Source organism: Dipteris shenzhenensis, chromosome 5 (genome assembly GCF_047967505.1).
Source record: "Dipteris shenzhenensis isolate YYH24624 ecotype China chromosome 5, Dip_SZ_1.0, whole genome shotgun sequence".
Taxonomy (NCBI): Eukaryota; Viridiplantae; Streptophyta; class Polypodiopsida; order Gleicheniales; family Dipteridaceae; genus Dipteris; species Dipteris shenzhenensis.
In genome coordinates, this window is record NC_141600.1 from 25283533 (window position 1) to 25355621 (window position 72089).

At 39.7% G+C, this 72089-nt stretch overlaps 1 protein-coding gene and 1 non-coding gene across 2 annotated transcripts; both read right to left on the bottom strand.

Annotated features, from left to right (window-relative positions):
• Positions 1 to 27102: 27102 nt before the first annotated feature.
• Positions 27103 to 40531, bottom strand: LOC147901786 (3,7-dimethylxanthine N-methyltransferase CkTbS-like). The gene is made up of 6 exons (XM_087374370.1): positions 40016 to 40531; positions 39802 to 39868; positions 38449 to 38768; positions 34521 to 34613; positions 29623 to 29709; positions 27103 to 27420 (listed from the first exon to the last, which is right to left on the bottom strand). Exons 1-6 carry the CDS (start codon positions 40496 to 40498, stop codon positions 27103 to 27105), a joined length of 1368 nt encoding a protein of 455 aa, XP_087230496.1. The 5' UTR covers positions 40499 to 40531.
• An 8217-nt stretch (positions 40532 to 48748) lies between these two features.
• LOC147901787 (U6 spliceosomal RNA) lies at positions 48749 to 48848 on the bottom strand. The gene has a single exon (XR_015541093.1). It is a non-coding gene; the product is annotated as a U6 spliceosomal RNA (small nuclear RNA).
• Positions 48849 to 72089: the final 23241 nt, after the last annotated feature.

The following is a 72089-nucleotide window of genomic DNA, read 5'->3' on the forward strand; positions in this document are numbered from 1 at the left end:
GTACTAATTAAAAATTATAATAAATGAGTAGATTATTAAAAAGAGACTAATATTTATGTAATTGTTGCTACTGCAGCTTGCTTGCGAAGGACTCTCACAAAGGAGATGGCTATAGATTTTGTTCCAGGGATGGATGTGATTTTATGTAGCAAAAGAGAAGTAGTTGCATTTGCTACAATCCATGATAGTGATCCCAATTCACTTTGCCACTTTCGAAGACTTGGCGAAGATAAGGTGGCAGTTACTGTATCAAAGATTCTTAGCGCACATGTTGAGCTAAAGTATAAATGTGGAGATATGGAAACACTTGGAGATGTTATGCCCTACAATACATCCAACAAATCATTTATAGCATGGGACAAAGATGAGACTTATGCAATAGACATTATCAAGAATACAAAGTGCACCACCTTGGATTTTACTATAGGGGACATTTTACAAATGAGATCATTTGCAAATAAGATTGTAGCAGAAGGTGAAGTATTGGGATTTGAACAAGTGGAGCAATGGTCATTTGCGCAGATGAGGATTCTAAAAGTCACTGATGATGGTATGGTTGATAACATAACATCCTTATGTGATCCCTACTATGAGGTAGGCAAGAATATGAGATGGAGCATGCAATTTTTAAACATGAGAAAGAGGCACGTGGTTTTCAATGATAAAGACAACGTATACTACAATATCAAAGGACCTAAAAAGCGTGCCCATGTGCCAGGCTCTATCACTTCAAATGTGGATGATTTCAATATACTCAATTAGAGAAGTGACATCTTATCTGGAGTGGATGAGTTCATTGGTTCCAAGAAACAAAATGATTTTAGAAGCGAAGCCTTATCTAGGGTGGATGAATTCTTGCACAGTGAGAAGGGCAAAGGTTTCAATAGCGATGTCTTGTCAAGTGTGGATGAGTTCCTCATGAGTTCATGCATATTAACAAACCTGGTGTCAATCAAGGTTGTGGATTTGTGAAAGCCATGCAAGATGTCCCAATGAGTGATGTTCTCTCAGGAGTGGAAGAGTTTCAAGGTTCTCAATACTCTCGTAGAATATTGAATTCATTGAATGGTCCTAAGAGTATGCTAAAAACGAGGATGAGATCAACAAAGGATTATTCAGTATTTAACTTTGATTGTGATATGAACAAGGATGCAACGACCAATCATGGATGCTTGGTTACAAACAAATGTGAGGTAACAACGTGCACGAGGAACGAAAACGGTCATACATATGCATGAAGAGAAAGAGAATCCAGGCAGATCCACAAAAGCAACCAAAGAGGAAGAGAGTAATGAAGGAGGAGAACATGTTAAATGCATTGGGATATCTATGTTGCAAGCGAAGATGTATGCGCTTCATTGATCTTGCAGACATCAGGGAATGTAGAGGACACGTGTGGCAAAGAAGAGGAAGCGAAAGAAATGAATACCTTCTCACAAGTCTCTCTTGCTTTCTTTAGAATGGCAATAAAAGGCTAAGTTCAAGACAAAAGGTAAAACCTCTCGTAAATGGAAAAAGGATTTGCAATAAGGCATATCACAATATTACTGGATTATCCCATGGTACATATTGGGATTTAGTCACTAAGGCAAAGGGCGGCAACAAATTTAGCATTCACGGTAATAGAGGAAGGTCCAAATCAAGAATCTCAACTGTCAGGGCAGCAGCAATTTTGCAAGACTTCATACATGAAAATGCTTTGCCTCAACCCCATATATCTACCAAACTCCCTAACGGTGATGCGATCACTGAAATGCACCTTCCAATGGGCTTGACAAAGCTCGAAGTATTTGACTCTATTGCAGAAAAGCAAAGGCAAAGAGGGGATGCCGTAGCTTCTTCTCATACTTTGTATACTCTTTGGAAGAAGAACTTTGGATATGTTAAAATCCCAAGGAGGCAAAAAATGTCAAAGTGCAATGTCTGTGATGATTTAAAGCGAGCGATTGAGAGTGCAACATGTCTAAATCAAAGGGAATTATACAAAAAAAACCAAAAATCTCATCATGACCTTATTCGACATTCCAGACAAAAATATGCATTTTGGAAGGAGCAAGCTATTTCGCATCCTGATGACTACATGTGCCTTATTGTAGATGGCATGGATCAGAAATACAACAACATTGCCTCATTTTGTTGCCACTCCACCTAAATTACAAGGAAAGCACTTTCTAAAGACACATCTATGTGGAGTGTTAGTGCATGGAATTAAGTTCTTTGCAGATATATGGATTGATTCCTTGCATCTACATGATAGCAATCAAGTTGTAACATCTATTATGAAGGCAATTCGCAATGTACATGCAGAAAAAGGTCGCCTGCCACCGACTTTGAGAATACAAGCTGATAATTGCTGGCGAGAAAATAAGAATGTACTCATGTTTGCATTCTGCTCCATGCTAGTTGCTCATCGAATCTTCAATGAGGTCGAATGTGGATTTTTGTATGTTGGGCATACACATGAGGAGATCGATCAGGTTTTTAGCACAGTCTCAAGGGAGCTTAAATGCAAGGATGTGGAGACAATAGATGACTTGGTAAGAAGATGTGGCAGGCAAGTTGGTGGTCGTAAGGAAAGTACAGTATGTGAGAGGCTCGAAAGAATGTATGATTGGAAGAGCTTCATTCTACCTTTCATACAAACGGGTGGTGATGCATTGACAGGTCATACCAATCCACACTACTTTCATTTTCTTTTAAAGATGAAAAACCCGTAATGCAATGGCAACAGTATTCTCATGATACAAAATGGGAACCTGAAGAACCTTACAGTCTCTTAACTTCAATTCCCAGAAAGGAAAGGTATCCAACATGGGCTCCTATACAAGAATTTAATGAGAGGTCTAATTGTGAAATAGATGGATTAAAAGCATTTATTACATACAAAGAGGAAATGCTCCGGAGATATCCTGATTCGAAGCCTACTTGGAGAGAACACACTACCACTGTAATTAAAAAGACATGAAATTTAATAAAGGACCTTGAGAGAATGCGAGGCTCAAAGGATGTCAAGGAAGAATGCAATATGTTTTGGCCAAATGTTCATAACGATTTGCGCCCAGCTCTAGTCTTTGAAAATGAATTTGTATCATTACTCCCACATCCATATTGTGGACCGAAGAAGAGAGAGTTTATGCCACAAGTAGATATAGAGGTCGATTGTTTTGTTGTGGTTCGGCCATCGGATGATGAATATGAGAATGTGAAGTTTTGGGTTGCAAAAGTAGTTGATGTGCAAAGAGATGACCAAGGGAGAGCTACAACATTTACAGCGGTATGGTATGAGCCAAAGGGCAGGAAGGAGAATATGGATAACAACACATTATATACTAATTGTATAATGAAGGAGTGGGTCCCAAATGATGAAGCGGTCTCTCAAGTTTCGACGGAGACAATCATAGTGTTTTGGCATTCAAGGGCAAAGAAATCAAAGAAGCACATGGGATATGAGGTAGAAGGAAAAATAAAAATACCATAGCAAACTATTTTGCATATACACAAATTTTCAAGGATGCTCGCCATGGAGGAAGTAGAAGGAGACAGTGCAAATGAAGAATGTCCATGATTAAAGCTTTGTATTGAAGTCCATTGAAGGATTTTATTTGGGTACTAGGCAAGGAGCCAATCCAAGACAATTATAATCAGAGTCATCACCTCCTATGTCAAATGAGAGTCAAAATATGCACCGGATGTCACCCAAGGGTCAAGGCTTGCCAAGACAATAGGAAGTTAATGCAGATGGCACCTGGCAAGGGACTATCACATTGAGCAATAAGACAATGGGGAGTCAATGCACCCAAGGGGCAAGGCTTGGCAAGATAACTTGTGGGAGTTAATGCAAATGGCACCTGTATTTTGCACTGGATGTCACCCAAGGGTCAAGGCTTGGCAAGACAATAGGGAGTTAATGCAGATGGCACCTGGCAAGGGACTATCGCATTGAGCAATAAGACAATGGGGAGTCAATGCACCCAAGGGGCAAGGCTTGGCAAGACAAGCCTAGGTCAAATTATGCAGATGGCAACTGGCAAGGGACTGTCGTGACATTGAGCAATAAGACAATGGGGTGTCAAATTATGCAGATGGCACGAATTGAGACTCTTTAAGAGCAACAATTTAAATTGTAAACATATGTTCAATCTATATCATTTTGGATATAAAGACTCTAGCTAAGAGCAACGTCTCTCAATGTAATCATATAAAGAAAGCTATAATTTCTATTATACCTCTTTGGATCAATACAAAACTTGGGTCTTATGGCATCATGTCTTCTTTCTATTTATTAAAAGTTTTGTTAAATTTTGTGCATATTACCGAGTGACAATGTTATTTTCATGAAATATTTAAGTCTCCTTTCATGGATTTATAAATTTATCACGTCAACGAAAAACGTCAAGGAAAAATATTAAAAATAATTAAATTAACAAATAACTTAGATATAGCTAGAATTTCTAATATAGGATTATTTCAAATTCTTTCATGTTGGTGCAAAAGTATAGATTGAAAAAACAATATTTTTATGTGAATATGATAGAGCCACAAAGTGAACTTTTGATTTGGGAAGGAAAAACGTCAAGGAAAAATATTAAAAATAATTAAATTAACAAATAACTTAGATATAGCTAGAATTTCTAATATAGGATTATTTCAAATTCTTGCATGTTGGTGCAAAAGTATAGATTGAAAAAACAATATTTTTATGTGAATATGATAGTGCCACAAAGTGAACTTTTGATTTGGGAAGAAACTTTTTAGAAAGTAAAATTTTGATTTGGAAAGGATATTTTCATAAAGTAAAGTTTTCATTTGGGAAGGATTTTTGGACTTCGTCCAAAAACAACACAAAAAGTCCAAAATTAATGAAATAGGTGTTACATCTAGGAGGACAAGTGGAGGGTTGGCACAAGGAATCTTGCCACCTCATCCTACTTTCCCCATTATTTAACTTGCATTCTTGGACTATCTACACCCCCCCCACATGGGCGTATCCTACATGGAGGGAATAATCCAATATAATATCCATCTCCACCTATTTTATATTACTTCTCCCATGGTTCTTGGGCCATGTCTCAGTAAATGCAGGCATGGGGCCGCCTAGGTGGAGGGGTGGCACGTGGAGGAACCATGCCACCTTACCATTTTATAATATAACTACCAAGGATTATGTACAACACACCTTATGGGTCCTCTTACGTGGAAGGGTGGCACATGGTCATGCCCTGCCACCTCAACCATGGGCCCTATGCACACCATATTGTATTATACTATTGCCACACATACAAGCATACACACATATTTATGCCTTTTACCTTGGTCAAATTTATCCATAACATTAGATAGGTGGGTCACCAGGAGGAAGGGAAGAGAATGGAGAGGGAAAGAGAGGAAAGAAGAGGGGGAAGGAATGAAGGTAAGGGAAAAGCGAGGGAAGGAGAGAGAGAGAGTCATGCTATTGCGGCAACGCAGCAACGGCATAAAAATAATTTATTTATTTATTTATTTATTTTATTTTATTTTTTTGTCGCTCACCGCCGCCGCACAGTATAGAAGAAAGGGAGAGAGAGAGAGAGGAGATGAGAAGGAGGAGAGAGGGAGGGGGGGGAAGGAGGGAGAGACGGGGGGAGAGAGACGGAGGGAGAGAAGGGAGGAGAAAGGAGAGGGAGAGGGAGAGGGGGAGGGGAAGGGGAAGGGGAGGGGGTGCGTAACACGAGAGAGAGGGAGAGAGAGGGAGAGGGAGAGGGAGCGCAATGCAACACAAGGGAGAGGGAGAGGGAGAGAGGAAGGAAGGGGAACACGATGAGAGGGAGGGTGTGATTGAAAAGGGAGAGGGAGAGGTGAGAGTCAATATACTTCCCTCAAGGAATTCAAATTTCCCACTCTAAAATTCAAACTTCCCTCCCCCATTCCCCCCTTTTCCCCATTCCCCCCCTTCCTCCATTCCCCATTGCCCAATCCCCCCTTCCCCTCCCCCTTGCCCCCCCCTTTCCTCCCTTTCCCTCCCCCGCCCCCCCCCCCCCCCCCCCCCTTCACCTTCCCCTTCCCCCGCTCCCTTCCCCCCTTCCCCCCTTCCCCTCTCCCCCCCCCCCTTCCCCCCTTCCCCCCAATTCCTCCCCCTCTCCCCTTTTCCCCCCCTTTCCCCTCCCCTCCCCCCCCTTTCCCCCCTTCCCCCCTTCTCCCCCCCCCTTCTCTCCCCTTTTCCCCTCCCCCGACCTTTTCCTCCCCCTCTGCCTTTCCTCCTCCCCCTTCCCCCCCCCCCCCCCCCGCTTCCTCTCCTCCATTTCATTAATTTCCTTTTTTCCCTACCCTCCCCAAGATAAATTTTGAAGGGCGAATATTTTCCCAAAGACGAATTCAGGAGCTTCTCCAAACTAGTGTGGCTAATCTTTCAATCTTGAAATTTGATAAATTTGCCCAAAAATTAACATAACTTTATCATATAAGGTCCAAATTTAGCCCTCCAAGTACTCAAATCGATCGGCATAAGCCATCTAAAGTCATCTATAGGGTTAGAATTTTCAAATTCCAACTTATTAAAAACCTGTGAATGAAGTTTAATTATACTTGATAAATTCGCCCAAAAATTAACATAACTTTATCGTATGAGGTCCAAATTTAGCCCTCCAAGTACTCAAATCGATCGGCATAAGCCATCTAAAGTTATCTATAAGGTTAGAATTTTCAAATTCCAGCTTATTTAAAAACCTATGAATGAAGTTTAATTATATTTAAACCAAATTCCAAGTACTCAAATCGATCGGCATAAGCCATCCAAAGTCATCTATAGGGTTAGAATTTTCAAATTCCAACTTATTAAAAACCTGTGAATGAAGATTAATTATATTTAAACCAAATTCACAGGCTAATATTTGTAGCATGGCTAATATTTGTAACTCTACCCCATACCCTAAATCCTAAACCCTGATCCCTATAGCCTAAACTCAAATTCCTATACCATAAACACTATTTTCTATAACTTAAACCCTAAAACCTATACCTTAAATCCTAAACCCTATACCCTATATCCTAAACCTTAAGCCAAAAAATAGTATTTGAATGCACATAACCGATGGGCATGATCCTTTGCACATGCGTCAATCAAATCTATGTTAAATCACGTGCAAAGTATCATATGCATCGGATATGCTTTTGATGGTCAAAGTCCCCACAAATTCCATTTTTCACAAAGTGTTATGCACAACTGTCAAAAAATAGTATTTGAGGTGTGTCATTCGAATGTGCACATAACCAATGTGCATGATACTTTCTACACACATGAATCCAACCTATGTTAATGCACGTACAAATTATCATACCCATTGTATAAGTTTTGGATGGTCAAAGTTGCCACAAACCCCATTTTCCATCAAGTGTTATGTACAACCATCAAAAAATATTATTTGAGGTGTATTATTCGTACGTGCACATACCTGATGGACATGATAATCTTCACTTATGTCAATCCAACCTATGTTGAGGCCTATACAAAGTATTCTGCCCATCGGATATGCTTTGGATGGTTAAACTTGCCACAAATGCCATTTCTTATCAAGTGTTATCCACAATCGCCAAAAAACATGCTTTGAGGTGTGTTATTCGAACATGGACATACCTGATGGGCATGATACTTTGCACGTGTGTAAATATAATCTATTTTGAGCTATCTACAAAGTATCATGCCCATCAGATATTCTCTAGATGGTCAAAGTCACCACAAACGCCGTTTTTCACCAAGTGTTATGCACAACCGTTAAAAAATAGTATCTAAGGTGTTTCATTCAAATGCGTTCATACCCAATGGTCATCATACTTTGCACACAGATCAATACAACTTGTGTTGAGGCATGTGCAAAATATCATGTCCATCGAATATTCTTTGGATGGTCAAACGTGCCACAAACACCTTTTTTCATGAGGTGTTATGCACAACCGCCAAGAAATAGTACTTGAGGTGTATTATTCGAATGCACTCATACCCAAAGGGTACAATGCTTTGCACAAGTAAAAATAAAACATATTTTGAGATGCATGAAAAATATCTTGCCATCGGATATGCATTGGATGGTTAAATGCATCACAAACCCCGTTTTTTACCAAGTGTTATGCACAACTACCAAAGAATAGTATTTAAGGTGTATTGTTCAAATGCTCTTATACCCTATGGGTACAATACTTTTCATGTGCATCAATACAATCTATTTTGAGTTGTGTGCAAAGTATTATGCCCATTGGATATGCTTTGGATGGTCAAAGCCATCACAAATTGCCTTTTTCATCAAGTGTTATCCACAATCACAAAAAAATAGAGTTTAAGGTGTGTTATTCTAATGCCGACATACTGGATGGACATAATACTTTGCATTCAGGTCAATCCAACCTATTTTTATGTCTTTGCAAAGTATCGTGCCAATCAAATATGCTTTGGATGGTCAAACGTGCCACAAACTCCATTTTTCACTAAGTGTCATGCACAACCGCCAAAAAACACGCTTTGAGGTGTGTTGTTCGAATGCGCACATATCCAATGGCCACGATACTTTACAAGTTCATCAATACAACCTATTTTGAGCTGTGTGCAAATTATTCATGCCCATCATATATGCTCTGGATAGTCAAAGTCGCCACAAATCCCTTTTTCCATCAAGTATTATGCACAACCGTCAGAAAATAGTATTTGAGGTGTGTTATTCGAACACACACATATCCAATTAGTATGATACTATTGATACAAGTAAATCTAATAGATTTAGGCCTAGGCTTTCATGAAGAGGTGCATAGGGTAGTCCAGGAGAGAGATTAGTGGTCCCTTAAGGGACACATGGCACCAAGAGGTGCGGCCGGTTGGCAAACACTGGGCTAGGGGAAGAGTTCTAAAGAGAATTCCAAGGTGGAAGGAGAGAAAATAAGACGACTCTCTCAAAGAGCACGACATTTTTCTAAAGAGCTTGGAGCTAGGTGGTCCTACCTCTTTGCCTCTACATGTTAGAATCCAAATTGAATTACTTAAGGAGTTTGTGTGGAAAGAATATCAAAAGCTCTCTTAACCTCCCCCACTTCCCCTCTCCCAATCAGGACCGACTCACTTACTCAGCTCCTAATGGTGGATAAGAGGGGACAAGGACCACTACTCGTCTATAAGGTTCCAAGCATATGGGACACCAAAATTTTGAGAAAAAAAAGTGTCCTTACGTGGATGATCCTCCTACATTATCTCTAGGCTAATGTGAGAGCTAGTAAGATTGGCAGATTTTGTAGGTGTAAGAAATGCTAGACAAATGACAAAGATATATTCCACTTATTCATGTCTTGCTAGAAAATCTTGGAAGTTGATTAAATTGGAAAACAGGGTTACCTGTAGCTATAAAGTGTGCTAGCAGAAGATGGTAGTGGATACCATAGCACTAAATGGAACCCTTTTAAAGCTCAAGAATTATGGGTTACATGGGCTACTAGATGCACCCCATAGTTTAAGGATATTTTGCTGAACATTTCTAATGATATGGTCAATACGAGAGAAATAAATAAATAAATAAAGTTTATTAAAGTCTCCTAAATACTGATGGGTCTATGAGACTGATAGAAAACCTGATACAATGAGCAAAAGGATGGAGCTACTAAATGATTATCCTAACCCATGCTAGAGAACTGTGTAGGACACAGTCAATGTCATGATCATCAATGTCATCATAGTCAATACAGAGACAATACAATACAATATAGCAAACACATAGAACGAAACATCAAAGTAGGCCCGGTGATGGACTAGGTTGTGCAGGACAAAACCCAATGATAGATCATTGTCTACTGTTTGGAAGTGTAGATAGTCGTGATCTCCTGGAAGAGCCTCTACACCTTACAAGCACCATAATAACCCCAGTCGACTGTATCCCAGGTCTAAATGTAGATGAGATGTCAGTGAGTGTGATATGTGCATCTGTCCTCTGTTGAGTGTGTCACATGTCGATCCGCAGGTCTCTGTATTGCTTGCTATCTGTGATCATGGGGGCATTGTGCTCTGGCTAGAAGAACTCCATGATCACACTCTGAGATGGGTCTGATAGGTCTCCCATCCATGTCTCTGTGACCTAATGACACATTCTCTATGTTAGACCACCTCATTAATGAAATCCATGATGCATCGCTGGTATGGGTATCAGAGAAGTATGGAAAGGGTCCCAAAGCCATCTCTGAATACGCAATAGTATCACGCAAGGCGAAGTGCTCCTCTTACTCGACCTCATGCCAATCACACAAAGTATGGTTATGGCTCTCTCTAGTGGTCACCTCTGCTCCTCCACTCTCAATATGATCACATATTGTATAGATACGACTCTCTCTAGGGGTCACCTCTACTCCTCCACTCTCAATATGGAGTCAATTCAATGAGACACAAAAGTGGCCGATGGAAATCTTAAGGAAGTGTGGCTGGTTGTAATCTCTTTTCAGTTTTAACTTTAATATAAATAATACTATTATCATAGTTGTTGTTGGTAGTAGTTGGTGGGCTAGGTGGTAGTGGTTGTTGCTGGTTGCTGTAGTTGTTGCATAACAATTTGTGCACAGTGAAATACATTTTTCTTGATTTTAGGGTTCACTGCAAGCACCACTAAAATAGTTCCAAGAACCAGCATGGTGGTTGTAGGAAAACACATTTTCCTTAGTTTAGGATAAACTACAACCCGCACTAAAATAGAACCAGCATGGTGGTTGCATGAGGAAATAAATTTTCCTCAGTTTTAGGATTAACTGTAAGTAGCACTGATTCAACTCCACAAAGCTAAGTAATCCATTGCCACATTACCCGATTAGTTATCACTGGCTTCAATTCCTTTGGATATATCATTGGTGTACACATTCACACATCTAACACCAGCTCAGTCTCTTGGCATTCGACAATTCATCACATAGTGTGACACTTGGTAGTGATCTTCCTTAGATACATGATTGTTGCATTCTCCTTGCACACACATGCCACCCATGTAAAGTCACACATTGTTGACTATTTCTTCGCATTGGTTCCTGCACACATACATCATCCTTGTGCAGCCTCTTGCCTACTTTTGATACACTCATCACTATTATGTTACATGCTTTATCCTTGGCACACGGTTGTTCCTCCATCACATGACTTGGTTCAAAGTTTGACATTTTAGTGTAAGCACCTCAGTAGCAGCTTTTATAGTGTTCTTATGGGTAGACACTCTCGCCGATACACAGGTAAGCCTATTGCATAGAGTACCAAACTACCTATAGCATGGAGTTATCCACATCATAGAGTTGAAGAGATACCAGTTATGACTCTGGACGAGATCTGTCAGTGGAAGGAGAACCTATTGCGACCATTCATTTCCACATCATATGTTCTAGTTTATGATGCAGACTCGAGCTCATTGGTCTTAAATGATTGGATGTTTCACATGTTGGCATGGATCAACCGCAGTTTTTGATCATGAACATTCGATAGTAAGGCCTCAATATGAGGAATATTTGACAGTAAGCCCTCAGCATGAGGCAATCCCATCTACATTAGCACAAGCTGATTCTTATGATGCACAACCATCATCTTCATGCATGGATCCGACTCCATCTTAGTCACATAAGATATAGATAGACAAGAAGAGTTTAGTTATGGTCATGCGGTCTTACATCAGATAAGTCCTCAACACAAGGCACTCACATCTCCAGCAGCATGTGGAGACATATGCCACAACGCATTCAGCTCTTCAGGTGATTCCATTCCAGCATCCAATGTCACTCATGCTTTCACCTTTGACATAGAGCATACTTTGGACACCGTTTCCATCAACAGTTCACATCAGCACATCAGTCTTAAAGGTGAAGGATGACCCACAACTTAAGAGGGGTAAATGCACATTTATGTACAAGATCATAAGTTCTACTCATTGTACATGCTTCTTCTACATAGTTATTGTACTCACACATACATGTACTACTCTGATTTCTTTTTCTTTTTCTTTTCAGTTTTGGATGGTATCAAATGCACCAAACAAAATCTACAGAAAGGTCGTGTACCTCTCTTGTACATGCACCCTCTACTTACCCAGTGCAATTTAAGAGGGGTGGTTAAGGATGGTGTAAAATTTACCATCTAGATAGGTCAGTAGGGGCAACAAACTCTAACCCTAACCCTAAGGGGTACTCATGTACACAGTGTACATGTTGCTATATCATGTGTGCTACTCTCTCTCTCTCTCTCTCTCTCTCTCTCTCCCCACTTCATCCGCACATGCATCAGTTCCCTAACTTATTCAAAAATGGGGCGCCAAGGAAGGTACTAAATTTCTATTGCTTTCATCATTTAAAGGCAAATTGACCCTTTTCTTTTGGCATATGTGAGTTACCATAAGTGTTTTTTAAACATGCTATGGCTTGCTAAAAGGAAATAAAGATACACATGATAGTAAAGGCTTTAGAAAGACATATTGTATAAATGATAATTGTGTCTTACTACATTGTAATTAATTTACATTTGTAAAGAATTGGCCGACATAATTGGTAGCTCCTTGCTACATTGGATGCATGGCTTGGTCTTACTTATCTTAGGTTATGACCTTTACAGGTAGATAGTAACTTGTCAAAATTAAGTGATTTGTATTGTATGATATTCTTTACGTTTAAAATGCTTGATCATGAGAAATTGCCAAGTATAAAGAGAAAATGATCATATTGAATGTATGTTTTTGCAGGCTGAAGATCTTATTTTTGTTGAAAAAGAGGCAATAGTTTTAAATTTGATGAATGAAAATGATGTTGACCTCATGTATGCAATGTTGGGAGAAACTTTGTGGAGTTTAAGAAAGTCTCATAAACTACAATTCATGGAGTTGGAAACATCTACAAGTGAAGGACATATGAACTTAGATTTACTGGTTTGATGGGCTTTCTTACATAGTAAAGTCAATGTAAACAAAGGTAAGGTCATTATAACCACTCAAGATAGCATAGAGATCCTCTAGTTGTCATCATTATCATGTCATTTGCATAGGCATACTGTTTTTGGCTTACATTAAGTATGCTTGTCTATTGGAACAATATTTTTGGGTTCTTAAGAACAATTGTCATTAGATTTTGGGTATTTGACGTATTAAACCTCTATATTTTCATCCCAATATGACTTTATTTTACAATTTTCAAAAGGGTTTAAATATACTAAAGTAGATTAACAATCATGTAAAAGGGGTAAGTTCATTATTTTTTCATGTTAGTTATTTTTAGAGTCACATAAATGGGACAATCTTTGACTTAAAACAATGTTTATTGTACTTAAGAAGCAATAAGATTCATGTATAACAAACCCATGAATTTTTAAATGCAAGTCTTTTTCGTTATTGTCAAATAACCGTATGTCATAAAGAGTTATTGTTTTCGAGTGTGAGTTATTTTTACTCATGTAAGTCTTTGATTTAAAATTTCATGTATTGTGATTGTAAAGCATCGTTTACGTATGGCATACAGTCATAAACTTTTAATGCAACATGGAAAATTTGGGAACAACATTGCCATATGGGAAAGGCTAAAGCTAACATAATGATATGGGAAAAGTAGACATTGACACATGGAAAATGAGGATATGGCTTTGCCATATGGAAAAAGTGGGTGTGATGAAATTTGCAAGTCCAAGAAAACAATAACATGTTGGATCGTTATCCACATATGAGAAAATAAGATTTATCACAAGCAAAATCTAATTCCCATGAGTCAACATGTGTGAGAAAGATTTTTTCACAATATTTATATGAAATGTGTTAAAAATGTATTAAAAGAGGCTGATTTTTTCATGTGGTAATAAGTGTAAAAGTTTCTGTGTGCAAATCTATATTGCCACATGGGAAATTTTCTCCTGGGATAACGAGAAGTTTCCACATGGGAATTTAATCTTTCCATATGAAATTATCATATTTTTTATCTAGATGGGAAAGTTTAAGTTTTCGCACATCCCTCGTGGGAATTTAAAAACTTGCCTTATGAAATGTCATATTCTGGGGGTTTCCATTTTTCGAGCAAAAAACCCCGAGCGATGAGCAGCATGCCAGAGAATATGGCCAAAAACATTGTTCTTGGACCTAAATGTAGTACATCACGTCACCAGTATTATTCCAAGGAATATGTATATTTACTATTTAATTATTCAATGTGAGGGAATCTTTCATCGCAATATGTTTAAATGACATGTACCAAACCCATCAATATTGCAAGATAACCAAAAAAATCAAAGAACCAGCACTTAAAAATGTCAGGTATATATACCAAAGTGAGTTATATTATAAAATGACAAAATTGTAAAAATTACATTATGTAGACAATAATTCACTTGCACCATTTATGTAGTGGCAATTCGAGGTGCACCTAATAACAACAAAATGGCAATGCAAAACTGTTGTGAAAGACCCACGCAAACATGTCATGACAACAAACAGTACACAAAAACACAATGTAGTGAGCAGCACCTTGGCATAAAATTGTTTTTATCTATAGAATACTACATCAACAGGTACTTATGTGCACATCACGGGATTCTTGAAAGTGCATTGTAAAGCTTTTGTTTTGTCGTTGAAGCTTGGTGGACCTCTTTGTGATTTTTTGCATCTAGAACCAAGTACTACAATAGTATGTAGTAAATGTGCTTGCAAGGAATGTAACGATCCAATCTTCCAGATCTAAATAGGAAGTCTTTGCAAGTGCAAGATGGAAAAATAGATATGGTCACTGTATATTGAAGTCCCCTCATGCGAGACCCAATTGTACCAACAATAAACTCCACATGCTCCTTAGGCTCTACCTCATTCACATGAAGCACCTCACATTTCATAGCTCTTGCTGAATCCATCCTTGCCTGCATATCTTTAGTTATTTTTCTTCTAAAGACAACTCTCTGGCCCTCCCAAAATTTAGGTCTCGCTTGAGTCTCCAAACATTTTTAATGACCCTCCCCAGATCTCCTTGATGCTTTTGGAAGTGGTTCTTCTAAGAAAAATCCTCCTCCTATAAGAGTCTGCAACTCTTCCAAACTGAGTTTGTTGGCACTAGTTCTTGCAATGCCTCAATTGCTGTTGTTGGATTCCAAAAGTGGTCCATGCTATCCCAATAGAACCAGATCATTTGTGACTTTACAACTGTCGATGTTCCAATCCTCCCAAAAAATGAAGGTGCAGGGATTCCCAAAGCTCCTCTTCTGCCCTTTGAGTCAATTAACTTGTTACACTCCCCCCCCCCTTCTAGGTAGATACCCTTGGTAGTGGACTTGACTCCCTGCCTGCATACGTCAAATCGCCCACTTTGTCTGATGTATTTTCACCTCTACCACACCCTATTCACAACCATCAGGATTGTTATTATCAATTACAACTGAGCCTGAATGTCTTGTTCTTGGCACTAGTGTGCTAACTATTTGATACTTAGGTTTGTGGGAGTCATCTTTATGGATTGCAGAGGTCATGGACTTTGGTCTTTTTTTCCGCACTATTCTAATATCTCCAAGGTCAATCCCACCTTCCTGTGCCACTCCAAGTTCTGTAGCCACATCATTTGTAAGGTCAATGAAATTTCTTTTTGAAAAGGACTGTTTACTCCACACATACTCTTTTCTTCTCAGTGTTTGCACTGTTGGACCTTCAGCAATATGTTTGCCTCTCATGTAGGATACTTGTTTACTACTTTGCAAGATTTCTACAGTCATGTCGGTGATGCATGCATCATACAATGACACATACTTCATGCCATTGTATGTGCTCAACCAACTACCATGGGTTGATTCAGACAGGTCAGTCCTAGGAACAAGGTAACGTTCTTCAACCTCCATCTCCTAAACAAGAATACAAAATCAACTTTGGTAAGAAGGAAGCAGTGATGCAAACTTGGAATGGATCAACAATGTAAAATTTTCAAATCACTCACATTCAAAATGTATTCCCCCCAGTGGTAAACTCTTGAGTGCCACCATATAAGCCATGTCTAAATAAAGTGGATGTTGCCTTTGTTTGCATGATCATTTTCAAGCCATCCACACAATGATTTGAATGCATGCATGGAAGACTCCTTGGTTTGAGAATTATTCCATTGTCTACATCTCATCTTGAACTCCTCTTGGTCATGAGGTGGGATGCATCTTGTTGCATGCTTATGAATATTATCCTCCCAATGCCACAAACAAGTGTGCTCCTTTCCCAGCATCACATTCTCTGGGCCCCCATTAAAGGCAATCCTAACAGCCCTCCAATTTGCCTAAGCTTCATCCCCCACCATGAAACTATGAAACTCTACTTTAAGAAAACCCTCTTTCTCCATGACTTGGTTCAACAATTCTCAAAATATCACCTGACTCTCTCTGTCCTCACCTTTGAAATCCCCAATGGCTAATGTTTGGAGTTCTTGAAGATGAGGGTTGTAAACATGGCAAGCCAGACCAACCTCGAATCCTCTTCACATGATCAAAGAAAACCCAACACTGCTCAAGCTCTCCATTGGGACACATCTTGTTGACTAGGTCCACACCAGAACTAGGACCCTTTGTTGACATCTTGAAAATGTGGCATCTATTGAAGGATGAAAAAGATAACTATCACGGGAAAACAATACTTTGGATGTAATCATATCTACTCCTTGCTTTCAATTCCAAAATACTATCAAGGCTTTGTTCACCTCCACCCTTTTGTTCCTCCACATCCTTCTTCCATCTAGACACCCTACACATAGGCACAAAAGAGAACTGATTAAACTCAAAGGTAAGAACTGTGCATTCAAGAAGAAGAGTAATGAAAAATTACTGAACACCTCACCTCTTATTGTCAAGCAAAGGCTCCATCCTTTTTAGCAATGCATCCAGTTCAATGTCAGTCAAGGGATTGGACTGTTCATTGTTTGGAATGATAGCTTCCAACACCATCTCTTCAACCACCATATTTTGCAAAGCCTTAGGCCTGGAAGGATGCTTACTTTTCACCATTTTAGAAACCTTTCCTTTCAACTCCTCCAACTCCCCCTTGGATGATCCCTCCACCACCAAATGCATATGAAAACCAACATGAATTGCACATCTACTCACTGGATGCTCCATGGTGTCTCTTGGAAGACATATGTACAATTTGCAAGGACAGCTGGAAATGCAAAGTGGACTACTCTTACAATGATAGCACTTGAGAGTACCACCTATGACTTGGTGGATCTCGGGAATCTTTATTAATCATCCCTTCCAATGACTCTCATTTTTAACACCTGATCTTAGAAAGAAAGGACACAGCTTACTATCACATTGCAATCGACCTGCACATTTTCTCAATCTAACAATCCCATTAAAGCTGGCGATATTTGTTGTAACATCCTCACTCTAGACATGACCATCAAACTTGTTTTCCAATCCTATTGTCTTTTGCTCCTGTGAAGTTGGTGGTAGCTCGAATAGAATATTTCCATCATATGACCTAGGTAGCTCCTTGACAAATTTAATTGAAGAGACCATTTGAAAAGAAATAAAAAGAGAATTAGAGGGACGCAACAAGTCAACGACACTGTGGAATGTCTTATCTTTGTCTCTTTCTGTTGAAGGCAATCTATCTCTAGTCACGATGAACTTATTCCCAAATTGAATGTCCAAGGTATATTCCCTCCCATCTCCTCTCATTGCAAATCACACTTAAAACATAACCTCTCACTGTGACACATCCATACACTGGTGAATCTTGATGAAAGAAGAAATCAAATTGAAGACTGAAACTATTTCATTCTCCTCCAGCATGCACACACCATTTTGAGCATTCTTTTGTAGCAACAAAACACCAATCTCATCATGAAGTATAGCACTACTCTCCATTTCCATCAGAAATCTTTTGAACAAGGATAACTGGTCTTCGTTTTACAATATAGGCTTCAAAATCTATGAAAGCAATTGAAGTGCACTGTTGAAGTCGAGTCAGTAAGCTAGAAGTATCTACCTTGCAACACCCTATACATAATGCCAAAATAGAAAGGGGAAGATTACAAAGGTGGACATACCGAAAGGTTAGAGTTGAAGCAACACCAAGTGACATGCCAAGGCAAGTCAATGTTGCACAAGCAGAAGAGCAAGAACAGCCGTAGCTCTTAGAGGTAAGTGATAGAGGTAGTATTGAACGAAAAAATGACACCTCAAGCACACTGTGGATCCACCCAAGCAAAAACGACAGTGGAAATGAAACTTGGAGGTAGGTGCGAACAGAGCAAGACATTCACAACAAGCTATGAAACTTGGAGGCAAGTGTTGGAGTAGTGATTCAGTAATGCCAAGTCTTAAAATGTGTGGCACTCATGACAGGATGTCGCACACTTGTAAATTCCATTAATATTCTACCATGGAAGATGGTGGAGTGGTGATTCTGAAACACAAGCTAGAAAGATGTGTGCCACTAATAAAAGGACGTGGTATGTTTATAAATGTCTTTATTCTATTATATTTTAAGGGGGTTATTGAGAAACATTTTAAAGGGGGGTTTGAAAAAAATATTATAATGTTTTTGTCTTGCAAAAGATATATTACAATGTGAAAGATTGATCACATACAATTGCAAAACTGTCAAAGAGTTAGGACACTTAGCATCCATCATATGATCTCATACAAATGGATAACTATTTAATACTTTGGACCTTGAGCATCCATTATTAAATTGTGAACAATCAAGTATTTGTAATATATTTGTTCCTAAGGGGTTTGCCCTTAGGAAATTATTAAAATTTTAATTTATGTACTTCCTTACAAAACTACAAATATACTTTATTCACCAAAGAATGTTTATCTAATGGTGTAGAAAATGTTTTTTTTAAATCTATCAACACTGCATTTAAATAAAATTGTCTCAAAACTTAGTGTCGCCTTACATTGTTTTTGTTTAAATGTATTACTTTGATATCATAAATATTTCTTCTCTTTCAAAGACAATGGGTTAAAATACATGGATACAAGCAAATAAGTGATTTCCTAACATGTTTGAGCAGTGGATTTGACTGGGCACATGGTCCAGAGTTCCAGTGAAAACATCAATCCCGTTAAACATGCTTTATTGTACACATGATGGAATGGACTAGTGGTCTTGAATATCAACCTCGCTAAATGTCCCTTTTTGTACACATGATGGAAGGGACTAGTGGTCTTGAAGGAAAGTAATTGATGTACTTTCCTTCCACCTCACGTCCTGCATGAATTCACCTTTTCTCCCTCTCTGTTGAGCACCCAACCTCTCATTCTCCATGTATCACTTGACATAACCTTCAATGTTCATCCCTGTCATGCTCCCTCCCTCTTCAATCTCCCCTGCCTCTTTGCCATGCCTTCTTGTTTCGAACTGCTACAGCAGCTCCACCGGGCTTGTGCTACATACGAATTGTGGGCTTGTGACACCTTCAAATCACTAGGCTTGTGCTACATCTGACAAACCTTGAAGACGACCAGGTAAGATTCGTTTTTTGTGTGTTCCCTCTCCCCTATTCCGCCAGCGGAATAGGGGATGGAGCATGTACCAACAACTATGGGCAGGATTCATAGAAGCATCTTCCCCCCTATTCCGCTGGCAGAATAGGGGATGGAGCATGTCTTAGAAGGTCCTAACGTATGGAGCATGTCCATCCTTAGAATACGGGATGGAGCATGTCCATCCTTAGAAGATTCAAAGAAGCCTCTTTTCCCCTATTACGCCAACGGAATAGGGGATGGAGCATGTGTGAGCAAGGAAGGGAAGGATAAATAGAAGCCTCTTCCCCCCTATTCTGCCTGATTCTGCCTGCAAAATAGGGGATGGAGCATTGCAGCCTTTGGCATCCATTGAAGGCCCTGAGGCAGCCTTTGGCATCCTATGAAGGTCTTGAGCCATTGCATCCTTTGGCATCCATTGGCATCCATTGGAATCCACTACCATCTTTTGGCATCCATTCACATTCTTTGGCATCCATTGGCATCCATTGCCATTCTTTGGCATCCTTCGGCATCCTTGGGTGACCATAGGCAGCCATTGGGCATCCTCTTTCCGCCTATTCTGCCGGCGGAATAAGGGGAAAGAGACCTCTGATATCATGGGTGGCTACCCATGCAGCTCCCTATGCATCAATGAGCCCAAGGATCCCTATGCTTGGGCATCCATAAACATCCATGAGCTTGATCTTGCACGGGTGACCATGAGCTTGGGCATATATGACCTTGAGCATCCACATGCATCATTGGGCATCCACAGCCATCCTTGGGCTTCCACATGCATCCATTGGCATCCGTTGCCATTCTTAGGCATCCATTGGCATCGGTCGCCATTCTTAGGCATCCATTGGCTTCCATTGCCATTCTTTGTCATCCTTTGGCATCTTGGGGTGACCATAGGCATCCATTGTTCATCCTCTTTCCCCCTATTCCACCGGCGGAATAGGGGTTGGAGCATGTCCTAATGAGGAAGAGCCTAGATTTTGAAGGCCTCTTTCCACCTATTCCGCCGGCGGAATAGGGGGAAAGAGGCCTTCAAAATCTAGGCTCTTTCCCCCTATTCCATCGGCGGAATAGGGGGAAAGAGGCTTTCAAAAGTCCTAATGAGGATTTCAATAGGGGATGAGGCCTCATTAGGATTTTTGAAAGACTCTTTCCCCCTATTCCGCCGGCGGAATAGGGGGAAAGAGCCTAGATTTTGAAGGCCTCTTTCCCCCTATTCCGCCAGCGGAATAGGGGGAAAGAGGCCTTCAAAATCTAGGCTCTTCCTCATTAGGACATGCTCCAACCCCACGGCAGAATAGGGGGAAAGAGGATGCCCAATGGATTCGTTGGGTAATGCACATGGCCTATGGGCATTGGATGTACATGGCATTGGGCATTGGATGTAGCTTATGGTAGCTCATGGATGCATAGGGAGCCACCCAGGTGCTGCATGGGTAGCCACCCATGATATGAAAGGTCTCTCTCCCCCTATTCCGTCGGCGGAATAGGGGGAGAGAGACCTCTGATATCATGGGTGGCTGCCCATGCAATCCCATCTCATTGCTCCAAATGTCCATATCATTTCTCCAAATGCCCATCTCATTGCTCCAAATGCCCATCTCATTGCCCATCTCATTTATATTTGCAACTTTATGTTGGGGAATAGGGGGAGAGGCCCATCTCATTATTGCTCCACATGCCCATCTCATTGCTCCAAATTCCCATCTCATTGTCCACCTCATTTCTTCCCTACCATATTCTGCTGGCATAATAGGGGGAGAGGACCATCTCATTGCTCCAAATCCCCATCTCATTGCTCCAAATGCCCATCTCATTGCACACCTCATTGCATTATTTGGCATCCATTGGCATCCATTGGGATTCTTTAGCATCCTTTGGCATCCTTGGGCATCCTTTGGCATCCATAGGCATCCTCTTTCCCCCTATTCTAGTAGTGGAATAGAGGGAAAGAGGATGCCCAATGGATGCCTATGGTCATGTACATTGTACCTTGGGTTTTTTTTTTCTCATGGATGTAGCTTTGGATGTAGCCCCTTTCATGGGGGATGCCTATGGGTGCCTATGGTCATGTATGCCCAAGCTTATGATACCTTGGGATTTCTTTTTCTCATGGATGTAGCATTGGATGTAGCTCCTTTCTTGGGATGTAGCCTCTTTCATGCATTGGGTGGCACTGGGGATTGACATTTGATTTCATGCATTAGATCTAGCTGGGGAGCAACACTTGCCCAAGCTCATGGATGCATAGGGAGCCACTCAAGAATAGTGGATGTAGCACAGCTGCATGGGTAGCCACCCATGATATCAGAGGTATCTCTCCCCGTATCAGAGAACTGTGATATCATGGGTGGGCAGCTCCTATATCCCCTATTCCTAGGTGGCTCCCTATGCATCAATGAGTCCAAGGATCCCTGAGCTTGGGCATCCATGGGAATCCATGAGCTTGGAACATGAGCTCTTTACTTTCATAATTCTCTAGTTGCTATGTCAATACTTATTCCTTACTTTACCTCTCAGGTATTTCTCCTTTTGTGATTCTCATTTGGGTGGAATAGGCAGATTGTACATTAGGTTTTTCTCACAACATGGCTGTTCTTTACTGTTCTTATGATGCTATGTCAATACATGTTCTTGACTTTCATGAATCTCTCTTTGCATATTGTTGGTTGGAAGATTGGAAACTGAATTGATTTTTGTATTGGCCCAAGGTACAAGATCACCAAGTTTTTTTGCCATGGTCAATTATATTCTTTGATTGATTTTTCATTCAATAGCTTTCTTTTCCTCAAAATAGAACAAATAAAGAATGATGGCTGAGATCTAATATCCAATTTTGTTTTGTGTATGCTAGAAGTCATGACTAGGTTTGAAAATAGGAAATCTCCAATTATAGGTGGAAAGGCAAGTGGTAAGAAGGAAAAGCCTACCAAAAAGAAGGTGCCAGCACTAGCAACACCATCACCCACATCTGCTGACACACAAGCGAAATCTCCAAATGCAGAGGGGGTTGAAGAGATGTGTGTGGAGAAAGAGTCTGCTACCAAGAAGGACACTGGAAAGGCTAAGGGTGATGGAGAAGGTGATGAATTTGTCCCTGAATCAATGGATGGTAATGCTAGAAGTGATTTTCTTGAGTCCATAATTGTCAATAGAGGAATGATGCCTCCCCTTTGTGAAGATTACTTATCAACCCTAAGGTGAGATAACTTGGGAATGGCCTCTCCATTCTTAAGAGAGCATTTGAGATGGAGGGATATGTCCCCAAAAAGAGGTCCTTTATTCTTTCAATTGAGATGTGTGATGGGACAACCAAAGAGGTGGATGCTGATATAAGAGCTTCATGTAATAAGCATTGGAATGTTGAGTTTGAGCATGAGCTTCAACAGACTCTTGCATGGCAATTCTTGTCCTGCAAGATGTTATATGTGTGGGAGGGAAACCATCAAACTGCCTCATGGATGGAGAGCATTAGGGAAGTCTTTGTTAATAACAAAGCAAGGCATATCAGGATTCATGCACATATTATAGCTCTAGAGGCTGACAATGAGTTGAGGTTGATTGCAGCTTTGCAAAGGTCATCTTTCATTCTTCCACTAGTTTTTCCTAAAGTTCTTATGCTATGTACCTCCTGTCTTTATTCCTTCTGCTTTGGCTTCATCAATTCCTCTATATAGTTTGAATTTGTTGTTTTTGTGCATACTTGCTTTTGTAGGGCAAGTGGTAATCTAATTTTTAAGCAGCTTGTAAGAAGCTGCCTCCTGGGATCGATAAAGATGAAAGAGTTGTTAAGATAGCTGGGATTAAAAGAACAGTCACTCAAACATACAGGAGGAAGGTGCATAGGGTGAGTTTGTGCTTTTGCCTTTGTCTACTATTATTACTATGCATTGCTTTCAAATGTCATGCTGAATTTCGTTTATATGTTTTTCACAGATTTTGTCAATAATAAATCCTGCTCATGGCAAAGATTGGTTTGACAAATTATGGTCCTTGCCATATGAAGACACAACAGCTAAGGTTACACTTAACAAGTTGTATCAAGTGGCCATTGCTTCATGTAGCAAGGCTAGGCAACTTTCAATTTTATCTTTGCTTGGGTCTAATTTAAATTTGAAGAATAGTTATGGAATGCCAACAAGTGACCATGCCTTCATTGGGTGGCTTGCAAAGGAGGTTTTTATGGACCAGGTTCTTGAAGAGTGTCATAGGTTGTTGTCACAGGTTCAGGACTCCTTTGTTTGTGTTTCCCCTTTGGAGTTGCCAGAGCATCCAACACTATGTGAATATTTTGAGGATATTGTGGCAAGACATCGGACTGATTTTTATGAGCCCCTTGCCTCCTTCATGTCTGTGGCTACTGTGCTTGCAAAAGAGGTTGACCTTGTGAATGCAAGCAGAAGAGTTGTTTTCAGATACGCATTCATCTTTCATTGCCTAATTCTAGATTTGCTATTTCATAATGTTCTTATTCTTTCTATTGTTTGGGTTTTGAATAGGTTTATTCTTCATTTGCTGGAAAGAAAAAAGATATAGACCATTCCATCTATTTGCAAGGCATGGATAGTGCTCAAGCCTCCTACATATTGTATGTACACACATTAAGTCTTTCATGAGGGCATGACTGCAAAAGGAACTATAAGGCTTTCAGAGTGGGAGAGAAATCATTGTCCATGGTGGTTATAAATGAATAGTGGAAAGTTTGTGGAGGAGGAGGCTTTAATGCTAGAGAGGTATACTTTTCCTGTTGGTTCTTTATGTACAAATTGTTCTTAAGTAGTTTTCTATGCTTGAATTGCCCCATTTGTTTCTTGTTAAGGCATTCGAAAGGTCAATGTAAATCTGATTCAGGATCCTTTGGAGAAATGACCGAGGAGGAACATAAAAAACTAGAGGAGCAACAAAAGATATTGGTGGAGAAACAAAAGTAAAATATAGGGAATCCTGATATTGCAAAAGGAGGGAGAAGTAAGAATACAGACTTGGGTGGAGATGGTAAGCTGAATCATCTTTCTTGGATTTTTTCAATTCCTTTTTTTCAATGATTGTCATTTGATATGCATTGCGGTTGCAGATACTCTCGAATTTGATGACTCTAGGATAGTGAGAAAGCCTTTCTCCATTGATTTTATTTGGGTTCCACTGTCCATGTTGTCACTTTGGAAACATCCCCTTGTACCAAGGAGTTTGGTGAAGGTATGGGAGTTTGACTACATCAAATTGGGCAAAGAGATAATGCAATCACAGCTTGCATATGGATATCAAGTACTGCCCAATTTCTTTGCACTTTTGCACCAACAAGGGAAGAAACGAAACTCACAACAATGCACATGGAGTGTGGACTATTGCATTGTGGATCTTCCCATAGGGTATGCTACAGGTGGTGAAGGGGAGGCTCCACCTTGGAATGTTGTGACAAAAGATCATATCTCCTCTTCCTTCACCATTTTTGCAGCTGTGATGGATGACAATGGATGGGCATTGGTTTTCTATTCTCCATCCACTCTACTTGCAGTGGAGCGCTATGCACTACGCTTGAAAATGGAGGTGACTTGCAGGTAAATTACTTTATGTTGAACATAAGCATGGAACCTCAAGGCATTTCAACACACTTGGGATTGGCGTAAAGGTGAGTCTTCAGCAAAATGTTTGCTTCACTTCTCCTTGTGTCATACATCACATAAAAATTGACTCAAGATTTTTTGAATAGTCTTATGTTTTCCATGCTATGGCCATGAGGAGGATAGGACAAAGACCAAAATTTAACATGGAATCAGCAAAGAGTGTGGCCTCCATGATGAGGATGAACTTGGATGGGAACTTGCTTCCTCATTACTTGCCTTTGGTCTAGCGTTCCAAGAAGGTACGCAAGGGGGGAGCATGGCATGGAACTCTTGAGACGAGTCCTGCATTCTTAGTTATGTTCTTGGAGATGTTGTGTCCTCCAAATGGTTCCATTCTCGAGTTGGGGACATGGACATGACTAGGATTTAGGGTTGGACTACACTCTAGTCACTTTCTCTTGGCAATAGACAATGACTTAGAGATATGTACTGGACTACTGCTATTTATGCAGGTGTGGGATCGTCTAGATAGTAGGATATGCTCATGGATGTTGATGTTGAGGAGGAAGAAATCAATGTTGCCATGCAATTGGACTAGTGAGTTAAAAAAATGTGGTTCTTTGTTCTGAATGAATACCTTTTATTTAAGCATGTAAGAGAGTTCTAGATTTTCATTTTTAAGGGAATTGCCAACTTATGCAAAGAGTATGGCCATGCACATGGAAAGAAATCAAGAGTCATATGACTATGTGCTGAAGGAGAAAAGGAGACGACGGCTTCTATTCATGGATGACTCTGTAGATGAAATATGGTTTTTGGTTCTTATGTTTTCTGGGTTATATGCCTACAGTTTATGGACTTCTACACATTGACTATATTTTGCGCATAGTCGATATTTATTTTTGGCTCTCATTTTGTATCTTGATGGTCTCCCTACCATATTCCGCTGGCTTTTTGGATTCAATCTTGATAGTCTATTTTGTTGTATGACATTATTTATTGTAAGATTATATGATAGGCATTCCTCTTCCTTCGTACTATGTCATGTGCTTCTCCTGTTTTGTAAAAGGTTTATTGAAATTATGAATGTAAATGGTGCTTGTGGACTACAATTTTTAGTGTGACATCCTGGATTCATTATCCGGATTTAATGTTTTCCTCTTTCAATTATATAGAAATACTAGCTCAAACTCCCACATCTACTTTGGGTATGGAGAGAATAGAGAAAAACAATACTGAATTTTAACATAAGAATGTTCTAAAACAGAAGGAATCATTCAATTGCGGTTACAAATGACCTTGACCTGTTCTAACAATTTATTACAAAACTATACATCAAAGTTTGTACTTTTAGAAAATAATAAATACAGTTGATGTTTACATATGCTAGCGAAATAGTGTTCTGATATGATTCCTTGGATGAATATAGATAGGAACATGTTGCAAAAAACATCGCTCGGACTTCTTTGCTCATGAGTTTATGCTCGTACATCTAGAAAATCCGTCATATTCTAAATTGATTTTGGAAATTTAATTTTACCACGAGAAACTTCCATTGTAGGAATATCAAACAAACTTCGCAAATGGGAAAAATCAAACTTCCCACATCCGTCATGGTAATAACGAGAAGTTTCCATGTGAGAATTTAAAAACTTTTTATATGAAAGTGTCATATTTTGACTTGATTTTGCCTCAGGAGAAATTTTATTTGACCATGTAAGAAAATTCTAGAGTGGGAATATCAAACACATTTAGAGATGGGAAAAATCATATTTCATACACCCCTCTTGGGAATAACGAGAAGTTTCCATATGAGTATTTCAAAAATTTTCATATGAAATTGTCATATATTAAACCAATTTCGCATGTTGGAAATTTGAAGTCACCATGCAAAGGAAATTTGAAGTCACCTTGTGGGAATATATCACACCGGAAAAACCAACCTTCCATGTGGGAAAATATTTGAATATGGTAAAAAAATATCCCGCGTGGTAATGGAACTAGTTCCACATGCCAGAAAGTATGCGTGAAAAGAAGCCTTTGTTTCGAATTGGAGAATGCCCAAAAGTTATTGATGTAGGTTCTTCATTTGCGCCTGATAATTGCAATCAGGTGATCCATGGATAGATTTTTGGCAAAGTTAGCCTTGTCCACCGCAATCCTTTGTAGTCTCTTGTAAAGTTCAGTGGTCCTCTTCACCCCTAGGTGCGCTTCCACCATCGGCCCTATCAGACTCTTTAGCACAGTCGCAATGCACTTTCCTAACTCACCTGGATCGCTCATCAGCCGGTCTAGCTCTTGCTTTGGAAGAATGTCTCTATCCTCCAAGACATCTATCTTGAGTAGCTCGAGTTTTGGTACGTCTTTTAATGCAACCTTCAACTCGCTAGGATGACAAGTATACTGTGGGACATTGAACATGTCTCATTCGGAAGCAGCTATCAGGCCCTGCTTTCACCAGGATAAGAAACTTTTTTAGCAGGTCTTAAAAACGAATCGCAACAATGAACTTCACTAAGGAAAATAAATCCTATTTGTGGAAGTTTAATTCAAACCAACATTATAGCTAGAAAAGCTATGGTTGCTAGATACAAATTTGATTAGAGACCAGAGCCTGTCATTTCAACCATGCTGTTAATTAGATCTCGTGAAAGTTTTCCATGTACCTCAGACACCATCTCGTCCCAGGTAGTTTTGAAATAGTCACACCAAACATCTGTGTGTGGAGAATACGATCCCTTTGGATGCTCCTCGGGTCGGCAAAGGAACAACAAGAACATCATTCCACCGTTGGCCATTTCTTGCGCTCTACAGGTGAGAAATCTCCTAATATCAGATTGAAACTATTGTGTGTAAGCTTCTGCAATCTTAGGCCTTTCACTGTGGATCCACATGTGGCCGCTGTTCCATGCAAGAGATGTTTCACAAGGAACTTTGAGACATTCTCTGTATAGGAAAAGAAGAGTATTCTCTATATCATTTACTAGTTTGAAATAAACATAACTAGTAAGAGTGCAAACTAGAGAAAATGGAACACTTCCTAGTTACCTTATCTAGGGAATCAATCAAAAAATTCCCCATGCAAGTCAATGCAGGGAATCATTAGAGAATTTCACCATATAGGAAAATTTTCCTAGATAGTGAAATTCATTAGTAATTCCCTACATAGTCTAACTAGGAAATGTTCCATTTTCCCTAGTTTGCACACTTCCTAGTTATATTCTAGTAAATGATATAGAGAATCCTCTTTTTCTTTGTAAGACAAACTAGGAAATGCCCCATTTTTCATAGTTTGCAAACTTTCTAGTTATGAACTAGTAAACAATATTGAGAATCTTCTATTTCCCTATATAGGGAGAATGCAAAATAAGTGATTTTGTCTAAGTTATATCATTTAAGAAATGAAGCACTCATGTTTCACATTTTTATATGTAGCAATTTGAACTTTTGAAGTACCTAGAGCAATAAGCAATTGTTACTATAATTACCTTAACTCACATTATCTACACTAAGATTCAACAAAACCATCAAAAAGATTATGGAGTTCTCTTTAATATTTCTACAAATAATAAGAAGGTAAAAAGTCCATTCATTATTACAATATTCAAAAGAAAAAGCAAAAAACTTCTACTATAAGAAATATAAGACAACCAAAGAGAGCTAAAAGAGCTCTACATAACATCTTTGAAGACTTATTTGAATCAAGCTAAATGTCATATCAAAATCTCTATATCTTCTAAACTAAGCACATCAGATTTTTCCATGAATCTAACTTTTTGACTTTCAATAAGCCAATGCACAATGTCCCTTATCATAATGTTACTGGCTGGTGTCTTGATGTCTGTAGAGTACTGTTTGAAGCTACTCTCCATCTTTTTAAGCTTCACATATGTACTTTTTAAGGAAAAGTACATATCATGAATTGTGTGGACTCCCATGTATTTCAAAAGTATCGTCTCCATATTTTCCTCTGAAATGTCATCCACCTGAGGGCATAATAACAAAACAAGTGACAATATATTAACAAATTCGAAGCAAATGATTTAAATAATCAAGCCTAATGTAAAAGGCTGTTACATACTCTTTTATACTCGCTTGAAATCGTAGTCACCTCCATGTCTGTACCTTGAATATCTTTTAAGTTCTAATTCAAATAAAAAATTGAGATTAAAATGAAGGTATAAAGACTTCAAATCATAGAAAATAAATTCTAAATTTAAGAATACCTTGCATCTCTTTCCTTGGGATTTATCACTTCTTTGCACGGTCTTCTATTCTAAGTGATCTCTCATTTTTTCACTCACCTATGAATGATAAACAACAAGTAGTGTTAATGCCATTGGAAAGAATTATGTAAAGAATACAAGCATACAAAGTACTTGCTTTACTTTTAAAGGGTATTGCATAAATGAAAACTTTTACCTTTCTCTTTCATTCACTTTTTCTAGACATTTCATTCGTAGAATCAATCACATTTGATATTGGATCCTAAAAATATGACAAAATTAAATTAAAACTTGTCTAAAAAGAAGATGTTGATCACAATTGAATCAAAGAAAATAACTTCAATCATAAGCATATCTAAAAGATACAGGCAATTCATACCTTATCTTCATTTGTAGTGATGTTACCATGAAGCATCTTAGAAAATATCATCTCATTCATATCAGCATTCGCTTCACCATAAGAATCCTGACATAAAGTATTCAGGATAGATGAATTGTGAATAACTGAATGGTTAATAATACTTTTTCAAAATAGAAGACGACTCATGATTGAAACTTACACACCTAATCAGAGTGATAATACTCAAATCCTTCGAATCGCTTCGCCATGAACTTATCTATCTACACAAAAGAACATATGATTTTATTAAAGAAAACATTTTATATTCTTTATAAAATTAAAAACATATCTTTTATTGGAAATGCTTCAACAACCTCAGATGTTGGACATCCTTGTCCATAAAATTCTCCTCCAATAGAAACTGAATTTCCAATAGACTGCCAATGAATTAAATAATCCAAGTAAGATGTCACATAAATTACATGAAAAAGTATAATTTTTTACTAAAAGTAGAGAACCATTCAAGGTATTAATATAAACATACCTTCTCTAAAATTGGATTACGTGGAGACTCGTCAATACAAGGAGTAGTTGCTTGAGGCTCCATATATCTCTAAAAAGTTTCAAATAGACATACAAAATTTTATTAAACTCTTATAGATTTGAAATCCAAAGGAATGAGAACTTAGTTCAATTGGTATACGATATTCTTAATTTTTCTTGAAAAAACATATCTTTCAAATGCGTCAACAACCTGAGATGTTGAATATCCTTGTTCATGAAATTCCTCTCTAATAGAAATAGAATCTCCAATAGACTGCTAAAGAGTTAAATAATCCAAGCAAGAAGTGGCAAAAATTATGCAAATAAATACAAATTTTTACTTCATGCTAGAGAACCATTAAATGTATTGAACATACCTTCTTTGAAATTGAATTATGTGGAGACTTGTCAATACAAGTACTAGTTGCTTCAAGCTCCAGATTTCTTTGAACTTTGTTCGTTTCGTCCTTTGAAACACAATAGAATACATTGACTAGATCATATCTATATTGCAAATATACAGTTTTATAAAATATCACATAATTGAAAGGCCAACTCACATTATTTACAAGGGTCCTCTTCTTCGGGTATTTCCTGCTAGACTGCTTTGAGGAGATCCACCACCTGTATATATCTTCCTCTCTCCAGCTATATTCAACTCCACTAAACTTTAGAGGCACTATCTCATGATGACGCTCATGGATGATGCCTTTAATATGCTGTTGTTCTTCCTTTTTATGCCGTAGATCTATAACAGTCTCTATTCCCTCGAACCACCTTCATACACGATGGTAGTTTTCTAACAATAGAGAATGCTGGTCTCTAAAGCACTTTTCTAGGGGCTCTTTCCCATATAGCTTGTTCTTATCCCTATAGATCATTTTGGGTGGTTTAAACACCTCATCATATGTAGGTGTAAAACTTACCCCTGAGATCGGAGGAACAGAAACTTGAGATTTATCTTGCAAAGAGAGACGCTCCTTGTTGTCTTTGAAGGACACATCCTTTGATTCATCTCCCATAGCCATTTTCCCTATATAAAAAACATACATGCCATATATTCAGCCCCCTCTCTCATATCTAAATGCAAAAACATACATGCCATAAATTCAGCCCCCCCTCTTACATCCAAATGCAAAAACATAAATGCCAGAAATTCAGCCACCTTCTTTCTCTAAGTGGATAACATACGTGCCATAAAGTCAGCCACATGCATTCTCCAAATGGATCTACACACATGCCATAAATTAAACCCCCTTCTCCCATAAATTTAGCACCCTCCCTTACATCCAAATGCATAAAGATACATGCCATAAATTCAACCTCTTGCTCCCATAAATTCAGCCCCCTCCCTTACATCCAAAGGCAAAAACATACATGATATAAATTCAGCCACCTAGATTCTCCAAGTGCATAACATACATGCTTACAAATCAGCCCTTCCTTTCTCTAAATGCAATGAATACATCCCATAAATTCATAAAATAGTTCTCTTCACCCAAAAATTCAGCCTTCTGCCTTAAAGCCAAATGCGTAAATTCAGCCTTCTCCCTTAAATCCAAATGCATAAATTCAGCCCCCTCCCTTACATCCAAAAGCATAAACATACATGCCGTAAATTTAGCCTCCTTCTCCCATATATTCAGCCCCCTTCTCCCATATATTCAACCCCTTCCCTTACATCCAAAGGCAAAAACATACATGCTATAAATTCAGCCACCTTTTTTCTCCAAATTCATAACATACATGCTTACAAAATCAGCCCGTTCTTTCTCTAAATGCAGTGAATACATGCCATGCATTCATCAACCACGCAGCACCTTCTCTATATGTTCAACCCCTTCTTTCTCCAAATGCATAACATAAATCCAACAAAAAATGACATACCTTTAATTGAACTAACCATGGAATCCAAGAGTCCAAGGAAACTTGCATCTTCACTCATCATTTTCTTTAGTAGCGCTGCCATGTCCATGTTGTTGCTAGCCATCTTGATCATGCACAACATAAGCATAAAAAAGTATAGTTATTGTTAGTATCAAATAAAAACACACAAAATAGAAATAGATGTAAAAGGAAATCAAATACAAATACGTACCAAATCTATTTTCGAATTCCTTGAATGATGTTAACTTCATGTATCCTAGCTACATGCCTAAGATTGCCACATGATAGGAACTATCTTGGCTTTGCCCTGAACTAACATGTTCTTTGTCTTGATAACTTTCCAGGTCTCTTTGACAGACACACAAAACCACCAATCCTTCCATTCGTTGTCTTCCATCGAGACCTTCCATATCTTTTCCTTAGGGTGAACCAGCTTTAGCCATGCTACTTTAACTTGATTTAGCGTGTGATCCACATCTCTGACAATGGCATACTTGAGATCATTTGGTGAGCATATTGTATCAAGATAAGAATTCAATAAAACAATATCATTCTCCTCTAGCTAAGGAGGAATACATCCAATGCAACCAGGCTGGATTCAATGTGTTCTCAATCCTAAATCTTTTGTCTCATATGCAATGATACCACCTCCATGCTGTAGAGGAATAAACTTATGCAATAAAGAACTAATTGGCCTTATACAATTCCAGGTGTATGGCAAATATGCATTTTGTAGGACACTCATGCCAGTGGTGCCATCAACATCTAATCTTTCATATCCTCTTTCAATAACAATGCGTTGCCTATAGTAGTGTGCTCCAAAGAATAGTTGCATGTCACCATTATGCTGAAAGGAAAAAAACGATGCTATGCACGCTTTCCAGTGTCCCAGACTAGAGACTAATGTTGCATCCTCTTCAGACTTTACGATAACCTTATCTTTAATCTTATAAACCTCACCCTTGAACATAGTTTTCTTGTATTCTGTTACTGATCTCTCAATCCTGAATTGAAGATTTTGCTCTACATACCTTCTTTCCTCACTTGTTGCGTATCTAACTTTTGGCTTCTTTCTTGCTATTACAATACCCTTTTGGCCAGTGGCTCTTTGGCAAGGATAGTCTTTTGCATGCAATGTAGCTAAACTCCATAAATGTTTCGCTTTTTCAATGGATGATACATGTATCAATCATAATGAATGCCATTGAGGACAGTCATAACATCCATGTTTATCCACTAAATATCCATCTGGGACTGAAAGAACTCCATGAAACTCTTTCAACATCCTTTGATGAGGAAACAACCTATCAGCATCTTCTTGAATATGTAAAAAGACCCATGTGAAAAATCTCCTTCGATGATAGTTTGCATATGAAATCTCATTGTCCTTATTGTTTGTTTTGATGCTAGCATATGTTGAGACCATACGCTCATATATGTAGCACCAAAACCCATCGTGGCTGCCATGTCACAAAATATCATCAAGAAATTCTCTGAAACCTGCAACATGCTCTAATGGAGCTGAGTTTCTTCCAATCCACTCTTCTGATCTTACTCTCCAAGAAGCAAGCAATACCCTCAGAGTGTTTATGTCTTCTTGAGACCAGCCATTACTTCTAGTATAGTTATAAAAGGCATGAGCAATATCTATGATCAAGAGACCCAAATCATGGAATTTCTTAGGAATACCTTGGACTTCACTCAGGACGTAAGGAAGACACCATTGTACGAACTTTTGTGTTTCCTCTGCCTTGTAACTCTCAAAATACTTGCTAGGAAACCTTGGCCATCGACCATATCGGATGGAATAAGGTGTGGCCAATGTCATTCTATCAGTTGCTTCATCGATTTCTTTCTTCACTCTATTATCGATATCTCTCATTAAAGAGCTCATGTACTTTGAAAACATATTCAATGCTAGTATGTGCATACAATCGTACACAAGATCAAGAGATAAATCGAACCCATAAAGATCATATAATCTCCATAGACATGATCTACCTAAAAGACCAGCCTCTTTGAGAATGTCTTCACGTTGCATTTGAGTGCTTGCTCGCTCTGCAAGAAGCAAGTCTCTCAACATATCTTTTGTGGACCTCTTGGCTGGAGCATATCTGAATTGGAATCTATTTTGGTCATAAAGGTATCGACTTGATCCTTCACATTCTAAAGTAGCTATAGGTTTGTCTCTACGACAAAAAGCTTGGCCACCATCTTTAAAAGCTCCAATCTTACATTGAGCTGGATGATCACCAGTCACCATCATAAGCATAGCACGTGCTTTGAAGGTTTGGAAAAAAGAGCTATCACACCCAAAAATTAAAGGCATTTGGATAATTGAAATCTATATCAATTCCATCTATGAAAAAACTTTCTAATTCATCTATCAAAGGTTTCATAAAAACATGAAAGAGTTTGCTTGAGCTTCCTATAATTTTTTTGCAACTAAATGGAATGAACAAGACTGGTATTGCTCCAATTATGGACTTCTTTCCATAATTGAGAACCTTTATCTCGATGATGCCACAATTCTTCTGCGTTGTTCTTGATGTCTGGAACCCATCCCAGTGCAATAAGAGAGCAAAATTGGGTGGATCTCCCTGTATATGTAAACAAAGACACATTTAGAGTACAACATTACGTGTAATCCTCGAACATAAATTAATTAGAGACCACACATAGTATAAATTAGGAAGATTTACCTTACAGAGTCTTTGGGGACCTTGTATCAGAGCTCGACAAGCCTTGCAAACAAATTTGTAAATTTTCTCATGTTCTTTCCAACCCTCCAAAAGTCCTTCCGATTTAAGTGAAGATGGCCATGCTGTATAAGCTTGTTTGCAATACCCCTTCTCACATACCAATGGCAACTCAAACTCCGATTCTGGATCCCAAAACTCTTTAACACTTTTACATTTACTGCCATCCCAAAACTCATCAATTCTAATATTTTCATTAGAATTGTCCGATACCAACCATTTGTCTTTATTTCGCCACATTTTCAATAATTCGTGGCATAAAGATCTACTTTTAGTAAGTAGTTTCAATTGTTCACCAATGGAAATGTAGTCAAAACATAACATTTCCTTTCTAGGCACTTCACATTTCTCACACTTCTCACAACATGTTAAACAATCGCGCATTAATTTTCTCTTTCTAGTGACATTTCTATTGCATTGGCATTCAACAGTGTCACCACTATAAGCGTCCTCTTTGCTTGGTAAATAGAGTATTGGAGCATGTATGGAATCCTCTTTTCCTTGACATATTCTATATCTCTTTGATTCAACCATTCCAAGCCTTGTCAACAGAGTAGTTAATTGCTCCCAACATGTGGGAACAGTTATTCCATTTAGACTTCCATCCCATGTTTCTGGAAGTTGGACCAATAGTTTACTCAGACTCGATCTTTTTGCACCTTCATGTGTTGTAGACCTAGGACCACCCATATCTCCAAATAGAATTTTAAGCATACTATCTTGAAACTCCACTGAAGCTTGATGTCCATCCCAAAGAGCTTGCAACTCAATCAATCTTTGTATGATTTTATCAGCGAGAGATAAATGGCTATCCTGTCCTAAAGCATCCATGTTATCCTCTTCATCATCCAACCTATCCTCTCCTAAAGCATCCATGTTATCCTCTTCATCATCCAACCTATCCTGTTCATGCATATCAGTAAATTCATCGTTTCTTTCCATCTGATGCATAAGCTCATTATTCTCTTCTTCAGGTCCAGAAAAGCTAAAGTATGGAGCATGCAAACCAAGATTTTCTACAATAGTTTCAAATCGCTCATCAACTTGCATATGCCTTGCATAAGTTGACGGAGCGACCAAGCGGCCACCATGGCAATAAGTTTCACATCTACACCATACCCACCTCCGTCTATTAGATGATTCAATGAGTTCTTCATTCACTACAGTATCATTGTCAATAGAGTTCTCCTCATTCACATTCCTCAAAATTGATGTGTGTAAGTTTCCAATGGAGTCTTGTTGCAAATGCACATAATATGTCCTCCGGCTCACATCTTGATAGCCAAGAGGCGAATGCCTACACCTATAATTGCATCTACATCTCTGTAGGCTATCATCTGTTGCCATCTAGAATAAGGCACATGAAATCATAAATAAAACGCCCTAGAGAAGAAACACTTACATAAGCTCAACAAAGTCCATCACAAGCATAGAGACATGGCATTTATAAACATGTATAAACACACTTAAAATAAAAACACATAGAAGCATAAATAAAAACATAAAGATTTTAAATATGAGCTTTATATTATACATTTAAAAACAAAAGCATTGTAACAATCGTAGAATTAAACACGAGCTTTATATTTACATACATTTTAAAACTAAATTTGTTCCAATCTACTCTTCTAATCTTAGCATACATGCCTATTTTAAAATTACTTTAAAATTAAGGAAAAGTAAAGGCACGCAAAATGTTATGTGGAGTCCGATTTGATGTTTAAACCCTATAATAATATAGGATACAAAATTGTATATGGCCCTCTTAGGAGGGCGATCATAATATTTATGCATGTGAGAGGATCATTCATCTTTACTATGGAAGAGAGGATCATAAGTAACTATGCAAGAGGAGTGTCCTTAACATAGACACTAATGTGCTCTATGATATTTTGGACTAGCCAATGTTCATCTTAGCTCCATCTCATCCCACCTTCTTGACCATAGCTTGTTGTCTAAAACCCATGAACCCATTCACAAGGCAAGGGGTCCCATTGACATCATTACCAGAGGTGGCGTCCCATTCCTTACATAGGTCAGAAAAGGCAGATCCATGCTCAACCCATAACTCCCTAATCTCTCTATAAAATCTTTGGGATTCTAAAAGTCTCTTCTTACTGGTGTAGGGGATATCCAAGTATCTCCCTACCACTAGCAGGGTACCAAATGTCTAGACCCCTAGCACATGATTAGATAGACCCGAGTTAAGAATAGTTTCACCATCCATGGGGCCTCTTAGCCACCACCCCTCTTCCTAAGTGTAGAATCGATACAGTCTAGTAGCCCTGTACTCTTCACCTTTCTGTGGTTGGACCATAATAATTCCTTCGGATTCACAGGATCTAGCTGGGCATAGTCCACTAAGCCTTTACTCATCACCAACTGCTCCCATGCATCCTTTTTTTGACTTGAGATAGACGAAGTTGGGTGAGACCGATCTAGCTCATTGGTTGTGAAGTTCCAATCCCGCTCGACTATCCATGAATCAAGTACCATGCAATCCTCCAAGCGTTCCCAACAATTGATCCTATCTTGCATAGAATTTGGTCCATACAGTGAAGCAACCCTAAGCACAAAGCCATCCTACATGCAACAACTGCAACAATTGAGCCTTTGTTATCTCTGTAGATTCCTTGGGGCTGAGGCTACTCCTCGGGGGGGTCACTCATCATATGTAACCCTATCACGTGAGTTCAACAGAAGGATTTTGTTTATTTCTAAAATTTACAGAAATAAATATACATAAGGGACTATTTAAAATAGTTTTGGAAAAAATTTACATATTTGTATAGAAAAGGGGTACATTTTATTCATGAAATTTTTTACAGATAAGGGACTTTAAATATAGGCCTTGAACGCACGTGATATAGAGGGTTTATACATAGTGACCGCCCCGAGGGCTACTCTGCAACAAGGTTGTCATGCCACCTTTACCCCGATGTGGACAATTAGCAAAGAATTCAGAACCAAGCCTACGATTAGAAGCAGATTGGATTGATGCACCCTCTTGCATGAATTCGATGGTGAAGAGACCTTGTCCGCTCGCGCGAGGGCCAGGCTAGTTGGCCTCTTCAGACACTTCTTGGCGAAATGACTTGTCTACTTACAAATGAAGCAGGATCCGAGAATGGCACAAATTTGACTTGTTGAGAAAACAAAAGCCTACTTGGGTGTTTAACCTAAATAAAATACAAAACTGGCTGGGCACGATCCCGGAGGATCTAGGCCCTCTTATGACCAAAAGGAGAACATGTAGTCCAAGGAATAAGCAGCACTTTCACCAATGTTGTAGCAATCTTATCGATGGACTCACCCAACCAAGGTGGGAGATTCACAAAATCCATCCACACTGGACAGTTGTGGTATAGAAATTCATCCACAAAGAAGTCACACTCCAAGGAATAACAAGCACAGAACCACCAGCAAACATGAAGGGCCTACCCAAAGTATTCTTGCAAAGAGATCTTGGAACAAATCGCACAATAAAAAAGCCTTTACCAATTAATTTTGCCATATAGGCCAAGGATGGAATATCACATTCAAAAACCAAGAACTGTTGGAGCTCCTCCAAAGTTGGTAGTCTGCCTCTAAAGAAGAAGTATGCACTTCCTCTTGCCAACCGCTCAAGCTCAGATGTCTTCAACTTGAAACTCACAATGTGCAACATGCTTCTGACCTGCTTCGTACCACCCTTTGGTGGCAACTTCCATGGTGCGTCGAGCAACCTCTGCTTGTAGGATCTCTTTGCTTCTTCCAAATCCAACGGAGTGAAGCCGGCTTGGAGATTTTTTGCCAGTTCTTCCATGTAAGAAATCAATTCTCCATCCTCCTCGAGCTGTTGGCCTAAAGCCCCACCAATAGAGATCACATCATTTGTGGCACTGCTCTCCAACTCTTTTGAGGTACTTCCATCCTCACCACACACCACACTCATTGGTTTTGCATACTCGACGGCTGTTGAATCGCTTCTCCATCTTTTCAAGGAGCCTCTACTCCCTAGCACCACATAGGGATGGGTGGAGACCCAATTGAAAATTTGTGCACTAGAGGATATCAACATCTCATTCACAATTAATTTAATCAACTTAATAAATCTATTGGAAAAATATATTTATCTGATACTCAAGAGAATTTATTTTGAGTATCATTCAGATTAACATTAGATAACTAATTTTTATACCAAAACATTTCATTTGACATGACACATTGTGCTTTATCATGGCTTAAGGAATTATTTGCCCTTTATTGGCAACCTTTTTCTTTGAAAACCTTAGACAATTGAGACTTTCATCTGAATATCAGTTCCACATTGTGCATTTACTTTTAATCGACACTTGTATTTGAAACATCAATTTGATATTACATACCATTTTTTTATTATTTACACATTTGACAATTTACATTGACAATATTGTATCTTGCACTTACAAATAGATATAATATTATATATTGCACTTAGAATATATAAAACTTCATTTCACATTCATTTGAAATTTTTGGATAATAGGAGAGTTTTAAAATTAGAAAATTTATAATTAGCCTATAGAGTATCTTATTAAAATTACAATTAAACAAGCTTGTTATATATATGCTCGTTTTTAATATAAAAACTTTTTTCTACATGGATAATCCAATATTCTTTCTTGCATATTAAACAACTCATTTCTATGCAGGTAATTGAAATCACCACATAGAAAAGATACATTCTTGCTAATTACCTATATAGGAAACTTTGATTCTCCACGTAAAAACTCACATTTCTTAGAGAAGACGTCATTTCCTATATAGGAAACTTAAAATCCACTTCATTCACCATATAGAAAGTGACATTTCCTAGAGTTCTATATAGGAAATATAATTTCCTATATACAAAACACCTCATTTCCTATATAGATAACATTGATTCTCCATATTAAAGTCAAATTCCCTAGAAAGCACTACCTGGTATATATAGGAAATAGAATTTCCTAGATAGAGAGTATAAAATCCCTCTTCCTATCTAGGAAATATGATGAAATTTCCTAGTTACCTAGCAATTTCCTAAATAGGGATTGGGCCAAAGTCCCTTGTGTTTTATCGATAACAGACGGAGGCACCTGCAGAGCGTGGTATGAAGGCCATTTCAGAAAGGGAGCTCTTGATCGCTGACACGATTCATTGGACTTTGCAGTAAACGAAGAGCAAAAACTCTCATCTACACAAATTAAAAGAAAAGCAATCCGTTTTAGCTGTAGGGGTCGTACCCGAGAAAGCCAGTGCAACGCGTACGCGCAAATGACAAAATGTAGGCTCCCCGTTGGCATCAGGCGGCCGTAAAACGACCCACGAACGCCAGCCGCGTACAAGTTCGGTTGAATCGCTACCTCTGGCTCTGTATCAATGGGCATCAGCAGAGAGGACCAATCCAGTGTCTTGAAAAGACTATTGAAGTCATTGGATGGGAGATCCGAGAAAAAGTACTGAATCTCAGAAACCATCCCGCCAGAGGAAGCGTAATTGTGGAGGATACGCGTAACGACGAAGGAAGCGTAATCAAGGGTATTGCGGCCAAAAGAGCAACGGAAGTCTGCGATGCCAAGGATGGGCGGAGCAGCATGAGGAGCTGCGAGGGAAGAGAAGAGGTGGTCGATGGCCTGAGAGAGGCGAGGCTTGGCGAGAGCATGGAAGCTGAAGTTCTGGAACTGCGATGAGCGAGCGTAGCTAGAATCGCCATCTCCACCCTGCATGGACGGGAGCTTGCAGAGGCCATTCTCGTTGGACGAAGCTGTAGCTATTGTTTTTGAGCATCAATACTTCACTCACATCTTTAAAGCGTCTCTTTAAAAACATAAAAATAACAGTAACAATTATAAGAAGAAAGACGGAATATTACAAAAATATTAGGCCATCTACTCCACGTGGGGCAATGTAGAAACTAAAAAAAGAAGAGAAATAACTCACAAAGAGGAGAACCAACCAAAGAGTCCTATCTCCTCTTATACTCCACGTGGGGCAATGTAGAAACTAAAAAAAGAAGAGAAATAACTCACAAAGAGGAGAATCAACCAAAGTGTCCTATCTCCTCTTAATCTTATTGAACCAGCCAAAGAGTCTTATCTCGTCTCAATCTCATTGAACCAACCAAAGAGTCCTATCTCCTCTTAATCTCATTGAACTACATGCAAGAGAAACCTCATGTGTTCCCAATTGAGTGGGATGGAGCCCCCCTTTCTTTTTCCTCCTCTAGAGGCAATTCAAAATAAACGAACACCAACATTGTATGATTACTAACACCATGGGTGTATTGAAGAAGAAGCACATGTGTATGAAAGTGACAATGATAGACATGGAGATAGAGATGAGGAAACTTATTCATCGACACATTCTTCCATGTTCTTGTAATCATGGTCACTCTATATTTTTTTTCAATCTAGTCACTGTTTAGAAAAAGAGATGATAGCCATACTAACCATTTGACTTTCATTTCATTTTCCTTGTGTCTAGTCTATCTACGCGTTCATCGATCTCTTCTCCATGAATACTCCATACTTTTCTTTAGATGAGTCACTATCTTGAATTAGTCATACGAATCTTCATCTTGAAGATGCATTCATAGTCACTCTATGTTTTGATTTCAAAGTAGGTTGCGATTATCAGGGAGGTCCACGTCTTCATACACCGCCACAAGGGTATGCATTTCGATCCATCATTTCCTTCCATCCGATTGGTACATAGAGGCTCCTTTCTGTCCACTTGAGGGTCCTTAGAGTGATCACTAGGAGCTTGAGATCAGCCACTCGGGTCCGTGTCTTGAGCTGGGCTCTGTTTGAATTCCCTTGGTCATTGTAAGGCCTTTCTTACAAACTGTCATCCACCGTTGTTCCTGAGCTAGGGCAATCGCTTCTGTAGGGGGGCGGTGACTAGCCAACTCATCTTTGCATGATGTGGGAGCTTCATCCGAAGGAATCTTGGCATTTTCGTCGCTTGAAAGATCTTCTTCAGAGGCATTGTCTCCATCTTCCATCTTCTCTCCGCAAGCAAGCACGGTATTCGCTAATTTCGTTGGGCACCCCCTTGCGAAGTGACCCAATCTAACTTGCTAGGCAAAGGAGACTCCTCGAAGAGAAACAACAAGCCTCAATATGCCCTAATGGTACCGAGAGAAAACAGGAGACCCAACCGAATCGCAATCTTTCAAAAGGGATCAAGGAGGTGGTGAGGCAAGTAGGTGGGGGTCGAGAGAACCGATTTAATTTCCTTAAAGATGCTTGTACAAAGCGCTATCCCATTAGGTCACGGTCAAGGAAGGGGGGGAGGGGGAGTCTTGAGGATTTGATCTTATGTGATATCTTGGAATGTCATGGGGATTTGTGACACAATCAAGCAAAGGAGTTGTCTGTCAATTCTCTGGGAAGCTATTCCAAAGGACATTATGCTCTAGGAGTTCAAATGTGGTGAGGAAGTCCGATTTTGGAACTTCTGGAAAAATAAGGGATTCAACCTTTTTGTGCACTGTTCGGAGTGAGGCACGTGGGGAAATGCGATCTTAGTTTCCAATAAGTTTAAGGCCAGTGAGTTGTATAGAGATAAGAAAGGGTACATAGTTACAGCCAAGATCATACTTGAGGGTGTGGAAGTGAAAGTTGCGAGTGTCTACACGCCCCACACCCCGCAAGATAGAGCCAAATGTTGGGAGAGACTGAGTGCATGCATGGGAGATAGTAAATGGATTTTAGAAGGGGATTGGAGCTTCACTCAAGTAGAGTCAGACAGGTCTCATAGTGGAAAAATGACTATGGGTCCCAAAAGGGAAGCATGGGAGAAGCTATGCCTAAACCATGGTCTTGTTGATTGCTCTGAGTTAGTCCAAGGGTCTCTAAGTGGGTTCGCCTGGAACAACCGCAGAAAGGGAATGGAGATTAGAGCCAATAGGCTTGATCGTTTCTATGTCTCATATGAGGGATGGTGGCTCCAAACCCCATGCAAGGTGACTGTTTGTCTATCTCCAGTTGTTTGTGAATCAACTGGAGCTTCTACGTCCCCAAGCCGATGGGCAAATCTAGGGACGTCCCGTTCATGCTCAACAAAAGGCTAGTGTCCGTCCCACAGTATTGTGCCGCAATCTGTAAGAACTAGGAGGAGGTGCACGATGGCATGACTGATCCGTAGGAGAGGTGGTATTGTGCAATTAGGAGGGTGGTGCGACTGTCAAAAGATTGGGACATGTCCTACAACTGGCAGCGCAAGGAGTTTGAAGGATTCCTAAGATACGCCATCGAAGGTTTGAGAGAGGCAATAAAGTAGACCCCCTCATATCCGGTTTTATCCACGCAACTAGCTGAATTAGATGTTACCATGCAGGCTACGGATCTAGAGAAAGTAGAAGATGCTAGAATCAAGAGTAGTCAATCCTAGTTGGCCGTAGGCGACTGCGCCCATCAAAGGTCTTCTTTCAACAAGTTAAGAGAAAAAGAGTCCAAGATGCCAAAGGTAACCTCATCACTGAGTTCTGGCACATTGTAGATACCTTCTTAAAAGAATTTGGGGCGATTGTGGGCGAAGAGCCAGTCAAGGATGCTAGATGGGCCAAATGCTTGGATGAATTCCTAGATGGCATTGAATGCAGGGTATCGGATTTTTAGAGAACTATACTTGCTAGGCCATTTTACCACAGAGAACTCGAAGAAGCTCTAAAGGCTCTGTGAAGGACAAAGCTCCAAAGGCTCTATGAAGGACAAAGCTCTAAAGGCTCTGTGAAGGACAAAGCTCTAAAGGCTCTGTGAAGGACAAAGCGCGGACGGCCTTACTAGTGAATTCTATTGGGCTTTTTGGGATCTAAATTGGAGAAAATCTAACCAGCATGGCCAACAAATCCACAAACGTGGGCTCCCTCACAACGATGCGAATGTGAGTCTTATGAATCTATTTCCCAAAAGGCACAAATGCCTCAAGGTCGGTGATTGGAGGCTAATCACAATGCTCAACACCTCATAAAATAATTGCCAAGGCTATATCTATCACGATCAAGGACATCTAAGCCAACATAGTGGACAATGAGCAGAATGGGTTTGTAAAAGACAAACATATATTCAAAAATGTCCTCAATGTCTCTACAGTGATCCACTACATGGACTACTCAACATAGAAAGCCATCTTCTTCGGCTTCGATCTTGACAAAGCCTATGATCCCATCTGGTGGGACTTTCTGCTAGAAGTGATGGAGAAACTCGGGCTAGGTGGTGGTTTTCTTAGAATTTTTGATAGTCTCTTTAGAAATGCCTCAGCGATTCTTTGCATCAATGAGGGCGTGGTTGGCAACTTTCCGCTTTAGAGATCTGTAAGGCAAGGGTGCCCTCTCACCCCTCTAGTGTTTGCTGTTGAAAAAGTCCCCCTAATGAAAATGGTTAAAAGGGCGGTGCAGAAGGGGTTAATCCACAGGATTGACCTACCCGACGAGGGCCAATTTCTAGTCCAAGTGTTCATGGATGACATCCTAGCTAGCTCCGTAGAAGATGAATCTAGCATGAGAAACATCCTGTAGATCCTCCAAAACTTCTTCCTGGCCTCAGGCTTGGTTACAAGCTGGAATAAAACATTTGCCATTCGGTCAGATCACACTCCACCACTGATGTGGCAGGAGCAACTCAAAGTGCAGATAATCCCTCGAGGTAACATCATAAGATACCTAGGGGCTCCCATTGGTCTAAGTCTGACCCTACACCAAAGGTTCCACTGGTTTAAGGACAACATCAAGAAAAAACCTAAGGAGATGGCAAGTCTTTAGCATCGGATAGAACGCCAGAGTGATCATAGTTCAGCACATTCTCACAGCCATGAGGACCTACATGGCCTCAATCTGGAACTTCAAGAAGTCACACTGGAATGAGATCGAGCAACTTTTTAGGATCTTTGTGTGGGCGGAGGAAGCGAGCAAAAAAAGAATGCACACCATTCCTTGGGATACTCTCAAGGCTACGCAAATGCAGGGCATATTTGGGCTCCTCAATAAATGGATCCCCAAACTACTGCAGAAGCACACCCCTTAGATTGAGATTACCAAAAATTTAATCTCCATGGGTCGAGGTAAAGCCTATGGGTGCTTGGAAAGAAACCTCTTGGTACGACTGTCTGTTCTCTCAGTTTCCACTTTCTATTGTTGGGCCTAATTTGATTGCAGGATTGGTGACTACCTAGAAAGAGTGTGTAAGGTGCATGACTTGGAAGGGCCGTAAGGGCTTGAGAGGGGATGCAAGCCTCCTGGAAAGCATTTGGTGGAGGCCAACCCCGAGATGGGGGGAGAGAACCCTTTACCCTCATGGACATTGTCCATGCCAGTAATGTTTCTAGAAGAGAAATTTGAATCTGGCACGACCTCTGGGACACCCAAAAGGCTAATTGGCTCTGGTTAGATAAATTGCACCTTAAGTTTGCGCTTAGCGATGGCGAGTCCAACTTGATCCAAGCAGTGCTAGATAGCACCCCCTATTGGTGGCCAACAAAATCCTGCCCATCTGCAGATTGGAAAGTTGGCCAATGGCTAATAGGAAAGCAATGGTTTTGCAAAATCTCATCTAAATTTGCCTATGGCCGTTTAATGCAAGATAACACGATAGTCCCAGATCTAGTGTGAAAATGGATGCTGAGGAGATGTAGAGCATGGTGGAAGGATTGGTTTAAAGGAATTTGGAAGTCTTGCATCGCAGGGAAAGAAAACTTCTTGCCATGGAGCTCAGGGGGGTCACTATGTATAAACTCTCTATATCACGTGTGTTCAAGTCTTATTTGTAAAATCCCTTATCCATAGATTTTTCATTAATAAAATATACCCTTTTTCTATTCAAATCTGTAAATTTTTTCTTAAATCATTTTAAATACTCCCTTATGTAAGTTAAATTCTGTAAATTTTAGAAATTAAAAATATCCTTCTGTTGAACTCACGTGATAGGGTTACATAAGATGAGTGACCCCCCCAAGCCATGGAGGATCATCACTCTAAGGGAATCTCGCAAAGCATTTCACAGTCAACCCATGTTACCCTTTGTGTGGGAAAGCAATGGAAGTGGTCCATCATCTAATGTGGAATTATATGGTGACTAGGAGAGTATGGCTAAGGATCGAAGCAGCCATTAGAGACCTCGGGCTGATGTCAAAGTGCTACTTAGGTGCTCATTGGAAACCTGTTCTCATGGGTGACACATCTAGATTTGTCTCTACATTGGCGGCTTGCTGGCTTTACCCAACTGTCCCCTTATATGTTTGATGGAATTGAAATGACTTCTACACCAACAAGAATGTGAGGTGTAACTCTATGAACTTACTTTTATTGGGGATTTTATTTCTACTACATATGAAAAGAGTAAAATTTCTCTTGATGTTGTTAAAATTATTAATTTTCTTTAAATGATTTAATGGTTTAATTTAAAGAATTTTTTCTTTCAATGTGACTTGCTTGATGGTTTACCTTCGAGAGAGATGTAGATCATGTGATAAATGTAATTCTTGGATCTACCCATGTTTGTAAACAACATATAGAATTAGCAAATGGAAGAATGTGAGGTTGAAATAAGATTAAATGAATATCTAAGAAAGGGCCAAATTCAACTTGGTAACTTACCTTGGTCTTCACTAGTTATACTAGTAGAGAAAAAAAATGGTACTATGCGTTTATGCATAAATAACTGACCCTTAAATAAAATCACAATAAAAATAAGTATCTTATGCATCACATTGATGATCTCTTTGATCAAGGAAAAGGGGCAAAAATATTTTACTAAAATTGACTTAATATCTGGATATCACCAAGTGCAAATTAACGAAGATGATGTCCCTAAGACATGATTTTACACTAGCTACATGCATTAGTAGTTTAGAGTAATGCCATTTGGTTTAACTAATGCACCAGTAACTTTTATGACACTTTTGAATAGTGTCTCGAGGCCATATTTTGGAAATTTTGGTGTAGTATTCTTAGATGATATCCTTATCGATAGTAAAATGAGAAAAAAACATATCGAACATTTGAAGAGAGTCTTCCAATTACTTAAAGAAAATTGCCTTTTTGCTAAAGGATCCAAATGTGAATTCTTTGCAAAAGAAGTGAAGTACTTGGGGCATATGATATCCCAAGAAGGCATTCTATGGATCTCAAAATGTTAAGGTCCATAGTAGAATGACCACATCCTACCAACCCAGGGAGGCCACTATGTAAAACACCCATATAGCAAGTGTGATCAAGGGGTATTAAAAAAACCTCTATAACCTATATACACCCCTTATGTAAATTTTGAGGTGATAGAATTATCCCTTATGTATGAAAATTTTCACTTTTTGAGATTAAAAACCCCTTATGTATGTATATTTTATGTAACTCCATAAATATATCAAACCCCTTCTGTTGCGTGCACGTGCTATGTTATATATTATTTATTATCCCCCTTCGCAGGCCTATAAACCTTCAAGAATTGCAGCATTAATTCTTACGTTTGTCGAGACTTTATAAGACATTCATCCAAGACTATGCTATAAATGCTATCATAATGACGGACAAGTTTAAGGGGAAGGGAAGTACCTTCATGTGGGATGAACCTCAAAAGAAATTTAAAAAAATATTAAAAATAGCTATAGCATCTACTCCTATATTAAAGGAAGTGGATCCCAAAGAATCATTCATGATTTAAACAAATGCCAATGATTTTTTTGTTGGGGCAATACTTCTACAAAAGGATCCACCGATGGCTTTTGAAAGCCAAAAGTGAGATCCTTGTCCAACAGAATTACTTGGCATATGAGAAGGAATTGTATGCTATAGTTTATGCTTTGAATAAATGGAAGCACTACTTGTATGGTGTCAAATTATAGATAATTTTTAATCAAGAAAGCATTAAGTGGATTTGCAATCAGCCAGAGCGTAAAGGAAAAAATGCTAGGAATTGGGCTGAAATAAATGGAAGATTTTGATATCCAATTAACATGTTGAAAGAGAAAGTTCAATGTGGCAAAAGACTCCCTAAGACAAATGCCAATTGTTAATGAATTGAGTTTTAGTAAATTCCAAATTGATTTCTTAGAAATGTGAGTTTGATCCTCACTTTTTGGAAATATGGAAAGCAATCATGAGGAGGGATCTAATAAATCAAGGGGCTTTCACTAAGGAGTCACATGAAAATGATGGCACACCATAGGTTGGTGATAAACAACTCAAGTGGAAAAGATATAGTAATGAAGATGGCTACCTGCACTAAAATGGTAAAGTATGTGTCTCGAATAACAATAACATTAAGCAATGAAACCTTTTGGAGTGCCATGATAGTCTGGGTGTTGGACAGCTAGGAATTCAAAAGATGTATGCGCTTCTAAAGAGGCAATTCTCTTGGCATGGAATAGATAAGGACATCCTTGATTATGTATTGAAGTGCTAAAAATGCCAAGCCAATAAGGTTGAATGCCTTAAGGTAGCTCTCCTACATCCATTGTCACTTCCATCTGGCATATGGAAAAGTATCTCCATCAATTATATTGTTGGATAACCTAGGACATAGATGAGGCGTGACTCTGTGTGGATAATTGTGAATTGGTTGACCAAGATGGATCACTTCATTCCAACCAAAGAACAAGAGACAAGGAAAAATGACCAAATATGCCCTATACTAATAATATCTAGTTGAGTGGAAAGACATACTTGAAGAGGGTTAAACATGGGATCAAAGGGTAAGCAATCTCCACAGGATGTTTCCCTTTTTTTTTTTTGAGGATGTAAAACATTATTAATGGGAAGGGAGTGTGGTGAGAAGTGTAACAGATTTGGACAAGAATTTGGAGTGAGAGAGAGAGAGAGAGAGAGAGAGAGAGAGAGAGAAGAAGAAGAAGAAGAAGAAGAATGTAATACCGTCCTCTGGGGGGCCGAAATACTAACCCATGGGACCCATAAAAGTCACGATACAAGTGCTTCCTTCCTTTTCTGGAAGGGGGGGAGAACAATTATTTTGAAGTACATTGAGAAAAATTTGGACCATTTCTCGATTTGTGCGTGTCATCCTAGGGGCCATGCTAATCTTCTCTGTATTGTTCCAATTATATTAGATGTCTCCGAAGAGAGAGAGAGAGAGAGAGACTCTAAGAGAAATCCTCACACACACAAAACTGATAAGAAGAGGAGAAAAGACGAGAGACTCCAAGGGACCTAAGGAAAAAACCCCCAAAATTGGCCCAGGAAAACCTATGCTATATATGGCACTAATTTCTCCACAATGAGATGCACAAGTCAGGGAAGGGGGGGGAAACTCCTACAGTAGGATGACAGACTCCTACTCCCACTCCTAGTCATAGGGGCTGCCACCCATATCCCTATAAAGGGGGCTACTCTCCTTCCCAATATGGGATGATGAGGCTACCTCAACCTACCCTGTAGACCATAGCCATATAAGGGGGCTACTCCCCCTATTTTCCCAAGGGGATAGGTAGCTGACCTGTAGGTCAGACCACATCAGCCTCTGAAAGGTCTTGGTAGCTTGCCCCAAAGAGTGGCACTACAACTGCGACGTGACTTGCCTCCAGCCCTAGGGCATCCTCCTCCTGTGCACCATCAAAGCAACATACAAACAGGTCCAAGGGGGGCCGTGAATTGTGGGGATCCCTATGGAACACCCTTAGCCTACCTCCCCTCAGGTGGGGTCACCATAGGATCTTCCATCATCTCGACCCTACCTACCCTTAGGGGGTGGGCATACCCACAAGCCACAAGAAAGGCCCTCACTCAGCCTATCCTAGCCTCTCATGGGGCGAGCACACCCACAATAAAGGTTCTCCCTCTCTACCTAGTGTACCCATGTGAAATTAAGAGATGTTGACCTCCAAAAAATGTTACGTTCAACCATAATCATGGAAGGCCATGACTCGGTTCTGGCAAGGTCGTAAACTAGAGGGCTTAACACTGCTTGCATACTATGGGGCTTAGAGGGCTTGGTTCTAGGTCACACTTAGGCCTAGGCTTTTATGAAGAGGTGCATAGGGTAGTCTAGGAGAGAGATTAGTGGTCCCTTAGGGGACACATGGCACCAAGAGGTGAGGCCGTTTGGCAAACACTGGGCTAGGGGAAGAGTTCTAAAGAGAATTCCAAGGTGGAAAGAGAGAAAAATAAGACGACTCTCTCAGAGAGCACGACGTTTTTCTAAAGAGCTCGGAGCTAGGTGGTCCTACCTCTTTGCCTCTACATGTTAGAATCCAAATTGAATTACTTAAAGGAGTTTGTGTGGAAAGGATATCAAAAGCTCTCTTAACCTCCCCCACTTCCCCTCTCCCAATTAGGACCGATTCACTTACTCAGCTCCTAATGGTGGATAAGAGGGGACAAGGACCACTACTCATCTATAAGGTTCCAAGCATATGCCACACCAACATTTTGAGAAAAAAAAGTGTCCTTACGTGGATGATCCTCCTACATCATCTCTAGGCTAATGTGAGAGCTAGTAAGATTGGCAAATTTTGTAGGTGTAAGAAATGCTAGACAAATGACACCTTCGGATCAGCACCACACTTTGCAAGGGTCTTAAAACAAGTTTTTTAATGTCCTTGCAAAGGATTAGGTGCATCTGGTATTGTATGTGCTACTAGAAGGTAGTTTGTTTCTGACCACATGCGGATCATAAGTATGTCAAGGAAAAATACACACCAGACAAGGATATGCATATGTCCCACCATCGGCACTAAAATTTGCACATTTCTCAAAATCAATGCTGTTTATATCCTTAGAAACTCTCAAGTCCATCGGATGTTGGATATGCCACCAGTGAATAAGAATGCCCATATTCACATGTGGATGGTACACGATATGACGAAAAAATACGCATGTGACATCCGCATCCGTATATCCCACCGTCAGATAAGCACCAAACTTTTCAAGGGTCTTAAAACAAGTTGTTTTAATGTCCTTGCAAAGGATTAGGTGCCTTTGGCACTATATGTGCTACTACAAAGGCAATTTGTTCCCGACCACATGCGGATCATAAGTATGTCAAGGAAAAATACACATCAGACAAGGACATGCATATGTCCCACCATCGAATTGGCACTGAAATTTGCACATTTCTCAAAATAGATGTTGTTTATATCCTTGCAAACTCTCAAGCTCATCGGATGTCGAATATGCCACCGGGGAACAAGAATGCCCATATTCACATGTGGATGCTACACGATATGACATAAAAATGAGGAGTGACATCCGCATCTATATATCCCATCATAGGATAAGCATCAAAATTTTCAAGGGTCTTAAAACAAGTTCTTTTAATGTTCTCTCAGCCTACTAATGTCCGTCGTCGTTTTTCTATCAGGCACTGGGAAAGAACGCAACATGGTGCAGAGATGCTCCAAGCAGAGGTTGCCATCTTCAATGCTGACTTACAAGAACACACTCAAAGTTGCTTTGGGATTTATAATTCTACACCCTAGAATTAGGTGCATTTGGTACTGTATGTGCTACTAGGAAGGCAGTTTGTTCCCGACCACAGATCATAAGTATGTCAACAAAAAGTACACATCAGACAAGGACATGGATATGTCCCACCATCGAATCGGCACTGAAAATTACACATTTCTCAAAATAAATGTTTTTTATATCCTTTCAAACTCTCAAGTTCATCGGATGTTGGATATGCCACCGAGGAACAAGAATGCCCATATTCACATGTGGATGCTACACGATATGAAGGAAAAATGTGCAACGGAGACTGATATCCGTACATCTCACCATCGGATTGGCACTAAAATTTGCACAAGTCTCAAACTAAAATTTTTTTATGTCCTTGCAAACTCTCAAGTGCATTTGATGCCGGATATGCTACCGAGAAACAAGAATGCCCACATTCACATGTTGATGTAAAATAAAGGAAAAATGTGCCAACGGACACCAACATTCGTATATCCAACCATCACATCAGCACCAAACTTTTCAAGGGTCTTCAAAAACTTTATTTTAATGTCCTTGCAAAGTGTAAGGTGCATTGGATGCTAGATGTGACACCGAGGAGCAAGAATGCCCATATTTGCATCTGGATGCTATGTATGTGAAGGAAAAATATGCAACAGACATCCGCATTCGTATATACCATCATCAGATCAGCACCAAACTTTTCAAGTGTCTTTAAAAAAATGGTTGTAATGTTCTTGCAAAGTGTAAGGTGCATCAGATGCCCAATGTGACACCAGGGAACAAGAAAGCCCATATTTGCATGTGGATGCTATATATGTGAAGGAAAATTGCACAACGGACATCCGCATCCTTATATCCCACCATCGGATCAGCACAAAACTTTGGAAGGGTCTTTAACAAGGTTTTTAAAATTTCCTTGCAAAGGATTAGGTGGATCAGATGTGGGATGTGCTGCTCGGGAACATGAATGCTCATATTGGCATGTGGATGCTATGTATATGAAGGAAACAAGTGCATCGGACACTAAGATCAGTATACCACACCGGCAGATCAGCACTAAACTCTGCAAGGGTCTTCAAATAAGTTGTTTTAATGTACTTGCAAAGTGTAAGGTGCATTGGATTCCGGATATGACACCGGGAAGCAAGAATGCCCGTATTTGCATGTGGATGCTATGTTACATGTATGTGAAGGAAGAATGCACAATGGAAATCCACATCCTAAAATCCCACTGTCGGATCAACACCAAACTTTGCAAGGGTCCTGAAACAAGTGGTTTTTATGTCCCTGCAAAGGATTAGGTTCATTGGATGTCGGATGTGCCACCGGGGAACAAGAATGCTCATATTCGCATGTGGATGCTATGTATAGGAAATAAACAAGTGTAACAGACACCGAGATCCATATACCACACCGTCAGATCAGCACCAAAATTTTCAAGGGTCCTAAAACAAGGTGTTTGAATGTACTTGCAAAGTGTAAGGTGCATCAGATGTCGGATGTGACACTGGGGAGCAAGAATGCCCGTATTTGCATGTGGATGCTTTGTATGTGAAGGAAGAATGCACAATGGAAATCCGCATCCAAATATCTCACTGTCAGATAGGCACCAAAATTTGCAAGGGTATTAAAACAAGTGGTTTTAATGTACTTGCAAAGGGTTATATGCATCACATGCCAAATGTGCCACCGAGGAACAAGAATACTCATATTTGCATGTGGATGCTATGTATATGAAGGAAATAAGCGCAACAGACACTGAGATCCATATACCACACCGTCAGATCAACACCAAAATTTGCATGGGTCTTAAAACGAGTTGTTTTAATGTCTTTGCAAAGTGTAAGGTGCATCGAATGTCGGATGTGACATCGGGAACCAAGAATGCCCATATTTGCACGTGGATGCTATGTATGTGAAGTAAAAATGCACAACGGACATCTGCATCCGTATATCCCACCGTCGGATCAGCACCAAACTTTTCAAGGGTCTTGAAAAAATTGGTTTTGATGTTCTTGCTAAGTATCAGGTGGATTGAATTCCATATGTGCATCTGGGGAATAAGAAGGCAGATATACGCACGTGGATGCTACATAATATGAAGGGAAAATGTGCAACGGACACCGATATCCATATATCCCACCATCATATCAGCACCAAACTTTGCAAGGGTCTTATAAAAAGTTTTTTTAATGTCCTTGCAAAGTGTAAGGTGCATCGGATGCCGGATGTGCCACGGGGTAACAAGATTGCTCATATTCGCATGTGGATGGTATGTATATGAAGGAAACAAGCACAACAGACACCGAGATCCATATACCACACCATCATATCAACACTAGACTTTGCACGAGTCTTAAAACAAGTTGTTTTAATGTCCTTGCAAAGTGTAAGGTGCATTTGATGGCGGATGTGACACCAAGAAATTAGAATGCCCATATTTTGCATGTGGATGCTATGTATGTGAACACAATGGACATCCATATCTGTATATCCCACCGTCGGATCAGCTCCAAAATTTGAAAGGGTCTTTAAAAAAATGGTTTTAATTTCCTCCAAAGTATCACATGAATTAGATGCCATATGTGCCACTGGGGAGCAAGAATGCACATATTCGCACATGGATGCTACGCGATATGAAGGAAAAATGTGCAATGGACACCGACATTCATATATCCCACCGTCGGATCAGCACCAAACTTCGCAAGGGTCTTAAAATAGGTTGTTTTAATGTCCTTTAATAGTGTAAGGTGCATTGGATGCCAGATGCGACACCGAGGAACAAGAATGCCCATATTTGCATGTGGATGCTATGTATGTGAAGGAAAAATGCACAACGGACATCCGCATCCATATATCCCACCGTCGGATCAGCACCAAACTTTGCAAGGGTCTTGCAAAATTTTTTTTTAATGTCCTTACAAAGTATCTGGTGGATCGAATGCCATATGTGGCTCTAGGGAACAAGAAGACAAATATTCGCATGTGGATGCTGCGTGATATGAACGAAAAATGCGCAAGGGACACTGATATCCATATATCCCACCATTGGATCAACACTAAACCTTGCAAGGATATTAAAACAAGTTGTTTTATTTTCCTTTCAAAGTATAAGGTGCATTGGATGCCGTATGTGACATCGGGGAGCAAGAATGCCCATTTTTGCATGTGGATGCTATGTATGTGAAGGAAGAATGCACAATGGAAATCCGCATCCAAATATCCCACCATCGGATAAGCACCAAACTTTGCAAGGGTCTTAAAACAAGTGTTTTAAATGTCCTTGTAAAGGATTAGGTGCATGTGGTACTATATTAACTACTAGGAAGGCAGTTTGTCCACATCCACATATGCAGATCATAGGTATGTCAAGGAAAAATACACAACAAACAAGGACATCGATATGTCCCACCATGAGATCGGCACTGAAATTTGCACAGTTTTCAAACTAAATGTTGTTTATGTCCTTGCAATCTCTCAAGTTCATCGGATGCCAAATATGCCACTTGGGAACAAGAATGCCCATATTCACATGTGGATGCTACATGATACGAAGAAAAAATGCACAATGAATACCGACAAATGCGCAACAGACACCGATCACATCCGTATACCACACTATTGAATTGGCACCAAAATTTGCATGGGTCTTAAAACAAGTGGTTTTAATGTCCTTGTAAAGGGTCAGTTGCATTTGGTACTGTTTGTGCTCTAGGGAAGGTAGTTTGCCCCATTCCACATGTGGGTTTGAATACGCATGTGAAGGAACAATACACATTGGACAAGGACATCGGTCCATATGTCCCACCATCGGATTGGCCCTACATTCTGCACAAGTCTTAAATTAATTATTTTTAATGTATTTGTAAAGTCTTAGGTGCATCGAATACCGAATGTGCCACCGAGAGACAAGACTGCCCATATTTGCATGTGGATGCTATGTTTTACTGCCCTTGCAAAGGATTAGCTACATGAGGGTTTAGGTTTTAGGTTTTAGGTTTTAGGGCTTAGGGTCTAGGGTGTAGGGTTTAGTTTTAGGATGTAGGATTTAGGGTCTAGGGTTTAGGGTTTAGTGTTTAGGTTTTAGGTTTTAGGGTTTACTTGCAAAGGATCTAAGTGCATGAGGCTTTAATTTACGGTTTAGGTTTTAGGTTTTAGTTTTTAGAATTTAGGACTTAGCGTTTAGGGTCTAGGGTTTAGGATTTAGGATTAGGGAGGGTTTAGGGTTTGGTATTTAGGGTTTAGGATGTTGGACTTAGGGTTCAGGGTTTAGGGTTTAGGGTTTATGGTTTAGCTTGTAGGGTTTGGGGCATTAGGGAAATTTGGAGCTCATTTCGGGGCCCTCTAAGGACTTCCCTTGAGAATATTCTCTCAAAAAATTGGGGCATGTATAGTTTTTTGCAGATTAGCTTAAAACTTATCGGACTTGGCATTTCTAGAACCTACTCTTTGAGGGCTTTCCAATGATATATACCATGATGGGGTTTGGACATGGGAACGGAAAGATACATCGAAGATTCCTTTCTTCTAGGAGAATATTCACATCGAAGGTTCCTAGAAGAATATTATGTGAAGAATATTCCTTTCTTCTAGGAGAATATTATGTGAATATTCTCCTAGAAGAAAGGAATCTTCGATGTATCTTTCCGTTCCCATGTCCAAACCCCATCATGGTATATATCATTGGAAAGCCCTCAAAGAGTAGGTTCTAGAAATGCCAAGTCCGATAAGTTTTAAGCTAATATGCAAAAAATTATCCATGCCCCGATTTTTTGAGAGAATATTCTCAAGGGAAGTCCTTAGAGGGCCCCAAAATGAGCTCCAAATTTCCCTAATGGTTTAGGGTTTAGAGTTTAGGAATTATGGGTTAGAGTTTAGGGGTTAGGGTTTAGGATTTCGGATTTAGGGTTTAGGGTTTAGGGTTTAGGGCATAGGGTATAGGGTTTAGGGTTTAGGGTTTGAATATTAATTGCATTGTATTCTTAATTGACATAATTTTCATTTAAATATCAAATTACATTGCACACTATATCTTTATTATTACAAATTATATTTTATTCTTATCATTATACATTTGGCAATTCGAGTATTGTCCTTATAATTAAATCGATTTTATTTTAAATTCTTTAAATGTTTATTGGATGTATATAATAAATAAAATAGCATTTAAAAGATAGAATCAAGATAATTATCCTATAATTTAATTAATATAATCTTCTTATGTATATTGTAAAATATTTTGGTTCATAAACATTTTATGATCATTTTTAAAATTAAAAAAGCTTTTCAACATTTATAATACAATGTTTTTGCTTATTTTATAGATAATAAACAACTCATTTCCTCTAGCTAGTAGACTGCAACAACTATATTATTAATGACTCATTATACCATGCATAACAGAAGATACATCAATTTCTTGGATGCTAATTTCCTAGATAGAGACTACTATATATAGAATCGAATTCACATTTGCTTTTTCATGTGCCATGTCGTCTAATTAATCTCTTATACATAAATAAAGAACTTTTCCTTATAATATATATATAGGAATAATGTAACACACTCTTCTGATTTCCTAGGTGACTACCCCTTTTCCTAGATAGAGGTATATATCTTAACTAGAGAATGAGATTTCCTATATAGGAATGCAGCACACACGTCTTATTTCCTAGGTGAAAACATTTTTTTCCTAGATAGAGGTATCGATTTCAATCAGGGTTGCTTGGTTATTGCAATCGGTTAAACAATGCTCAGTCAATGGCTATGCAAGCAAGCGAGATGCGCAAAGCCCACGCAGAGATGCTAGCACAGTTAGGAAATAGCACCATTGTTGCAATGCATAACTCTATGCAGGATCTTCAAAGGAAGAACCAGGATCTTCATGATAATATTAAGAAAAACAAGAAGAGAGATATAGGAAGCAACCAGGAGGGAGCAACAGTCTCCTCCACAATCAACTCATATTCACCCAACACAATACAACTGAACACTACTAAGGTCATACCCATACATAGTAGATAAGAACTAACTATGGTTGAGTCAGTGTGACTCACCTTATTCACCTACTCACACAATAGGAACAATAACCGAGAGATTGATTCCCAACACTCCCCCTCAAGCTCAAGTAGGGAGCATAACACCAAGTAGCTCTCTAAAGTATGTAAACTTATCTCTACCCAATGACTTGGTAAAGATATCTACAACCTGATCTTCAGTCTTCACATGTATGAGATCAATCTTCTCTGATGACACAATCTCTTTGATGAAATGGTAGTGTACCTCAATATGCTTAGTTCTAGCATGATAAACTGGATTACTTGCCAACTGCACACTACTCATGTTATCACAATAAAGTCTGACTGGTTTTTCCACATGCAGTCCCAAATCCTGCAAAAGCTTCTGAAGCCAAGCAATCTCACATGCAGCCAATGCTGCACCTTTGTACTCTGCTACTGTACTAGACAATGCCACTGTGGGTTGCTTTTTGCTACTCCAGCTAACCATAGCACATCCAAGGCTGAATGCATAACCAGTGATGGATCTCCTGTCATAGGCACATCCTGCCCAATCTGCATCTCTGTATCCAACCAGTTCTATATCGTTTCCATACTCATAAAAGAGTCCATACTGATATGTTGCCTTGACATAGCGCATAATCCTTCTCACTGCATCCAAGTGAGGCTTCCGTGGCTTCTGCATAAACTGACTAATGAGTCCCACAACATATATTAATTTAGGCCTGGTAATAGTAAGATAAATCAAGCTTCCAACCATCTGCCTATACATGGTAATGTCATCAATCTCAACTCCAGAATCAACCATCATCTTCAAGTTTTGATCCAAGGGAATATCCATTGGTTTGCAATCCTTCATGCCAAACCTCTCCAACATATTCAAGGCATACTGCCTCTGCATAAGCCAAATGCCATCAGGTGTTCTCAACACCTCCCTCACACCTCCATGCCAAGAAAGAACTTCAAGTCCCCTAGATCCTTCATATCAAACTCCATTTTCAGCTTGCTCTTGATTTCAGCAATGCCATCATCATCACTACTAGTCAGAATCATATGATCAACATAAATCACAATCACAACATATCCATCAATTGTCTTCTTTGTGAATAGTGAATGATCAGCCTTCTCGACTGCAAAACCAAGCTTCTGTAGGTATCTACTGATCCTTTCATTCCATGCTCTAGGTGCTTGCTTTAGCCCATAGAGAGCTTTCTTCAACCTGCAAACATAGTTGGGATAGTCAGGGTGCACATAATCCTCGGGCTAAACCATATAGACTTTCTCCAACAAGTCACCATTTAGGAAAGCATTCTTGACATCCATTTGCTGCAATTTCCAGCCATTTGTAGTAGCCGATGCTATGACAGTTCTCACAGTTGCCATCTTGGCAATAGGGCTGAAAGTTTCCTCATAATCTAGCCCATACTGTTGTGCATACCCTTTGGCAACTAGCCTTGCTTTATACCTTTCCATTGATCCATCAGACTTGCATTTTACTTTGTAGACCCATTTACAACCAATAGGATTCTTGCCTTCAGGCAACTCCACCAAATCCCAAGTCTGATTAGTGGCAAGAGCATCCACCTCCTCATCCATGGCATTCTACCAATGACCATGTTGCACAACCTCACCAAAGATAGTTGGCTCAGTATGTCCCATAACTTTTGTCATATATGCATAGCCACTATAGGTTAACCACTATAAGTTAACCTGTCAACAAGATACCTGACTCTCTGTGACCTTCTCACTGGAGTGCCTGACTCTCCTCGTTCATGAGGAGGTATGTACCTGCTTCCCTTGACTCCAGGAGTAGACACAGATGGTATACCGAGCTCACTATCCGAATTGTCACTACATGACGAATCATAGCCACAATTTGATGGCCCAGGGACATCATTTTCAGCTTGCAAACGCAACTCAACAACCTTGGCTTTCCCTTTATCTCTCCCCCTCACTGACATAGCAGTGTTAGTGGAATTGCGTAACCTACCAGACCAAGGACTCACTGTAGTAGAACCAGTAGATGTAGGCCTAGATATGGATGTACTAATTTGCTGATTTTTATCATATGCATGACATGTAGATGCATCATTTGGAACAGCCACTTTCGGCTTGCCATACCAAGATTCTAGCTCATCAAAAACAACATCCCGACTCACCATAGTCTTCTTGGTCGATGGGTTGTAGCATTTGTAACCCTTCCGGTTCTGTGCATAGCCAATAAACACACATCTTTTAGCTTTGGGATCCAACTTCCGTCTCTTTTCATCTGGTATATGCGCATATGCCAAGCTGCCAAAGACTTTTAAATGGCTGACATCAGGCTTCTGTCGATACAATTTCTCATATGGTGTGAGCATATGAATGCCAGTAGTAGGAGTGAGATTTAGCACATACACTGCAGTTGCAAGTGCTTCTGCCAAATAATAATCAGGTCAGTTCTTTTCATTCAACATGGCTCTACCAGACAAACCAATCACCCCATTCTTACATTCAGCCACTCCATTCTGCTATGGTGTATATGGGCATGTAAGCTCCCGTCTAATCCCATTATAGGCCAAGAAGTCATCAAATTAATTTGACAGATATTCACCTCCATTATCTGATCTCAAGCATGTGGTATATGACCCAAACTCCTTTTCAACATGTTGCTTGAAATGCTTGAAGGCAGGCAAGACCTCTTCCTTATGTTTCAAAAAATACAACCATGTATACCGGCTGAAATCATCAATAAATGTGACATAATATGATGAACCTCCCATCGAGGTAGTCTGAGCTGGACCCCAGACATCAGTGTGAATCAACTGCAAGGGTCTATTACTTTCCTACATATGCCTAGTAAATGGCAACCTGGATTGCTTCCCAAATTGGCATGTAGAACATACATGCTCCAAAGCATTATCCTTAAACTTTGGTAGGCCAACAACAACAGCTTTATGCTGCATATTTTTCAGCTTCTGAATACTGATATGACCAATCCTTTTGTGCCGAATTTCCAAATCAGAGACAACACTCATACCATGGGTAAACATGGCAGCCTTTAGTTCCGGCATGCATGCATCTAAAGTAAACATTCTTCCTTGTCTTTTCCCTTTCGCAATCAACTTGCAGCCATTACCAAACTCCTCAATGAAGCATCCATCCTTATTTAACCGGACTTGAAAGTTATGCTCAGCCATTTTGTCCAGCAAACAACAAGTTCTTGGTGATCGAAGGCACATGCAACACTTCACGCAGCTTCTTGGTCTAACCATCATGCATCACTAGAGGCACAACACCCTTGTGTGTAATGTCATGCTGTGTATCATCTCCTGTGCAAACATAACCATGCACACCAGGAGTCATCTCATCAAACCACTCTCCATGTGGTGTCATTTGATTAGATGCTCCTGAATCAATATACCATGTATCATCCAAGCCACCATCAGTAGGCTTATGATCCTGCACATGCATCATAGCAAATAGCTGATCTGAGGATGTCTCATGCGCATGACTAGAAGAGGCAAAATGACCATGCTGATTTGCCTTTCCTCTTTGATTTGCTTGCTTCTTCAAACAGTCTCTAGCAATGTGGCCAACCTTGCCATAGTAATGACATGTCTTATCACTATTAGGATTATGCACTGTTTGTTGCGATTGCTGCCAAGTACCTCTACCATGAGAAGCACCTCTCCCCCTACCTCTAAAGGCTCCACCTCCTCTCTGAGGTGACTGACTAGGGGTTTTAGGGACATGTGTGCCATCACCTCTACCACGAAATGAACCTCTGTGTCGTCCACCACGGCCTCTCAGAGTAGAACATTGCATCACTATTCCTTGAGCTACTTCCATTGGTATTCAGCCCAAGCTTCACTTCCTCATGGATCAAAAGAGCAACCAGCTCATTGAAATCCGGCATATCCTACCTCACAGAAATAGAAGTGTCAAATGACTTATATTCGGGACCACGTCCATTCAGAGTGACTGCAACCATGTCATCATCATCCACAGGAATATCAATAGAGGCTAATTGATCAGCTATAGTTTTGATATCAGTCACATATTCCTGTATCATTCTCCCCCTTCTTGACATATTGTTAAATTTTTGTTTGAACTGTATCTTTCTGGCACTTATTGTGGTGCCATAATACGTCGTCAAGATATCCCACTCATTCTTGGGGGATGTGCAACTCATAATCTGCATGACCATGGCATCCAAAATACAAAGAGAAAGCCAGTGTAGCACCTTCCATGCTCTCTCTAGCCAAGCCTTGTGGCTCTTGATTTGATCCTTAGTAGGATTCTTGACAGGCATGTCAGGCTTTGCCTCATCACCAGTAATGAGATCCCAATACCTTTTTCCAATCAAGAAATTTTCCATCCAAAACTTCCAAATGGCATAATTATTTTGATCCAACTTCTCTCCAACAATCTGTGTAATGTTGTGACTGCCACTAGCATTAGCCATGGTTTCCAACAGCAGATTTCTGCAACTTTTTACTGTTTTGCACAGTCAATAACTTCCGCAGGTTACCTCAAATGCAAAAACTATCAGTGAACAAATTGTAGCCAATCCACAGGTCTACAACTTTCCAGTTTAGTGCAGGTCCAAATTCCGTAAGGTTTCACTGTTATTTTCTACTAAAAACAGGCACCTGCACACTTTTGACAGCAGTCCAGAAACTTCCAGTTACTAGTTCAATGGATCAACCAAACTCAAAATGCCACTTTGCTACTATCACTGGCAAGGCATAACATCTGTCAAGCTACTTGACATTAACATCCAACCATTGGGCATCCAAATACCATCACATATATCCATAAACATTGCAATATCATGCCTACAACTGCATCTGACAATTTGACAGTAAGTTGTAAACTGTGACTTTTTTTTATTTTCCCAAGCTCATAACTTTTGACAATAAATCCAAATGAACTTGCTTCCAAAAGCAAAGTCCGAGCTTGTATACTTGCCTCCAACCTGTAAGTTCAGACCTGCATCTAATTCCACACAGTTCGAGAAATAAACAGTTCAAAAAATGACAATTTGATCACTTTTGAACAAAAAAACAGCAGTGTGGGAGTAGGAGAGGGCAAGGGACCTGACTGATACTGTGTCTCGGGACCAAGTGGAGACTTGTAGGGATGTGAGTATGCTCACTCATCTACATCTTTCGAGTCAGCACAACATAAGCGGCCCCTCCTACTCTTCCTTCCCTTATGATAGGCATGCGCAAGTGATGACCCCTCAGTCGAAGGGGCACGAGGGGACGGCTGGGCATTAGGTCCAGCCGTCGGTGTAGAAGAGGGAATTGCTGAGGTACTCTGAGATAGCAAAGAGAAGAATCTCGCTGCCTCCTCATCGGTCATCTGTGCTACAAACTCGTCGGGACTCTCGACAAAGCCATGGGCTACTAGCAAAGGACTTCCCCGAGGGGTAGTCGCAGTGCTACGTCCAAGAGGACTCGGGCCAGGGGTAGTCACAAGGGTAGGCCCCTGAGGTGTCACCTGAGAGGAATCAAAGTCCTCTAGAGAATAGAGATCGTTATGTCTCCTCCTACGAGGCTGTCTATACTCGTCGGACGTGCGACATGATCCCATGTCTAATGTAGACACAAACACGAAAACCAAAAACAAAAAACAAACATAAGCATAGGCATAGGCATATGCTTATGAAAAGAAGACAAAAAGAGAGGAAGAGAGAAGAGAAAGAAGAGAGGAGGAAAAAAGAAGAGAAAGAAGAGAGAAGGAGAAGGAGAAGAGAAAAAAGAGAGAACGAGAAGGAGAAGAGAAAGAAGAGAGGAAAAAAGAAGAGAAAGAAAGGAGAAGGATATGCTTAGGCATAGGCATATGCTTATGAAAAGAAGAGAAAGAGTGACAAAAAAAGAAAAGGGAAGGAGAAGGAGAAGGAGAAGGAGAGAGGAAAAGAGGAGAATGAGACATATGCTCATGCATAAGCATAAGCATAAGAGAAAGAAGGGGGGAAAAGAGCATAAGCATAAGAGAAAGGGAAGGAAAGGATATGCTTATTCTTATGCATAAGCATATGAACATAAAAGAAAAAGAGAGAAAGATTAAGCATAGGTAAATACATATGCTTATGAAAAGAGATCGAAACAGGGAAAAGAGAGGGAGAAAGAGAGAGGAAAAGAGGAAATTGAGACATGCTCATGAGAGAAGGAAAGGAGGAAGAGGGGAAAAAGAGATTGAAAGAAGGAAAGCAGAAGAAGGAGAAGGAGAGGGAGAGAGGAGAAGAGGAGAAGGAGACATATGCTCATGCATAAGCATAAGCATAAGAGAAGGAAGAGAGAAGGAGAAGGAGAAGGAGAAGGAGATGGACATGCATAGGCATATGCTTATGAAAAGAAGAGAAAAAGAGAGGAAAAAGAAGAGAAAGAAAGAAGAAGGATATGCATAGGCATATGCTTATGAAAAGAAGAGAAAAAGAGAGGAAAAGAGAGAGGGAAAAGAGAGGAGGAAAGAGAGAGGAAAAGAGATTGAAAGAGGGGATGAAAGAGGGAAAAAGAGCATAAACATAAGAGAAGGAAGAGGGGGGCAGGCCATTGAAAGAGTGAAAAAAGAAGAGAAGGAAAGGAGGAAGAGGGGACAAAGAGATTGAAAGAAGGGATACAGAAGAGGGAAAAGGAAGAGAAGGAAGAGAGAAAGAGAGGGAAAGAAGAGGGAATAGGGGAAGAGAGGGGGAAAAGAGAGGGAAAGAAGAGGAAATAGGGGAAGAGAGGGGAAGAGAGAGGAATAGGAGAAGGAGAGGGAGAGAGGAGAAGAGGAGAAGGAGACATATGCTCATGCATAAGCATAAGCATAAGAGAAGGAAGAGAGAAGGAGAAGGAGAAGGAGAAGGACATGCATAGGCATATGCTTATGAAAAGAAGAGAAAAAGAGAGGAAAAAAGAAGAGAAATAAAGGAGAAGGATATGCATATGCTTATGAAAAAACATTGAGAGAGGGGAAAGAGAGGAGGAAAGAGAGAGAAAAAGAGATAGGCAAATACATATGCTTATGAAAAGACATTGAGAGAGGGGAAAGAGAGGAGGAAAGAGAGAGGAAAAGAGATTGAAAGAGGGGATGAAAGAGGGAAAAAAGAAGAGGGAGAAAGAGCATAAGCATAAGATAAAGGGAAGGAAAGGATATGCTTATTCTTATGCATAAGCATAAGAGCAAGAAGAGAGAAGGAGAAGGAGAAGGAGAAGGAGGACATGCAAATGCATATGCTTATGAAAAGAAGAGAAAAAGAGAGGAAAAGAGAGAGGGGAAAGAAAGGAGGAAAGAGAGAGGAAAAGAGATTGAAAGAGTGGATGAAAGAGGGAAAAAAGAAGAGGGAAAAAGAGCATAAACATAAGAGAAGGAAGAGGGGGGCACGCCATTGAAAGAGTGGAAAAGGAAGAGAAGGAAAGGAGGAAGAGGGGAAAAAGAGATTGAAAGAAGGGATAAAGAAGAGGGAAAAGGAAGAGAAGGAAGAGAGGAAGAGAGGGAAAGAAGAGGGAATAGGGAAAGAGAGTAAAAAAAGACAGGGAAAGAAGAGGGAATAGGGGAAGAGAGGGTTCATACGCCCATCACTGCAGCTAGCGCTTAAGGCACTAGCTTCAGGTCAATGCAAATAACAAAAATAATAAAAGGAAAAAAGACGAAGCACTTTCTTACTTGGAATAGTCCCGCTCGGTGTTTTGTGGACTAGCCCTACAAAAGAGAGGAAACATACCATTTTTCAAATAACTAGTTAGAGGAAGGAGGAGTTTAAAGAAGCAACTTCTCAAAGGGATTGGATTGAGAAGATAAGCATAAGCATAAGAGAACATGGAGAAAGCATAAGCCTACAAACAAGGAGAAAGAGGAGGAAGAGAAATACCAAAAAGACTAGAAGAGGTAAGTCTTCTTTCTTTCACAAAATCTCGTTTTTTGTCTTTAACCCTTGAAAATCAAGCATGAAAACTAGCACATAGCCTTAGCAATACAAGGAGAAACATGCTTCAACACTCACAGAACGAAATCTCACAAAAAATGAACCTACGTTGCTTAAAGAGACTCACATTCTTGAAAAACTTCTTTTCACACAAGCAAAGAGGGAGAATGTGGAGAGGGAGCACAAGTGTTAGGAGAGGGGTTGAGTAGTGGTGAGGAGTGGAGAATAGAGAGGAGGAAAGCGAAATCGTCGGATATAAGATGGGAGGAGAGATTGCTTTTCCCACATTAGAGATGCTAAAGAAAGCGTCGCGCTATGGGGTTTCGGGTTTTAGCCCACAGCGTCGCTATATACCGACCCTTTTATTTAAAAGCATCGCTATATAGTGACGGAACAGAGCAAATCATCACTATATAGCAACGGAACAGAGCAAAACGTCGCTATATAGCGACATTTCAAGGCACTTATTGTTAAAAGCTAAAAAAGAAGCTCATAGGTGGCTATTTTATTACTGTTAATAGATTTCCTTGCAACTTATGTTGTGATTTTAGAAGTGTGCAAATGGAAGGGACGAGTGGAAGCTCGTCAGATGATGCGCAACGCTCGGGAGCACAAAGTGGCTTACAGAGAGGTTGTATTGTCATTGCACTCATTGCAAGCGAGAAGTACGACATCAACGTCGTATTATCATGCCCCACTTGCGGATGTATGGGGAGGAGCCCGAACCAGTACCCACCGTTGGTATTACACGTGTTGATGGATTATCGGTAAGTCAAAGCTATTTGAGTTCGTGATTAATATTGGATACCATTATGATATAAAACCTTGAGACAAGATCTTATATTTACACGAAATCTTAAAACAGGATGAGGAGGTTCACGAGGGTACGCATATATCTTCACACTTTGAGCAAGACTATAGTCTCCCGGATGATGACGAGGGTATGGTCAACATGATGGATTCTATTTTTAGGGGCACTACATCCCATGTATACATGATGTCAGAGTCTTTGATATTATGAAGAGGAGATACCAATGATATTTTGGTCAGGGGTATCTTGATGTGGACCATGCATGACTACCCAGGATATGGAGGGTGCGTAGGTACGTGGTTGTGTCTCTACATGTATAATATAGGATTATGCATTTATGACTCTCTTTTGCACGCATGTTCATGCACGCGTGCAGGACTTGTTACAAGTGGGTACCATGCTTATCCTGTTTGTGGACCGAGTTTGAAATCGCTTGCACGATACTCCAAACATATGAGGAAAAATGTTTATGAAGGTCATGCTCGATACCTTCTGCTGGACCATCTCACGCGTGAAGGTCAGCTTGATCCACCACCATCATATTTGAAGGCAAGTGACTGGATTGAGGCTTGGAGGGCGAATGGAGAGGAACCTCCTCCTAGTATGAAGAGGCTATCGATCTTTCACGAGCTTCCTTATTGGGGTCAGTTACAAATCAATCATCTCTTGGATTCCATGCATATCTTTAAGAATGTGGGGGCTACTATTTGGGCAGACTTGGTTGGGAGAGAGGGAGAGGGAGAGAGGAGTGCGAGAAGACTTGCATGCTATGAATAGGATGTCTGGTGTATGGCCCCAAGTGCATGCTTCGGGAAAAGTTATCCTCCCAAAAGCAGCATGGATCCTCTCTACGAGGGAGGAGGCAGCAGTCGAGGCGGACATTGCCTCTTTTCAAACACCCACAGGGTACATGCGTTGCTTGAAAGGAGCATTTTCAAAGGACAATAAGCTTAGTGGGCTCAAGTCCCATGATTGGCACAAGGTCTTACAGGTATTCTAAGCTGTAGGATTAGTGTACCGATAATCGTGATGCATTAGCGTAATTATGATTATGTTATATTGTTGACATGACTTCTTTGTTGCTTTGATAGTTCATCCTCCCAATTACAATAAAAGGGTGCTTACAAGAAGATGTTAGATGCTATATGCAAGATCAATGGTATTGTGAGGGATGCTTACTATCAAATCGCATTGATTGCATTTTCGTCAATTTAAGCTGAATAATCTGTAGATTGATTATGAAAATATCTTACATGGGCATGTGAAATAGGTGGATATCTCAAAAAGAGTTCTCCATATCGAGCATCAAGAAGGCTAGGGTGGAATCCATCGAAGCCATATGCTTGCTTGAGAAGAACTTTCCCTCGAGCATTATGACAACTCAAGTACACTTGCTTGTGCACATAGTTGATGAGGTGGCTATTGCAGGTACCATTCATAGTCGGTGGATGTTTTTTCTCGAGCGGTTTATGAAAACTTTGAAGGGATTTGTAAGACAAAGAGCAAGACTAGAAGCAAGCATGGCAGAGGGATGGCTTGTGCAAGAGTCATTAGTATATATCACCGAGTTTCTTGCATCCATGGATGCTGATATGCCGCAAGCTTGGCATAACAAGGATGATGATCGCATCGTTGGTGAGGTTCCCCAAGGAAAAGGGATTGAAAGAAAGATGAGCGAATAGCAAATGGAGAAATTCAATAAGTTTTGTATCCTCAATAGCAAGGAGATGCAGAAGTGAATTGAGAGATATGAAGCGGCCAAAGAAGAAAGAATAAATGCAAGGGCGAGATTCAGAGTAATGTACGGGCAATCGCAACCATATCCACGAGATCTGGGTCTTCTCCCCACTCACATGTCACTTGATTGGCTACAACTGGCTCTATGTAAAGCCGAACGTGATGGAGAGACAATAAACGAGCGCGAGCGAGAGTTATCATCTGGATGTATGATGCATGTAAGTTTCTTACCTCTTGACGTAATTAAGTAATTTTTTGTGGCAATATACGCTATAAAATAGATGCATCTTCATTGTTTTCATGATGCTCTTTTATAGTACAAAAAGTACAGTGCATTACGGTCATATGACGACATTTTTACGTGGAACACATTGATTCAAAGAGAGTCACGTATGATTGTGGAGTCATGGCTAACTTCACACAAGATAGCCGAGAAAGTGCTTCGGATACTAATCTTCTCTCCTCACAGTTGGATTATTGTGGAACCATACGCGAAATCTATGAAGTTGATTTCAGATGATTTAGTATTTTCATTCTTGATGTGAAATGGTTTAGAACTATTTACAACGGTCCCCATGCGACAGTGAGAAAAGATAGTAGCAGTTTCTTTGCAATAGACTCCACCAAACTTTGGACTGATGAAAGTGATACTTTTGCTCTTCCCGAGCACTGTGAGCAGGTGCATACTAATTATTTAATTAATCGAAGCTTTTGTTTTTAAAGATCCATTAATACATGTACTTAAGCATAATTTCATATATATAATTGACAACATTTGGCATCCATCTTCAATATAGGTGGTTTTTCATCCGGATCGTTCTGATCCAAGATGGTGGTACTTGATCCAAGTTGCACCACGAAGTAAGCAAATTTTTGAAGATAGAGATGTGGATATGGAGATGCCACTACCAATGCCGGATCCAATTGATCCAGATGAATCTAGCGAAGAAGATGAAGATCACAATATGAGCCAAGAGGAAGATGCGCATAATGACATCGCATGGGAGGAAGATGGAGATCACGATATTGAGGAAGAAGACAACGATCATCAAGAATCACCGCACTTTATTGAGGAAGATGATCAAGTACTTTTAGGTGAATGTACGATGCTAGAGAGTACGATGACAATATAGGAGATCAACTCGGTATAGATTAAGAGATAGACTTGTTTGGCACGTTAGACTTGGCTCAAGATGAAACCGTTGATGTAAATGCTCTTCATTGATTTTTTTCATCTCAAACTTGGACATGAGTATATGAGCTTCAAAGGCTTGATGTACATGCTCTCGTACTTTTATTCTCTCAAAAGATCAAACATGTATGAAAATTTAAAAAAAATTCCTATTGGAGAAAACTAACTTTTAAGGTCGATATGAGAAAAAAAACTCTCTATATAACGACACTTACAATTCTGATAAAAGTTTCTATATAGCGACTTTAGCAATGGTCACTATATAGCAACGTTTGACTAAAGTTGCTATATAGCGACCCTTGAGGAGGCGCGCTTCTAGCATGAGTTGATTGATTCAAAGGAGTTTCCAAAATGTTTGGTATTGTTTTGAAGGCTAGATTTTGAAAGCAGGTTATCTTTCATTGTTTGTTAATCAAGCATGCCATAGGCCATCCATTGTATTTGATCTTGAGTACGGTAAAGATTTGATATTGAGCTTTTCATTTATTTTTGCTTGGAGGTTCATCATCCTAAACACTTTTGGGTTGACTTGCTAATTATGTAGGTATGCTTGATATGCAGCAGAAAATGTCAATCTAATGTTTCTTTCTCTCTTATAAGCTTAGCTTACATCTTGCTTGACTTGCTGATCATGTATTCAACACTAGCTTCACTTTCATAAGCTGGTCCATCCTATGGAAGAAAAGGACTTGTCGAATGTTTTGTGTTGTTAACATGCTAACATGTTTTCTTTCCATGTTTCTTTTCTATTTAACTAATTTGATATCATTATATTCGTGGATGGGTTACTTCACATATGCGAAGGTGCTTCTCACATGTTTCCTAGTCGTTTTCAAGGAACTCGTTTGTTTCCAAGCTAAGCTCATACGTTTTCTTTCATCACACTCAGTTGTGTCTCTCAGTATATGCAGGTTTGCACAGGTTCTTGGATACAATCCAATGGACTAAATGCACATTGCATACCTACAGGATGAGTACATCTACTTTGTTTTTCATACTCATCTATATTTACGAGTGCATGCAAGGTCTTGCTAGACCAACGGTTTGTTCCTTCTTTGTCGATCAACTTATTGATGACTTATGGTATGTAGTTACTTATTGGTTCACCTTATATCTTCAACCAAGGCATACTTTTATTTTTCCCTTTATGTGGTGAGGTATACTTATATGTCTTTCATGATGAAAACATATGGCTGACTTATTGAGTACTCGTTTGGCCATGGTACCTATATGGATTACTTATTGCATACTCTTTTGGATGTGGCAAGGTTCAACATCTTTCAGGTGATAATATTTATGAACACATATGGCCAATTGCTTGAGTAATCATTTGGACATGGCATATGGCTAACTACTTCAGTACTTGTCTAGACCTGGCACATGGATTATTACGCAGTCCTCGTTTGGATTTGCACATATTTATCTAGCTTTCACGACGATGAACACATATGGATTAGTTATTGAGTACTTGTTTGGACATCGCATATATGGATTACTTATTGAGTAGTCATTTGAGAGTGACACATACTTGTCTTTCACAATGAACATATGTGGATTACTTATTGAGTACTCATTTAGACATGACACATACTTATATGGCTTTCACAATGAACACATATGGATTACTTATTGAGTACTCATTTCGACATGGCACTTATGGATTACTTATTGCGTACTTGTTTAGACATGGCAAGGTTCAAGGTCTTTAAGATGATAATATTTATGAACACATATGGATTACTTCTTTAGTACTTGTTTGGACATTGCACATATGGATTAATTATTAAGTACTCATTTGGACATGGCACATATGGGTTAGTGTTGAGTACTTGTTTGGACGTGATCACTGTTCCTGGATGTCCATTTTCTTAGTTACTTCTGGATGTTATTTGTAATCTTGGATGCTCGTCTTCCCGGTTGTTGGGTACTTCCAGATATGCAAAGAGGTTGTTATTTCATTCCCGCTATGATTATGTAAGCTATGCCTAATCCACACAAGCTTGCCTCTTGTCATACGTGTGTGGCTTATGCTCATTGTATTTACAGTTATTCGGTAATTCCGGATGCGAAGAGGTTGTTATTTCATTCCCGCCTATGATTATGTAAGCTGTGTCTAATCCACACCAGCTTGCTTCCTGTCATACATGTGTGGCTTATGCTCGTTGTATTTCCAGTTGTTCGGTACTTCCGATTGCCCAATTGTTCGGTACTTCGAGATGCCCAAGTGTTCGGTACTTCCGGATGCGTGGATGCTCATTGTGTTTCTAGATTGTTGGTTCTTGATTCGCAGGGTCTTTATGGGACTTCCTATTGTGTTGCTATGGCGCTTTCTTACACTCCACAAGCGACATTTCAGCCTTGGCTTTATGGACATCTTAAATCGCCTGTGCATACTCATCTTTGGAGTGACTGAAGCAATTTCCTAATACATTCATCCTTGGTACAACAGAAAAGGACACTTGAATATTTGTTGTGCTCATATATACCGCATGAAATCAATCATTTTAGGTGGATAAATTGTGCAAAACATGAAGGCATGATTATAAAGGTTTGACTTGGAGACGACAAGCTCTCTTATTCAGATGAAGAGCTCAAACATCGAACTTGAAGATCTCAAGCCCTGATTATGCATCATCAATATGTTAGATGAAGAGCTCAAACATCGGGCTTGAAGATCTCAAGCCCTGATTATGCATCATCACTATGTCAAACAAGTTGACAAGTTGAAGATCTCGAACATCAAACTTGAAGATCTCAAGCCCTGATTATGCATCATCACTATGTCAGATGAAGAGCTCAAACATCGAACTTGAAGATCTCAAGCTTTGATTATGCATCATAACTATGTCAAACAAGTTGACATTTCTAGGCAGAGTTTTCCATTTTCCACACATACTTTGCACTGTATCATGCATCAAACAGCTATAGCACCTATACTTTGCATTGTACTATGGACAAGTGCTTGTCTTATGCCTTTGTACTATCCACATGCAATTTGCACTGTATCATCCAATATTATACCGTATCATTCAAAGTGGCATATGGCCATCCTTTGTATATATAATTTCACATAGATATATATAGTGGCTCAGGTTTTTCCCTTGTAATCAACCCGAAGGGTTTTTTCATCTGTAGCTAGAGGGCCTAGTTTGAGTGGGGGTATTAGAGCTATATATAGCTCGCCCTAACTCAATCTAGTCCTCAACTATATATGTGTGAATAGAATCACTTCCTTGGGAGCAAATCTTGTGTCCTCTT

Coding starts and splice junctions, on each gene's coding strand:
- LOC147901786 (XM_087374370.1), bottom strand. CDS start 40,498: ATGCAGGGTGGAGATGGCGATTCTAGCTACGCTCGCTCATCGCAGTTC. Junction 39,869..40,015: donor CGTTGCACTGGCTTTCTCGG/GTACGACCCCTA, acceptor CACGCTCTGCAG/GTGCCTCCGTCTGTTATCGA. Junction 27,421..29,622: donor TCACTACAAATGAAGATAAG/GTATGAATTGCC, acceptor AATGTCCCACAG/TATACTTGTCATCCTAGCGA.